General features: G+C 52.7%; 2 protein-coding genes and 1 long non-coding RNA gene across 3 annotated transcripts; 2 read left to right on the top strand and 1 right to left on the bottom strand.

Annotated features, from left to right (window-relative positions):
* Positions 1-26,588: 26,588 nt before the first annotated feature.
* Positions 26,589-28,011, top strand: LOC306955552. Its single transcript, XR_013792600.1, has 3 exons — positions 26,589-26,621; positions 26,813-26,872; positions 27,765-28,011. It is a non-coding gene; the product is annotated as an uncharacterized lncRNA (long non-coding RNA).
* Positions 28,012-33,950: 5,939 nt separating this feature from the next.
* On the top strand, positions 33,951-34,487 carry TIMM13 (translocase of inner mitochondrial membrane 13; the record flags this gene model as incomplete). The annotated part of the gene is made up of 3 exons (XM_079546646.1): positions 33,951-34,088; positions 34,208-34,276; positions 34,352-34,487. 3 exons carry the CDS (start codon positions 33,951-33,953, stop codon positions 34,448-34,450), a joined length of 306 nt encoding a protein of 101 aa, XP_079402772.1. The 3' UTR covers positions 34,451-34,487.
* Positions 34,488-35,684: 1,197 nt separating this feature from the next.
* On the bottom strand, positions 35,685-47,494 carry TMPRSS9 (transmembrane serine protease 9; the record flags this gene model as incomplete). Its single annotated transcript, XM_079546883.1, has 19 exons — positions 35,685-35,846; positions 36,316-36,452; positions 36,922-37,187; positions 37,469-37,640; positions 37,892-38,008; positions 38,089-38,446; positions 38,965-39,101; positions 39,783-40,054; positions 40,897-41,068; positions 41,588-41,900; positions 42,489-42,625; positions 42,750-43,024; positions 43,221-43,392; positions 44,266-44,379; positions 44,720-44,761; positions 45,451-45,629; positions 46,019-46,086; positions 46,429-46,556; positions 47,377-47,494. The coding sequence occupies 19 exons, from the start codon at positions 47,492-47,494 to the stop codon at positions 35,685-35,687; spliced, it is 3,339 nt and encodes a 1,112-aa protein (XP_079403009.1).
* Positions 47,495-50,493: the final 2,999 nt, after the last annotated feature.

Below are 50,493 nucleotides of genomic sequence, written 5' to 3'. Positions count from 1 at the left end.
TTCTTGAGTGTATGGTGAACCTGTGCTTTGTGCATCCATGAGCAGGATGACTTAAAAACAAAGCTTAAGAAAGGATGTTTACCTGCAGGGCCTTGGGAGGTCGGTGGTAATGTTTCTCTGACCTTTAAGAAATGATAGGATCCTGTGGGTGCCCAGCTTGGAAAAATTATGCCCCAAATGCATTAGAAGTGCTTCTCCAGCAGTGGAAGTAATAAAGGGTAGCTGCCTTTTAACCAGGTCTTGGCTCAGGACTGTGGATTTCTGTGCTACTCCAGGATTGACAGCCTGATGATCGTCTGAATCCCATCAGTGCTGTGGCTCCAGGCCGTTATTTCAGGAGGTGGAGAGCGATGGCTTCTGCTGTCTGCAGATGTGTGGGAGTGTCAAAAACAGACTCGTAATCATTGTGTTCTCAAAGGATTTTGACATTGTAACAAATGAGATCTTGTTAAATTGTGAATGCAAGTCGTGATGTATAGTATTTATGATGTTAAGCATCATGATTTAATGATTTTGACATATTCAGCATTGAACAGAATGACTAAGATTTTAATGTTGAAAATATTTTTATTTCTGGCATTGATAAATATTTGGGGTTTTAAAGGTTATCTGTGTAAATGTTGATTTCTTTTTGTTTTGTTGAATCAGACCTAAATGCAGCTTATCCATACTTGTCTTACATCCAGAGGGCCGTTGTCAGACACACTGAGTGTCTGCAAAGTAGTACAGAAACAGCTGAGTGCTGTTTTAGAGAGTTAGAAGGAACTGCTGCTGCTGTGGATGGGAGCATTACTTTGCAGATCCTCACAGTAACAGTGGGTGATGTGAACAGTCTTTTTTTTTTTTTTAAGATGGTTTTTATTTCAGGCGATGACTCTGGTATCTGACAGCGTCCCTTTGGCTTAAGGTTTCTTCTGCTGCACTTCTGTGGAGGTAGCAGTGGCTCTCCTAAGGCCAGCATTCAGATAGCAGCGCATCTTCAAGCACTAGGAAGACTTGACTGCCCCAAAGAATGCCTGGGCTGCACTCAAGCAGATGGTTTTTGCATTGGTTCTTAATTTGGATGCTGTTGGCAGCACAGAACGCTGTTGTTACCTGCACTCTCGAGCTCTGACCTGCCGTTCAAGTAGTTGAGACTCATCAAACCAGCAGCGAGGTTTGGATGTTTTCGGTGGCTTTTGGACATTGTGTTCTCTGAACAACATTATGACTGACAGACGTAACCGAGGAGGTCATTGTAGTGGCTCTGACCGGTGGCTATGCAGTGCAAGCAGAGTGGGAACAGAAGTGAGATTTCTAAGCTTAGGTTGTATTTTTTGCCATCTAAAAATAAATTTGAGACGCTACTTTTCTCTGTTTGGGTGGCGTGATTTAATTACTGAAGTTAATGAGCAGAATTCAGATTTTTGTGTTAGTTCAGCAGGCGGAGCGCTGCAAAAAGCAGTAGGAAGCCTTGGCTGTTTGGGCTGGAGGGGTCGCTCCATGGCTGTCGTTGGCCATTTTTCAAGTGTAATTTTCCCACTCTGCTTGAGTAGAAGGTGAAATATGTAGTAAATCATGTCTCTCTCTCTCTGTAAAGTGTATCTAATGAAATTATGTTTCTCAGACATACTGTTAACCAATTGCCTTTCCTAAATTCATTGGTATACAAATAGATGCAATCAGTGTAAAAGTTTTTTCACAGTGCACCTTCCAACCACTGGGCAGCATTTCCCTTTCTGACCCACACTTCTGTACCACACTCACAGTGTTTCAGAGCTTTTTGCAGTTTTTCCCTGTATTTATTTTTGTTTCACATTGGCCAGTTTTCAGGTTGCTTATTCTTGAGGGTTTTCCTGTAAATATGATTGCTCTGTGATCTTAAATTCTAAAGAAATGAATGTGCTTTTTTTTTTTTTTTTCTTTTGATTTTTTTTGTTTTTTGCTTTTTCTGTGAAGAATGGGCAGAAAGGCAGCTTGAATGAGGGGGAACCTCTTGCTACCTGAGCCACTGATTTCTTAACAGCTGCTGTATGGCAGACGTGTCGCCTTGTAGCCCTACAGAGAGGTGTTTTCTCTTACACCCCTCAGTGACAGCATGCAGAATTTCTCCTTGGATTTGGAGCTGTTTCCTGTAAGTTTGGAAACACTTTCTTTTCTTTTTTCACATATAGAGGTGCTCACAGAAAGCACTAATGTGGGAGAATCTGAATTCAGCAGGCAAAGTGTTGATGATTCACAGTGCCTTCTAAAAGGCAACCTAGAGTTTGAGAATAATTCCTCACTATAAACTACAGACACAGGCAAACTACTGTATTCCACTTGTTTTCTTTGTGGGTGTCTGTCTGCTTCAGACAAATTTCCTTCCTCTTGCTTTTGATGCTGAGCTTCGGCATAACTTCAAGTTGGTGCTCGGCACTGGAGGATTTCTTCTGCTTTACTGAACCAAAAAGCATTGCTGCTGCTTTTTCTCTTCATCAAAGATTTTCTCTCTTCATTTTCAGGATAATTGAAATGTTCTGCTCACGTAAAATCCAGTGCCACCTTGCCCTCCTTTCCTGTGTAGTCATGCAGGTGAACCAGCTCTCAGGGATTTGGAGGATAGTCAACATTTGTGCTCTGCTGTCTGATAGCAGGTGTGGAGCTTGAAGGAGGTGTGCAGCAGACTTGTCAGGAAAAATGACTTTAAGGTGATGGGAGAAGTTAATCAGTGCAGTTCGTGTCAGAGTGTTTGAGAGTAACTACCCATAGAGAAGAACAAGGAACAGTTTTATTCTGGGTGGAACAGTGCAAATGAGTTCTGACTAACTTACAGTGGGGGAGTCAGGGGGAAGGAATAACAGCATAACGACAGAAAAAACAATTAAGCTGATCTTCTAACTGTGCAGATGAGCACAGTGGGGCTCTGTGGGGCCTCTGGCCTTTATGCTTTCCCCACACTTCTGTCTTTCTTGCTTCAGCTGTTGTGTTGCAGTGGCTTGCTCCAAGCAATGCAGTGCCTGTGATTCCTGTGTCGCTGCACACCTTTAGCTCACGGTCTGTGTGCATGGGCTGCTTCAGGCCCTGACCGAACCAGCAGCTGATCCTCAGCACCCTTCTGCCATTAGATGGGCACTGTGTTTGTAGCAGGAACCAAAATTCTCAGGAAGAAAACAAACATCTGCTTCCCGTGGACTGTAATGGAAAAGCCACACAAGCTGGTCTGCAGCTCTCGTTAATCACCAAAGCTGGACTGCAGTGTGAAGCAGAGCAAACTGTGAAAGGAGATTTCCTTTTGTGCACATTTATCCTCGAGCAACAGGACGCCTCATGTTCAGTTTAGGGACAGTAGAGTTTTTTGTGCAGCCTTTTTCTTTGTAATCCTGTGTGAAGCCTTTTAGCTGCAGCCTGAGCAGGGAGTGGTTGGGAGAGGCTCCTAGAAATCCTCTCTATACCCCAGAATGTTTGAGAACCTTTTTCTTCTGTGTGTACTAAGAAGATTGTGATGCTGTTTGCCAACGCTCTGTGTTGGAAGCCTTGTAGCCACTTCCCTCCCTTCCTTAAGCCATTCATTCTCTTTTTTTCTTTTTGAAATCTTCTCTCTAAACAAAGGAGTATCCATATTCCACACTGGATTTCATTGCCACTGTTGGGTCCAAACCCCAAGCACTGCGCAAGCAGGGACAAAAGCTCTGTTGTAAACCAGTGAGTGGAAGGTGAGATAGTGATTGCATTTCGGAATCGTTGCTGTAGCTGAACAGCAAGACAAATGAGAGGTGGTCATTGGTCCGACGTCTCAAATGGCCTGGGAAACAGAATTTTAAATTGCGCTTCGATGTGCTTAGCTTTAAACCACTTTAAAATAATTTAAGTGTTTTTTATACAAAATCATATTTACATGCAATTATCATTTGTAAGCATAATGCCTTTCTTGAAATGCTAAGGTCTAGAGAGTGAATGGGACTCTTCATGTCACAAGACTCCGTTCAGAGCCACACGAGCAGCGCATGGACACGGAGTTCAGGAAGAAAGCGTTGTACTGGACCCACATTTCCCTGTTAACAAAGTGATGATCCTTTGTCTGTAAGGTAAATGCTGCTGTGTATCTCAGCTGCCCAGTGTTCATCACACTAAAATCATGAGCAATAAGCTGTATTAAGCAAGGCGAGGCCAAAACGCTTTACATCTGGGCAGAACAGTAACTTCTCTGTTCAGCTGTTCATAATGATGCTGGTGTTGCCCTGTGATCGAGTTGTGGATTTCGTTCTGCATCACCTTGTAGTTCTGGCAGTGTCACTGCCTGCAGTCAGCTGCTGCCACCCATTTTCAGAAGGCTCTCATTTTATTTAAAAGAAGGGATTGTGAGAAATGTACAAATTGGAAAGCAGGCACAAAAGGACGGAAGCGTTACATGGAGCTCATGAAAACTACATAATGATCTAGACTTTACCATTTCAAAATGTTGTGGTTTTATTTTCATTTTTTTTCCTCTTAGAATATGCATGCCAAATGTCTTGTCTTTTTCAATGATTTGTAATATACATTTTAAGACTGGAAACTTTTTGTACAACAACACTCAAATAAATGTTTTGCATTTTATTTGTTTCATTTTGTTGAGGGAAATGCAGAGGGCTGTTGAGTCACTCTGTCCCAGGGGAGGACGGCCTGGTGTCCAAGAGACACAGGATCACGGACTGTCCACGCTCCAAAAGGGGCTCAGTGGGATCACGAGTGGAGCGGGTGAACAATAAACCAATGAACCCTTTCCTTTAAATGTAGTGCAGCACTATGGGGAAAACGCTGCCCTTAGCACTGCAGAGAGCCTGCATAGCAGGAGCAGAGGAAGGCACCACAGTGAGAGCAGGATAGACTGCATCGATGGGCCAAAGTAAACTGAGTTTCAATAGGGCCAAGGGTCGGCTCCTGCATTTTGGTCACAGCAGCCCTAGGCAACCCTACAGCGTTGGGAGGAGTGGCTGGAAGCTGCCTGACAGAAAGGGACCTTGGAGGACTGATGGACAGGCGGCTGAATATGAGCCAGCAGGGGGCCAGGAAGGCCAACGGCATCCTGGCTTGGATCAGGAATGGTGTGGTGAGCAGGACCAGGGAAGTCATCCTGCCCCTGTGCTCGGCACTGCTGAGGCCTCACCTCGAGTGCTGCGTTCAGCTTTGGGCAGCTCAGCACAGAAAGGACACGGAGGTGCTGGAGCAGGTGCAAAGAAGGGCAACAAGGCTGCGGAAGGGCAGCAGCCCCATCCCAGGCAGCACCAGCCCTGCTGTGTCATGGCCACATCACCAGGAGCAGCCACCAGCTCCAGGAACCACACCCCAACTGGCACAGCCATGTCACAACAACACAACATTGGTGGTGGCTGAGTTCCACAGTGAGCTTGGTGTCACAGCAACCCGGAATGCAGACCAGAAGGGCAGTGCCAAGCTGAAGTGGGCAGGAGCAGCCCATGGGGACGGATGGGAGCTGCTCCTCTTCTGCCTCGCAGCCGCACACGGGGAACAGCGGGACGGCGAGGTGCTCCTGTCCTCACCTGGATTCACCTCTGGACAAGAGGGCCACTCTGCAGGACAGATAAGTCTCTCCCATACTGTAACCCACCTTGGTCCTACAGGACCCTGCAAGCTCCCCAAAGACCCCGTGCTGCAAATCCCAGGTTTTGCCCTGGATTGCTGAAACCTGGCCCCACTGCAGGGCTGGCACCAGACCGACTGACTGCAGTGGCCCTTCCCACACACGGCCATGGAAATGGTGGCAGACAACAACCTGGTGAGCAGGGCAATGCTGGGTGGGGAGGGCAGCACAGGGAAGCAGGGCACGTGGCTGCTCCTTTCTTCCTTCCCATGTGCCTTGCAGATGGCCATCCACATAAAGATGGACCCAGAGCAGGACACACGCCGATCCTCAGCTCACTAACTGGTCTCCATGCTGCCATATAGAGAAGATAAGTCAGACACAAACCTCGCCCTTTCAAGGTCCTAAGGGACCCTGGAAGCTCCCCAAGATCCCCCTGCCCTCACCCCCGCATTTTATATTGCTTTGCTGAAACCTGGCCCCACTGCAGGGCTGGCACCAACCTACAGATTGCAGTGGCCCTTCCCACACACGGCCGGGGAAATGGCTGGCAGACAACAACCTGGTGAGCAGGGGCCTGCAGGGGCCCTGTGACTCTGTGATAACACAGAAGCTATCACAGCATTAAAAAAATTACAGCCTGCAAAATAAACTTTGTGATTCATTAAACCAATGGTGCTCCTTCCATCTCGTGACGTCTGTAACACAAGCCTTTTGGGGGAGAGTTCACTTGTTTTCATCATCTCCTCCTGTTTATGTATCTGTGTACTTTAGCATCGCAGAACGGTTTGGGATGGAAGGGACCTTGGAGATCACCTCGTTGCAACCCCTCTGCTGCAGGCAGGGACACCTCCCTCTAGACCAGGCTGCTCACAGCCCCATCCAGCCTGGCCTGGAGCGCTTCCAGACAGACGGCATCCATCACCTCCCTGGGCAACCTGTGCCAGCGTCTCACCACCCTCACAGGAAAGAATTTCTTCCTAATATCATGTCAAATCTTCCTCTTCCAGTTTAAAACTGTTTCCCCTCCTCCTGTAGCTGCATGCCCGCATAAAAAGTCCCTGCACAGCTTTCCTGCATTTTGTCACAACAACCCTACAGCCTTGGGGAGGAGTGGCTGGAAGCTGCCTGACAGAAAGGGACCTTGGAGGACTGATGGACAGGCGGCTGAATATGAGCCAGCAGTGTGCCCAGGGGGCCAGGAAGGCCAACGGCATCCTGGCTTGGATCAGGAATGGTGTGGTGAGCAGGACCAGGGAAGTCATCCTGCCCCTGTGCTCGGCACTGCTGAGGCCTCACCTCGAGTGCTGGGTTCAGCTTTGGGCAGCTCAGCACAGAAAGGACACGGAGGTGCTGGAGCAGGTGCAAAGAAGGGCAACAAGGCTGCGGAAGGGCTTGCAGAATATGGCCTGTGAGGAGAGGCTGAAGGAACTGGGGCTGCTTGGTCTGGGGATGAGGAGGCTGAGGGGAGACCTTATGGCTCTCCTCAAATACCTGAAAGGTGATTGCAGTGAGAGCAGGGCTGGACTCTTCTCACTGGTGACAGGACGAGGGGAAATGGCCTCAGGATGTGCCAGGGGAGGTTTAGGTTGGACATCAGGAAGAACTTCTTTACAGAAAGCTTCCCAGGGAGGTGTGGGGAGTCAGCATCCCTGGATGTGTTTCAGAACCGTCTGGCTGTGGTGCTCAGGGACATGATTTAGTGGTGAATGGTTAGTTAGGGCAGCGTGGTTGGGCTGAGGTGGGACTTGATGATCTTGAAGGTCTTTTCCAACCTGAGCAATTCTATGATTCTATATTCCTATGCGCCCTGTTCAGGCCCTGGAAGGCCACTATAAGGTCTCCTCAGAGCCTTCTCTTCTCCGGGCTGAAAAGCCCCAGTTCTCCATCATCCAAAGCAGAAGAAATTGAGCAGAGGAGGCGGGCAACCAGCATGGCTAAGCACGGACCTGCAGCTTAAACTGAGGGCAAAGAGAGAGATGTACAGGAAGGGGAAGCAGGGTTGTGCAGCCTGGAAAGAATATCAGGATGTTGTGCACATGTGTATAAAGATGATCAGGAAAGACAAGGCACAGATAGAGGCGAACTTGGGATGGGATGTGAGAAATAACAAGAAGGGGCTCTGCAGGTACATAGGCAGAAGGAATCAGATGTAGGAGAGCATCACACCTCTGCTAAATGAGGACGAAGAACTGGCTTCCTCAGACATCCAAAAAGCTGAGGTGCTCAATAAATGCTCTGCCTCGGCCTTCACTGGTGGTCAGGCTTCTGCCCATGTCTGCCTGCACCCTGAAGCTCCAGGTGTGGGTGAGAGGAGCGGATTCCAACCCGCTGTTACAGTGGAACAAGTGGGAGAGCTCCTCGTGAAGCTGAATGTGTGTAAGTCCATGGGGTTGGATGATAGCCATCCTGGGGTTCTGAGAGAGATGGCTGATGTGGCTGCTGAGCTGCTCTGCATCATCTGCAAAATATAACGGCTGTCCAGTGAAGTCCTGGTGACTGGAAAAAAGGAAACGTTACTCCCATTTCTAAGAAAGGGAGAAGGGAGGACCTGGGGAACGACATGCCGGTGAGCCTCACCTCTGTGCCTGGGAAGATCACGGAGCAAATGCTCCGAGGAGCTGTGTTAAGGCACATATAAGATAAAGAGGTGATTCAAGACGCCAGCATGGCTTCTCCAAAGGGCAGACCGTGCCTGATCAATCTGGTGGTCTTCTGTGATGGAGTGACAGCATCAATGGACAGGAGAAGGGAGGTGGATGTCATCTACCTGGACTTCTGCAAGGCTTTTGACGTGGTCCCTCACCACACCCTGCTCTCTAAATTGGAGAGGTGTGGGTTTGAAGGATGGGCTGTTCGGTGCATTAAGAATTGGTTGGCTGGATGCAGCCAAGGGGCTGTGATCAATGGCTGTGTGTCAGGGTGGAGGCCGCTCACAAGCGGTGTCCCCCAAGGCTCAGTCTTGGGACCGGTGCTCTTCAACATCTTCATCAGTGGCACAGATGATGGCACTGAGTGCAAGTTTACACACAACACCAAGCAGAGCGGAGCAGTCGATATACTGGAGAGAAGGGAGGCCATCCAGAGGGACAGGCTGGAGAAGTGGGCCCATGAGAACCGAATGAGGTTCAGTAAGGCCAAGTGCAGGGTGCTGCATCGGGTCGGGGCAATCCCAGGCATTGATACAAACTGGGGGGGATCTCCTTGAAAGCAGCCGTGTGGAGGACTTGGGGGTCCTGGTGGACGAGAAGATGGACATGAGCCAGCAGTGTGCGCCTGCAGCCCAGAAGGCCAACTGTGTTCTGAGCTGCATGAAAAAGGGGCGGCCAGCAGGGACAGGGAGGTGATCGCCCCCCTCTATCGGCTCTTGTGAGGCCCCATCTGCAGCGCGGCGCCCAGGCCTGGGGTCCCCAGTACAAGAAAGACGCAGAGCTCCTGGAACGGGTCCAGGGGAGGGCACTGAGATGTTCAGAGGGCTGGAGCAGCTCTGCTGTGAGGAGAGGCTGAGGGAACTGGGCTTGTTCAGCTTGGAGAAGAGAAGGCTCTTGTGGCCTTCCAGTATTTGAAGGGAGTGCATAAACAGGAGGGAGAACGGCTGTTTGTGAGGGTGGATGGTGATATGATGAGGGGGAATGGTTTTAAAGTGAGACAGGGGAGGTTTAGAATATTAGGAGGAAGTTTTTCACCCAGAGGGTGGTGAGGCACTGGCACAGGTTGCCCAAGGAGGCTGTGGATGCCCCATCCCTGCAGGCATTCAAGGCCAGGTTGGATGTGGCTCTGGGCAGCCTGGGCTGCTGGTTGGCGACCTGCATGCAGCAGGGGGTTGGGACTGATGATCTTTGTGGTCCTTTTCAGTCCAGGCCGTTCTGTGATGATTCTGTGATCTCACCAAGAGCGCAGTGCTGCCCAGCACATCCTGCAGCCTTCCTGCCCTGAGGTGTGCTCAGAGCAGAGCTGCTCTGGGGGCTTTAGCCCAGGGTTTGCCACAGCCCTTTGGTTCAGGAAGACAAGTTCTGCCCTTCTACTTCACTGCGTACTTCTATTTCTGACTACTTAATTGCAGATTGGTGCACACAGTCATACATCAGCAGGCCATCCCGTAGTTCTATGATCAGTACACGTGGGGGCTGCCCTGCGAGCTCTGCGAAAGACCATGGTGGCCAACAGATGGCCGTGAGCCAGCAGCGTGCCCTGGTGGCCAAGAAGGCCAACGGCTCGGGCGCGAGGTTCGGATGCGGGACCCCTCGCTCCGCCCGCTCTCCCACAGCACCGGGCAGCGCCGGGATTCGAACTCGCGGCCCCACCCTCGCGCTCCCGCAGACGTGCGCCGCCCCACGCTCCCCGCGCCGCGGCCTCGCCCGGCGCCTGCGCGGCGCGAACCGGAAGCGGCTCATCTCCCGCCGGCAGCATGGCGGCCGCGCGCTGCTTGCGGCTGTGCGGGCGCTGGCGGCCGGTCCTGCTGGGCTCCGCGCGGCGCCGTTTCCCGGCGGCCGCCTCCTCCGTCAGCCCCGCGGTCCCGCCGGGCCCCGCGCCGCCGCCCCGCGCCGCCCTCAGCACCGCCCCGCGGTGGCAGCGGTGGAGCTCCGGCGGTTTTGCGGGGAGCGACGGGCTGGAAGGCGGCGGAGGGGGCGAGGAGGGCGGCGGCGGCGGCGGCGGGGCGGACCCCGGCGGGAGCGGCCCGGTGATGACGGCGCTGACGCCGCTGATGGTGCCCGAGCATTTCCCCAACGTGCCGCTCATCGCCGTGACGCGCAACCCCGTGTTCCCGCGTTTCATCAAGATCATCGAGGTGGGCGGGGGCTGCGGGGCGGCCCGGCGTCCCCCGGTTGTTTGCCGGTCGCTTCTCCTGCTGCGGGCTCGGCGTTGGGCCGATCGCTTTGGGCCGCGGGGCGGTTCGGGTCGGAGGATCACCCGTCTCACCGCGCCGCACCGCGCTGCTCGTGGCTCCGTCCATTGACTGAGCGGGGCTGACGCTGCAGTGCCAGACGGAGCGTTTGGCCGTCTGAGAACGTGGATTCGTTCGAGGGGTTTCTCAGGGGAGCGCTCTCTCCGCCGGCTTTTCTAACTACGCTTCTCCACGTTGGCCGCCGGTTGCTCGTCACGGATCCTTAGGGTTGGAAGGGACCTTTAAAGGCCATCTCACCCCACTGCCCTGCAGTGCATGGGGACACCGCAGCTCTGACAGGCTGCCCAGGGCCTGATCCAGCCTGGCCTTGAGAGTCTCCAGGGACAGAACATCCACCACATCACTGCAGCCTGTGCCACCTCTGACCAGAGCCACCATACAGGCAGCACTGGCACTGTCGGCTCTGCTTCTTCAGGAACTGATAGGCAAACAGAAAGGCTGAGCACCTCAGAGTGAAGCTTAGAGAGCAGGGAATGCAGAAGTTTGTGTATTGGAATCATTAGGTGTGCAGTCCTGCAGAACTTCTGTATGGAAATGGTTGATATCAATGCTCTGTGATCTCAGCACTTCTAAGCTGCTCTCCGCTCCCTGTGCTGGGTGCAGGAGGGGGCTGGAAGTCAAAGTGTGAGAGCTCATGGCTTGAGCTGAAGAGAGCTGAATGTGTAAAGCCAGAGCTGCGTGCACAAGCAAAGCACAGCGGGGATCCTTTGCTTCAGGACAGCAGGGCTCGCCTCGTTTATTGGGAACACAAACATTTTCTGAACATCCCCTGGTTCTGTAGTTCAGTGTGACATCAGGTGGGGTGGGATGTCCCCTTGGCCAGCGTGGATCAGCTGTCCCAGTGCTGTCCCCCCCAGCCCCACACCTAAAACATCCCCAGTTCTGTGCAGCACTGCTTGGCAGTGTGTTACCTCTGCTATGTTAATCAAAAACTCCCAAAACAACACAGCGACTTCTTAAATATTCAGTGTTAGTGTCTTCTAATATTCTTCCATTTTTATGTTGCTGTCTTTTAATGTAGGCAAGATCAGAACAAAGATTAGACTTCATAGTTCAGAGGGTTCCACCATGCGTGGTTTGGTGTGCTGAGGGTGCAAAGCTGAAGGAAAATCCTTACCTGACTTTGTGCTTCTTGTTCTAGGTGAAAAATAAGAAGCTGGTTGAGCTGCTGAGGAGGAAGGTTCGTCTTGCCCAGCCTTACGCTGGTGTTTTCCTTAAGAAGGATGATAAGTAAGTTGTTTCTCTTCATCTTTACGGCAGTGAGATGTTTTTGTGCCTTTACACTAGAGGCTGTGCTCTGAGATTCCTTGCCTGTCATAGCATTCCAGTAATCATGCTTAGACCTCCTCTTAGCACAGCATCCATTGCCACCAGCATTTTGTTGCTGGAAAGGCTGCTGCTGTCTGGGAGGGGCTGCCTAACTGTGAGGACAGTGTGAAATCCTTGCTTCCGAATGCAGGTCAAAGTTCTGCAACCAATTGCTTTTTTTCCTTTGTTAACATTAAACTTTCTCAAGTTTCTTTATATCCTGTGTTTTTTTCTTCCTCGATAGCAATGAATCGGATGTGGTGGAGGATCTGAACGAAATCTACCAGATGGGAACATTTGTACAGATCCATGAGATGCAGGACCTGGGAGACAAACTGCGCATGATCGTCATGGGGCACCGGAGGTACTGAAGCTGGGGCTGAAGGCACTGGAAGGACTGGAGAAGCACACCTCCCTCTGTCACTGTCACCACGTGTTTCATGTGCAGCTCCTGCGTGACAAGCTTTTGTTACTGCACTGTGTTCTGATGCTGCACATTCTTTGTGCTCTTGCAGGGCGAGGCAGCTTCACCCCAAAAATAAAAAGCTAGCACACATCATTCTCCCTTAAGCCATTAGGTGATGCAAGTATTTGTTGTTCTGAGGTTCATCAGTTTCTTTGGAAAATACAGCAGGAAAAAAGGGAGAAGAAAAAAGAAAAAAGCGGTCCAGAACTGTAATTATGATTGTCCTGGAAGTGGATTGAGTGAAACAGGACTACACATGGGGATGTAGGTTTGGCTGTCTGTGCTAAGTGTTTTGAGATGAGGCAGTGTGGAACAGCAGCTCTAACAGCCTCAGGTAACTGATTTCAGGCTGTGTGCTGCTTTGAAGCTTGCTTTTTTTCTTCCTCTTGCTTTGCTGCACCAGGTCTGTTTTTATCTGGACAGCAAAAAATAGGTGGTGCTTCTCAGAGCTGAGTTTGCCTGAACTTGCCAGGAAGAGGGTGAGAGGGTGAGGTCCCAGTCTGGAGAGCTATGGGTCGTGCTCTGTGTTTTAGATGTCTGACATGAGGCTGTTGGTATAAGAGGCAAAATTCAAGGAAGTTTAAAAATACTAACAGGGAAATGGATTTTGTTTGGAAGGTATAAGGCCGTGCATCTAGCCCTTCCCTTTTAGGGCTTAGTAGTTAATTGCTATAGAATACACTGTTGGTTTGATCTCTTCCAGTATCATCATGTAGGAAATAGAATGGATGGTAGAATTTTGAATGTCTAGGTATGGAAAGGCTTCATGATACGCAGGGAGTTTAGAATTAGGGTTGGTACTGCAGCAGGATTGATTGTTAAGAGTCAGAAGAGTGAAAAAGCAGAACAGGATGTTCAGAATGAGGGTGAAGGAGTGAAGCAGGTTTTCAAGAACAGGAGGGGCTGGGATTCCCCTTCAGATCGTAGGTTCGTATAGAAAGCCAGCAGTCTGAGCAGCCACACTCACAGTGATACCTTATTAATCGTCCTGTCTGTGTGCTGTGATGTTTCAGTCTGCGATCCTGAGCTTCGTCGGTGTGTATTTGTTCACCAGGTGATTCAGCTGTGGGTTTGTTAATGGTTTTGATCCTGGCTTTGCAGTTCGGCAGCTGACCTGAGCAGTAGAGCTGGTGATGGAGATGAGTCCCTGCTGTGCAGCTGTTCAGCCTGTGCTTGTGCTGACCTATGGAAGGGCATAGCAGCAGCAAGGTGGCAGAGGGTAAAAGGTGTCCACCACCTTCATCCAAATGCAGAACTGCAGTGGAGATTCTGAAAAGCCTTCAGTATTACAGACGAATGGCTTTTTCTCGTGCTCCAGTCGTTTAGCAGAGCAGGCTCTCATAAAACGTAATTACCTCTGATTATCAGGACTATGTGACAGATAAAGGTGTTGTTCAGAGCGAGCAGTTGTCCTTAAGCTTCATGAGGTGAAAAACCATTCAGCAGCCAAACAGAGCAGTTCTGTGGTAATTTGGGCTGAGGTAAAGCCAATTCTGTCCTATCAGTGGGAGTTAAAGAGAACATTTCAGGTGATTTTTTTAATCCTGGAGCTCTTTGCTTTCCTACTTGAATGACTTACAAGAACTTGAGGAAGGAAATGGAAGAGCTACAATCTGGGAAGGAGATCCCTCTTCCCTTCCTTCTTTCTTTCAAGTGCCCCTTTTCCTTCAGTCTTCCTGTGACTTTTCCAGCTCCTCCTACTTCTATTAAGGAACCTTGTTAAACTGAACCTGCAGAGCAGAAACAGAAGCAGCTATTTTTGTGGCTGGTTAATTTTTGTATATTTCTGCTTACTTGTTGTAAACTTATTAAATAAGACCCACTGGTGTTTACCACTCGAGTGTTATGGTTTTGCTAAGTGACACCTTATTTTAACAGAGTGAACCAAAAATTAAATCTTACAGAAGTGTCAATTATCAGTTAGTCACCGTTGTCAAATATTGGCATTTCAGCTCAAAACAAAAGGCTTTCCAGGCTGAAGCTGAAGTCACATAGAGGCAAAGGAGAACTGATTGTGTTTGGTTTCCTTTGGCTTTCAGAATCCGAATAAACCGGCAGCTGGAGGTGGAGCCTGAGGAGCCTGAGGGCAAACAGAAGGTGAGAAGGAAACAGAAGCGCCCTAAGAAAGAGGCTGAGGAGGAGCCTGGAGCAAAGGAGCAAGCTGTGGAGGTGGTGCTGGATCCTGTGGCTGCTTCGTCGCAGGAGGTTCTCATGGTAGAAGTAGAGAATGTGGTTCATGAAGATTTTCAGATCACAGAGGAGGTGAAAGTAAGTGAATTGAGCGTACCAGCCTTGACCTGCCCTGTGCATGGCATCTGTGTTGCTTGCTGAAGAGTTCTAAAATGAAGCTCAGACTTCAGGCTTTGGAAAACAGTTCCTTCTTCTTGTAGGGAATTTTATGAAAACAGTGAGTTCTCCTCAGAATGGCTCAATTCTTTAGAATCAATCACTTCCAAAAATTGCCAGCTGAAGAGACTGAGCTGTGCTGAAGTCTGTGTGATAACCTATGTCAAGTTAAGTCTTTGCCCCAGGGTGATCTGAGTGGTCAGTCTGACTGCATCTTGTGTCCCAGCACAGGATACATGTTGTGCATGGAGAAATTCTGCCCCTCCTGCATTGTCTTGCCTCCTAGGAGGAGTAACTGTGCAGCACGAGCAGCATTTCAGCACAGCACTGGAGATGAGTGGCCAGGGGCTGCCTGTCTGGGCTTCCAGAATGGGGAAGTTGGGGAATGTTGTGTTTGTACTCATCAAATCTTTCTTGTTCTTACAGGCTCTGACTGCAGAAATTGTCAAAACAATCCGGGACATCATTGCCTTGAACCCTTTGTACAGGTCTGTGTTTCCCATGTGTGCTCTGGGGATGGAGGACCCTAAGATTTCTGTTCCCCTTGGCCTTTTGCTGTAACAAAGAGGAGACACTCACTGAATTGCTGCCCAGAATTTGGTTTGGGAATTAGCATCTGCTGTTGGAAAGTTTTGAAAACCTTATGCAAAGCTTTAATATCTGTTAGGAGAGCAGGACGTGGAGCAGATGGTGTGGGTGTGATGGGAGCTCACTGCAGTAAGTGCTGCAGCCTTATGCACGTGTTGTGGACGTGAGGCTCAGCACGGCGGGTCACAGATTGTGAACATTTCACATTCATAGCTGTATTTATCAGTGACCATTGCTTTTGTCAAGGTGTGTATTTGTCACTGAGTACAGCTTTAGTCAGGCTTTTGAAAGCTATTTTGCTATGAAGCAGAGTTGCATTTCATTTCTTCTTTAGATAACTCAACAAGGCTACTCCTTTATGAATGCAAGAATTTACTGAACATTTTGGGTTTTATCACCATTTTTTCCAGGGAATCTGTACTTCAGATGATGCAAGCTGGACAGCGTGTGGTAGATAACCCCATCTATCTGAGTGACATGGGTGCAGCACTGACAGGGGCAGAGTCACACGAACTTCAAGACATCTTGGAAGAAACCAGTGTAAGATGAAGCTTTCAACTCATGCTGTACTAGCAGAAGTGTGCCTTTCATTTGTCATCATTTCTCTGGTAGCCTCAGTATAGAGTGGGCTCCCGTGCTACATTTGGTGGTAGGTTAATATCAGCTCAGAGATTCCTGCTGAAGGATACAGGGAGTAAGTAATAATCTGCTTTCAGGGAAGGTCTGGATGCTCTGTGTCTTTGTGACAGTTGTCTCTTGCACTGTGGTTGTGTGTTGCTGAGTTGGTCTTTCTACACCTGCTGGTGCTGTGGGGCAGGGGGTTGACACAAGTGCAGTGTCTGACAACTCATTTTGCATCTGTCATTTCCAGATTCCCAAACGGCTTTACAAAGCCCTTTCCCTTCTAAAGAAGGAATATGAGCTGAGCAAACTGCAGCAACGTCTTGGAAGGGAGGTAAGCTTTCAAGTCAGGTACATCTTACACACATTTATAGCATGTCCATCTCTTAATAGTACAGTACTTAGCACTGCCAGTGGAGAATTTTTAAACAACACCATGGTGCACACTGAAGGAATGACATTGATGCAGTTAATAACTTGATACTCCTCTCCAATTGGAAACTTAATTTTTTTGTGCTTGTTTGGAAAAGTAATACAGGATCTGCTATTGAATCTGCTTCCTCCTGGAAGCCCTGCAGGCAAAGGAGGGAGGTGATGTAGAGAAGCAAAAGGGGTTTTTGGAGAGCATACTGTGCTTATCCTACTTGATTTTCTTCTTATGAGAAGGCCTAGAGGACAGAGGGAGAACAGCAAGTACTTTTACACTGACTTCAGCAAGGCTGTAGTCGTAGTCTTTGGTTTTCTTTTGGACAAGCTGGGGTGATGTGGACTGGAAAGATGAAACTCTGAGTTTGGTGTAGATGCTGTGAGAATAAAATGAGCACAGTGAGATTGGAAGTGGCACAAGCGGCCGTTCCTTTAGATGCTGCTGAAGATCTCTGCTGTATTTTCAGCCTCCAAAAAGCTCATAACTCAGAAGTGCAGGAAAGCATTTGATGTTTATTGTATGGTGCCAGGAGCAGGACAGTCACAGTGCTTGTTGCTGTGTTTAGGTTGAAGAGAAAATCAAGCAGACGCATCGCAAGTACCTTCTCCAGGAGCAACTGAAGATCATTAAGAAGGAGCTGGGTCTGGAGAAAGAGGACAAGGATGCAATAGAAGAAAAATTCCGTGAGCGGCTGAAGGAGCTGGTGGTGCCAAAGCACGTGATGGATGTGATTGATGAGGAGCTGAACAAATTGAGCTTGCTGGATAATCACTCCTCAGAATTCAAGTGAGTGCACGGCTGTGTCCTGTCAGGTTAGTTAGGAGAATAAGAGCAACCAGCCCAGTTCTGTTAAGCTCTTACCCAGGGAGTTTTTCTCTTTTCTGTCTTAGCTGCTTTCTCTGGATGTGTCATAATTGCGCTCCTTCCTTGCAGCCTAAAGCTGCACAGAAGTGCTGTGCCATTCCTTTCTCCTCATGAAAAGTGCAGTGATTCCTGCTGCCCTTAAGTGTTGCTCTTCTTTCTCCTCAGATGTTTTCATGAGATGCAGGAGAAGAGAAGCAAAACTCAGCTCCTGTAGTGCTGGGGCAGGGCTGGAGCTGCAAAAGAGCAGCTTTTATCTTCTGTCACATCATTTGTGTGTCAGAAACTGAAATTGCTTTGAACATTCATGTCTGTTGAGGTGCATCTGCTTTGCACTGAGCAGTCAGCACGGTCACCAGTGCAGGTTTGCAACAAAAATATTTGGGAGGAAAACACCAAAGCTGCACACAAAGCTGGTATTACTTTTTCAGGTCTAATTCCAGCATTGCTGTGCACCCGGTGGTTAACAGATCTTTCAAGCCCTTTTTGCTTCACTACAAATAGGATTTTCATGCAGCATTTACTGTGACTGTTCTGGTTATAATATGATAATGTGGGGTTATTGTGGCAGACTGACAACTTTTGTCTCCTGAATGATGGAATCAAAAGGAAGTAAGCTGCTGAGGGAGTTCAACAGAAGAAAATCACCACCCAGGCCAAGGTTCTTGCTCACATATTTTGGTGTTCTGAGACAAAAGTTTGCATTTTTGGGGAAAGGGGCAAGGGATTGAAGACTGCAGTTACAGGCTAGCAATGCCTGCCCAGGTAACAGGGCTATTTTCATCATCTGCCTTTTATGAGTCTGATTCATCCTCCGCTTTTTGAGGGGTGAAATTGTTTTGGAAGGCAGTGGAGGAAGGCATGGGTTTGTTGCTGAATCACTTTGTTTCTGTCAGCGTTACACGGAACTACTTGGACTGGCTGACATCCATCCCATGGGGTAAATGCAGTGAGGAGAACCTGGAGCTGAGCAGAGCCCAAGCAGTTCTGGAGGAGGATCACTATGGGATGGATGATGTCAAAAAGCGAATTCTGGTAAGGTGGGAGTGGGCAAAGGGCACAGCTTCAAACTCAGCCCAACATCAGTGCTTTGGTTACGTTTCAGCTTGCAGCTCTCCGTTAATTTTCGTTAGATCACAAATCACAAAAGGTGAAAGGTGATTGCAGTGAGAGCAGGGCTGGACTCTTCTCACTGGTGACAGGGCGAGGGGAAATGGCCTCAGGTTGTGCCAGGGGAGGTTTAGGTTGGACATCAGGAAGAACTTCTTTACAGAAAGCTTCCCAGGGAGGTGTGGGGAGTCAGCATCCCTGGATGTGTTTCAGAACCGTCTGGCTGTGGTGCTCAGGGACATGATTTAGTGGTGAATGGTTAGTTAGGGCAGTGTGGTTGGGCTGAGGTGGGACTTGATGATCTTGAAGGTCTTTTCCAACCTGAGCAATTCTATGATTCTATGACTGTTGGCAAGGGAGAAATTGTGCACTGGCAGTGAAATCCGTTCTGTTCCGTGCCCTAAACCCGACGCAGGTAATGCCTCCCCTGGCACTGCCTGCTTGAGCATCTCAGGCTCACAATCTTCCCAACGCTGTTGCTGTGATACATCTCCACCTATGGGCCGCTACCAATCTCTCGTCTTTAGGTATGCGTTATACTTTGCAATATCTGCAGCGTTTCGAAATTAGCACATCCGTTCTGCTTTGTGTTTGGACAGGAGAGCGATATTCCAAAGTTAGCACATCTCTCCTGTCCTGTGCTCGGCTCTCCCCATCCTTTGCCTGACTGTCCCCATGCCGTCCTATGCTGTTCCCTCCCATCCTGCGTACTTTCCTTATCTTGTGCCATCAGTCCTACCTGAGTCACTACAGCCCATTTCCAACTTCACTCCATCAGCTTTCTTTACGAATCAATAACATTTAGGACTCTTTTGTAGGTTCAGTAAGGGCCCCCGCGGCATACAAAAAAATAAAAAAATACTGGAAACAACAGGTTCACAGGAAGGTTCTAATTTCAGGAATACACAACATAGAAAAAAAACCTGGAAACTTCTACTGCAGAAACACAATCTACCTCTGTTGTGGTTTTGAGACTTTTTGTAGTCACTGTTGCACACCAGAACGCCGTGCGGAGCAGTGGGAGTTCACGAGGGAATCTTCTGGTTGCGTTTCCCGCCTTCTAGGGGCACTTGGAGCAGCTGAGGGGGGACGGGCGGCTTCCCAGAGGAGCAGGCGGGCAGCGGCAGCAGCAGCTCCGCTCAGGACCCGAGCGTCTGTCTGTGTCGCTCCTGCCCCAGCTCAGCCCTGGCAAACCTGTGTGCCTGGAAGAAGGCTGCGTAGAGACGTGTTGGCACCCCATCCCCGAAGACTTCAAAGGCAAGGCTGGAGCAGGCAGGGCATCCGATGGAGCTGTGGTGTCTGTGTTCATAGTGGGGGAGGTGGACGAGATGGCCTTCAGAGTCCCTTCCAACTCCACAGATTCTGTGGCTCTATGATTCTATGCCCCGGGCTATGAATGTGCGGGAATCAAGTGTTGTTTCTGCATTAGAATTAGACAATATTATTTTTATTTCATGATCTCCGCTATCATAGTTCTTTTTGGGAGTCCTTCTACTTCACCTGGGGAAGATCCCTGATAGTTTGCATCACTGATCCTCTAGACGAACCTTCCCAGGCACGCACACTCTGTATAGAGGTGTATATCTGTACATTTGGTCACACACTGCAGGAATATCCTGCACGAGAGCAAACCAGAGAACAGCCATGGCCTGCCCGAGGAAGCGCCTGAAGAGACATCGGCAGGCCTGGCATCATGCCCAGTGCTCTTTGTTTAACGCAGTCTTTAAAGAAAATCACCATATCAGTAGGCAAGGAGAGCACCGAGACTGCTTGGAAACAACAGCACGGCTGCTGACTGACAGCAGGTAACAAATAAATTAACAAGTAAATAGCAAATGTCAACCTTCTGTAAGATTGTGAACCTGGAGTACGCAGCCAGTAGGGAAACAGGGGAGGGGGGAGGCAAGGGGGAGCAAACAGGGTCTAAAGGCTGCCATGTTGTGCGCATAGGCGCTCCTGCTTGCGGGACGCCGCCATTGCAACCGCGAATAAATTCTGCTGTTACCAGAGATACCGTCCTGACAAACATGACTTGGATATTTCCAGCTAATGGATGCAGTGTTTGGTGTGATCCATTCTCTATGCAACATGTGAGCATAACCAGATGTGTTTGGTCTGCGCCCCTACAAGCTGCTGAGGGTACAGGCACAGTTCTAAAGGCCGCCCATTGTGTGTCATCAGTGACATCACAAAGGGTGAGGGCAGCCTAGGTAATAGCCAAGGGAAAGCCAGAACAGTCGCAGGAGCGACAGCGACAGGAGCACAGGGACCTTCAAGGCTTCTTGAGCACAAGGACCTTCAAGGCTTCTTGAGCACAGGGACCTTCGAGGCTTCTTGAGCACAGTCCACTTCTCACCATGTCATTTCCGCCTGCCCGTAAGAGCCGGCGAATCTACCTTTCCTTCTCCCCTCCCTTTGCCAGCTCTGGTTCTCAGTCTGGTGAGATGGAGGTGAGACCCCCCCGCAGGCCAAAGTTGGCTTGGCAGGAGTGGCATCCTGAAAAGGAGGAGAAGGAGAAGGAAAAGAAGATCACAAATCCACGTGAGTAACGGGTGGGAAGCACTGGGCACAGCGGTCATGCTTGATTCAAAGCTGGCACCCACTTCTTCCGGCACCTCCTTTCCTGAAACTCCCTTTCCCAGCATGGAGTCCAGCTCCAGCTAAAGGGAGCGTGGAACCACGGGATCCAGGAATGGTTGGGTGTGGAGGGACCTCAAAGCCCTCACAGGCCCAGCCCCTGTTGTGGGCTGGTTGCCACCCACTGGATCAGGCTGCCCGCAGCCCCATCCTGCCTGGCCTCGAGCACCTCCAAGGATGGGGCAGCCGCAGCTTCTCTGGGCAGCCTGCGCCAGTGCCAACCTCTCCCAGACTGTTGGGATGGGTGCCGAGAGGCTGCTGGGCTGGCAGGATGTCAGGGAAGCAGGCAGGCAGGATGGCTCCATGCCATGCGCTGGGGCCGTTCTTTCCCTCACTCCTTGCCTTTGGCCCCTCTCTACGGTGCTCATTCTTCTCCTCTTGCTTAGGTATTCGCATCTTGGAGCTGTGGAGAGAAACAGCCATCGCATGCATCTGTGAGTTTCTGCAGAGAAAGGACAAGGTAAGAGCAGCTGTTTCCACTCACTGTGGAAACAGCCCCGGTTCTTCTCCAGGCCGCTACCCTGCAGGCATTGCACCGCGCCCCACGATGCTTGGGGTCCTGCTGGCTGTGGATCTCACCTTCATGCCCCCTCTTGTTCCCTCTGCGACTACCAGGATGTGCAAGAGAAAATCAAATTCCTGAGAGGCATCTGCACGCTGTGCAAATGCAGGGACGCGTCGCTCAACTTGGATGCTTTCTGCCAAGAAAAGCAGCTGGCAGAGAATGTCCAGGTGCGGAGAAAGGCAGTGGGCTGGAAAAGGGGGCATGGACCCCCTGCACCCTTTTGTGGACAAGGCTGGCACGGGGAGAATTGAGCACGGACACGCAAGTGTCCTCTGGCGGCTGCCACGTCCCATCCATCCCATCCCTCCTGTGTTCTGCAGGCGCTGATCGATGAGGAGCCCAAGCACACTTTGTCCTCGGAGATAAAGCAGGAAGCCATGATGAGCTTTGCCAACATGAGGTAGCTGCCCAGGCCCACATTTGGCTAGCACGGCCCCATGGCAGGCTCCTGGCGGCCCTGAAGCTGGCAGGGAGGCTTCCTCCTGCCCGTGGAGGTCCACGTCCTCCTTCCCGTGGCCTCGAGGCACACGGTGTCCAACGGGCTTCTCTCTCCCCTTGCAGCACTGTGGAGACAGCGCTGGAAGGCAAAACGGAGAGCATTCTGAATTCCTGCTTCAACAGTGTCTTCTTTTTGCCTCCGGAACTGAGCATACCAGAAAAGGAGAAAGAACTCTACAATGAGGTGTGTGCTGGGTGAGCCACCGGAGCCCCAGGTCCCTTTGGGCTGCTCCCTGGCTCCTTGTGCTGAGACGGCAGGAGAGCCAGGCAGGGCAGGAAGCCAGCTTTGCTTTTCCACCCTCGTCTCGTCTCTTCTCTGGGGATAGGGTTAGCATGAGGCGCCCCGTGAGGTGCCGCAGGCGCCCTTCTGCAACTCTCTGTCCTCTTGCAGACCATGCTTGCCATGGACATCATGCTGGAAGCCTTGGTGCAGAACTGCCCCAACAGGAGAATGAGCGAGGAGCTGCACAGCATGTTTCAGGTCTGGCAGGCAGTTGCAAGAGCGGGGTCACTGGGAGGGATGCGAATGTCCCTACTGCAGTGACACAGACCCTCCTTGCACGTGAAGGTCCTGCAAAGGATCCTGCCCCTGCTGCTCTGTTCTTCTTCCCCCGTGGGGAAGATCCCAGAGCTCCTGCTGGAGCGGCAGAAGCTCCCAGGGCAAGTACCAGCAGATTCTCTCTTTGCAGGCTCTGCTCCACTTCCTCAGCTCCCAGGAGGTGCATGTCCGTACGAGAGCCCTGCGTGGGGTTTTACAGATGATCCGTAATTTTATGGAAAAAGTAAGGAGCCAGGCACCCTCCAGCCAGGCTGTCTCCCATTCTCCATATCCCAGAGCAGCTCAGGGGTGCCTGCAGCCGGGCTGCGGCTGGGAGCTCTCAGCGGGGCTCTGCCCCAAACAAGGGTCCTTGCCCCATCTTTGCCCCCGCTCTTCCCTCTCCAGGCCCTGCTCTGCTTCCACTCAGCCCTTCCTCTCTTCTCCTTCTCTCACCCAGGACTGGGAGGGCCCTGAAGCTTACAAGCCACTCATTGACGTCTACTTCCCAATCCTGGGAGAGCTGCTGGGTCACCTCAGCCTTTTCAACTGTGGCTACGAAAGCACCAGAGCTCCAGCTTTACAAGCGCTTCATCGCCTCCACATGTTTGTCAAACGACAAAGAAGTAAGAGAAGATGGGTTGGGCAGCATCTCTGCTCCTATGTCTGCTCCTTTCTCCTATTCTTATGCTTTGTGAAGCCTGACCGTGGAGTCCGCAAGCTCTCTGAGCTCCTTTACTCTTCCGAGCAGCTTCACCATTCCTAAGCTGCCTCTTGCTCCCAGCACCCATCACCTTTAGCTGTGTAATCCCTTTCCTTCACTCTCCTCAGCATGGGTCCCATCAACCCATGTCTGCTCACCGTTGGTCTCCGTGCTCAGGTCTCCTACACCACGGGTCCCCTCTACCGTGGGTCTCCTCAGAACTCCGTTTTCAGCTTAAAGCACCGTTCACCAATTGCTGAGTTTGATGGCAAAGACATTGTTTCCTTCTGACTCTTCTGTGTTCCCTCCCTTTTAGGAACAAGCCTGTCAGAGGAGATGGAAAACTACGTGCATCTCCATGAGAAGCCAGAGAGTAGAAAGTTCAGAGATAATGACTTTCCCACTCCCAAAGATTGCGCCGAGGTAACGTCCTGCCTTGCTGAGGATCTTGTCCATAGCATCAGCAGGAAATGTCTGTGAGCAAGGGGAGTGCAAGGGCAGCAGATCCAGCCCTCCTGGCTGGAGGACCGCAAGGCCTTCTTACCAAATGCCCATGCCCCCACCTGCAATCCATCTCCCAGAACCCTCTCTTGCCATCCTGCGCCACGCAGTGACGGAAGCTGATGCTGCCAGCTTTCCTACAGGCTCTGCTGCCCAGCATCTCTGCAGAGCTGCTCTCCCTGCACTGGAGTGCTCAGTGTGGCATCTCTTCCCTCCCCTGCTTCCACCCACAGTTGTTTGGAGGATACCTCAGGCCTGCTGAGAGGATGGACGTCGTCCTCACAGCCCTTCAAGCGCTGGTTGACTCCAGCATCTATGACAAGGAGGCGGCCTGCAGTGTGATGGCCGTGGCCATGGAAGACCACGCCTTCTGGATGCCAGATGTAAGCCCCTTTTGGCCACTGCCCCATCCTTGAGCCCTTTCAGGCGCTGTTCTTCCCTCCCCAGCCGAGGCCTCTGGGGCTCCTGAAGCCGTTCTCAGCGATGGGAAGTGCATGGGAAGATGGGAAGTGGTTTCAGCGGCACCTGTGCTAATGGTTGTGGTCTGTTCTCGCGTGTGTCCCCTTCAGAAAGCCCAGTTCATGACCTTCATCTGCGAGAACTTGAGGAGCATCACCACAAAGGCAGCGCGGCACTGCCTGGACTCCCTGCTCCTCCTTCTGACCAGCCAGATGCCCACGGAAGAAGTCAGGAGCCTGCTGAAGTCCTCTCCACCAAGCGACAGGTACTGTCCTCAGCAGCCTGGAGGGCTTCTTCCAGGTGTCCTCCTGCTCGCCCAGGGCTCTCCAAGCAACGTGGGCCTGCAGGGTTTTAGCTGTGCTAAGGTAGCTCTGCCTACAATGTATTTGGGCTTGCAGCAACGCCCTGGACACGTGGGAGGTGATGCTCTGCATGCCGCAGACCTTGGAGAAGGTCTTGAAGGAGGTGACCAAGGGCTCACAGCTGAGCAGGCTGGTAGAAGGAGTCACAGAAGACACCTGTATCCTCTTCTTGGCTGTGAGTTAATGGATAACACTTTGCTGCCCTTCGGGGCTGCGTGTGCCCCTGCAGGCTCTCACCTGGCTATGTCTATGTTTCAGCTAATGGCAAAGAGTGAAGATAATGAGGACTTTTTTGGTGACCTACGCCACCTCAAGACTTTTCTGAAGCATCCAAGCGTGGAGATGCACAGCGTGGTGCTCAGAGGGCTTGTCGTACTCTCCGAGACACGGGAGAAGGTGAGTGGGGCTTTGTCAACCAAAGCGGCACTGGGCTTCTTGGGCAGCGACGGGAGAAGGGTGACGGTCACGGTGGGGCCTGCTGGCTTTGAGGAGCTTTGAGGATGGGGCGTCAAAGCCCAGTAAAGTCAGCTTTTACCGTGGGCTGGTTGTCACCTACCAGAGCAGGTTGCCCCTGGCCCCATCCGTCCTGGCCTTGGGTACCTTCAGGGATGGGGTACCTACTTCTCTGGGCAGCCTCACCGCCCTCTGAGAAAAGGATTTCCCCATTGGCCTTGCGACTGCCGTGCCCGCTGCCAGCAAGTGAAGCAGGAGACTGGAGCTCAGAGACGGGAGCCTTTTGCCCAGGCGGTCGTTCCCCGCATCAGACAAAGGAACTTGCGTTTCCTACAGGCAAGAAAAATGCGGGTGGTGCTGCCAGAGATCATGGCCACCCTGCAGGATGCCAGCACAGACATCAAGATGAAGGCCCTGTTTGTCATTCAAAACATCATGGGCTGCGTGAAGAGGAAGGAGGCCAGCTCCATCGCCGTGCAGCACGCCGAGGAGCTCCTGCCTCTCTTTGTCGATGTAAGTGAGGCTGCTGCAGGAGGCAGAGCCCTCGCAGGGCACTCTGCAGTGCCCCCGCCTCTGGCCCAGCTGTGTGGGCAGCACTCACATCGGGCCCTCTCCCCTCCCCGCTCCTCCTGGGGCTCCTTCCGGGCACTGGGACGGCTGTGGGCCCTCGGAGAGCCCCCCGCCCAGCATCTGCTCCCCACCGTTGGCTTCCGGCCCCCCGTGCCTCCTCCGCTGCCTGTGCAAGGCCAGGCCAGGCCTGGTCCCCACGCACAGTGCAGGAAGGCCCGCAGGCGCTGCGTGCCACGGAGGCGGTGTGAAGGCGGCCCGGCCTCCTCGTGCTAGAATTCTCTTCCTTCCTCCCTCCCTCCCAGGAGTCCAGTGCCGTGCAGGTGTCCTCCATCCGTCTCTACAGAGACATGGTGCAGGCCGTGGTCTGGTGCCACCGGAGCAGAATGAAGGGGACGGTGCGCAGGGGCCTGGTCCCACTGCTCCTTCGGATGCACGATGAGAACCAGGACGTGGCCCAGGTACAGTTTTCCGCCCCACCGAGGGCACGGTGACACCGTTTGGGTGCTGTGGGTGCCAGGGTGCGTGGCTGCTGCCCGAGGCCCGGAGGACAGGCCCAGCTCCCTGCCGTTCCTCGCACCGGAGCAGGCGGAGGGGTCGTGCATCCACAGCCTGGGCTCCGAGCTCTGCTACCCGCAGCCTGGGTGTCGAAGGCCTGGGACAGAGCCAGCTGGGAGCCCAGCGTTGTGCTGGGTGACCACGGAGGGGCTGCGGCTCCGTGCCTCTGTGTGGCCATCACGCCCTGCTGTCCGTGTTCTGTTCCCTTCCCACAGCGTGCTGGGAAAAGGCTCCCGGCCCTGCCGAGAGGAGGGCAATGCCGGGTCTCCTTCCTCGGGCCGTGGTGCCATCTCCCAGCTTCTGCTTCCCCACAGGCCGCCAGGAAAGCCCTTGTACAAATGGCCCGTCTCCTGCGCTGGAACGACCTCCTGGAGCTGGCTGAGAATCAGGAGACGTGGAGGATCGCGCAGTGCTTGGTAAGGAGAGCCCCAGAGCCCAGAGCAACAGGAACAGCGCGGGGAGCTGGGGAGCGTCTGCAATCCCCATGTTCTTATGCTTTCTCCAGCTGCAGCGGGACCAGAGCAGGGCAGAGGAATACCTGCAGCAGAGCCAGCCCTACCTGCAGGACCCTCAGGCGGCCGTGCGAGTGGAGGCCGTGAGGTTCATTGGTGAGCCACAGCCCCTCTGTCCCTCTTGGCAGTGGTTGGCGGTCCCAGCCACTGCCCTGTGGCCCTAAGAGCCCCTTGAGTGGGTCCCAGGGCCCTGCTGCCTTGCTCAGGCCGCCCTCGGCCACTCTCGCTGCTGGGGAGCAGTGCGGCTCTGCTGCTGGCAGCAGATCTGACGGGTGCTCTGTGCCTAGGCCTTGCTGCGCGCTACTCAAGGGACCTGAGCGAGAAGCAGCGACAGGACATCATCACGGGTAAGTGAGGGCTGTGGTGTGTGTACTGAGGCTGGGGGCAGAGACTCCCATGCCTTGCTCTCCTCCAAGGAAATTCTTGGGGCAGAGGGCGATACAGAACCATGGAGTCCTAGAAAGGTTGACTTTCAAGCGACCTTAAGGATCTCAGAACCAGGGAATCCTAGAGAGATGGGATCAGAAGGGACCTGAGAGATCATGCAGTCACGAGATCCTAGAATAATTCAGTGGAAAGGGAGCTCAAAGGTGGTACAACCATGAAATCCCAGAGTGGTAGAATGGTTCGGTTGGAAAGAACGTTTAAGGCCATCCTGTGCCAACCCCATACTGTGTCCTGGATGCCCCTGGACACAGGATCAGGCTGCCAAGGCCTCCACCCAACCTGGCCTTGACCGCCACAACGGGTAGGGAACCCACATGTTTTCTGGGCTGCCTGTGCCAGGGCCTCCCTGCCCTGTAAGGAAAGAATTCTGTCCTAAGTGATATATATAAGGCTGATATTGTGGTGGGAGCCCAAGCTCGATGAAGAGGGAGATGATATCATGTCATTGTCCGTGATGTCTGCTGGAAGTAGAATGCCTGGAGAGGAAAGTCTTGGGGAGATTCGTGGGGTGTGTGAAGGAGAGCCTCCTTTGCAGGATGTGAGAGGAAAGGAGGGAATGTGTCCACCTGCAAACAGGGAAGGACGTGCGGGTTATGTGATGCTAATGATCTCAAAGGTCATTTCCAATTGAGATGATTTGGTGATTCTAATGCATTTGGCTCTTTCCTGATGGGCCGCTCCGTTTGTCCTACCCAGCCTGGGACAGAGACATGTGGCATTGGGGCGGTCTGCAGAGTTCGCCTGCGATCTCTGCAGATTGCTTCATCCCTGCTCTGTTTCTTCCTGTTGCAGCCCTGGCGCCTTTGGCCAGTGACGCGGAGAGCTCGGTCCAAAGCTTGGCAGTGCAGACCACATTGATCCTCAGAGCGACCACGAGGACAGCGACATCACGACGGGGCCTGCGAGCGCTGTGCTGTCTGTTCCGCTGAGCTGCAGCACTCCTGTGACAGCTCTGTCCCTCGGAGGAGCACAGCAAACCCAGTGCCCTGCTGCCCTTCTCCCTGGGGCGTCCCTGCCCGTGCTCAGCAGGCGCCGCCATTCCCGGCCTCTGCTCCCGGCGGCTGGACGGCGCATCCCTCTGCACCCCCGCGGCCACGGCTGCCCAAGCTGTTGGCTTGGCTGAGCAGCACTGAGTGAAGAGGGATTGTCTCAGGCCGCATCTGCGCACATATACATCATGTGTAATGTAACATGTAATAATGTAATGGGCTGTGTGTAATGGATAACATTACGTATGCATATATGTTCAATGTACAGAAACAACAAATTGCATATTCTTTTTGTATATCTATTTTTATATTTAATAAAATATTTTTATAAATTCAACGGTCCCTTCAAACTTGTGGGAGATTTGACCTTTGTTTCCCTGAAACTAACAGTGGAGTTCACGAGGGAATCTTCTGGTTGCGTTTCCCGCCTTCTAGGGGCACTTGGAGCAGCTGAGGGGGGACGGGCGGCTTCCCAGAGGAGCAGGCGGGCAGCGGCAGCAGCAGCTCCGCTCAGGACCCGAGCGTCTGTCTGTGTCGCTCCTGCCCCAGCTCAGCCCTGGCAAACCTGTGTGCCTGGAAGAAGGCTGCGTAGAGACGTGTTGGCACCCCATCCCCGAAGACTTCAAAGGCAAGGCTGGAGCAGGCAGGGCATCCGATGGAGCTGTGGTGTCTGTGTTCATAGTGGGGGAGGTGGACGAGATGGCCTTCAGAGTCCCTTCCAACTCCACAGATTCTGTGGCTCTATGATTCTATGCCCCGGGCTATGAATGTGCGGGAATCAAGTGTTGTTTCTGCATTAGAATTAGACAATATTATTTTTATTTCATGATCTCCGCTATCATAGTTCTTTTTGGGAGTCCTTCTACTTCACCTGGGGAAGATCCCTGATAGTTTGCATCACTGATCCTCTAGACGAACCTTCCCAGGCACGCACACTCTGTATAGAGGTGTATATCTGTACATTTGGTCACACACTGCAGGAATATCCTGCACGAGAGCAAACCAGAGAACAGCCATGGCCTGCCCGAGGAAGCGCCTGAAGAGACATCGGCAGGCCTGGCATCATGCCCAGTGCTCTTTGTTTAATGCAGTCTTTAAAGAAAATCACCATATCAATACGGCAAGGAGAGCACCGAGACTGCTTGGGAGCAGTGGGAGATTTAACCTTTGCTTCCCTAAAACTAATGCAGCAATTTCTGTTTCGGTGGAAATGGCTGCAATTCTAAATGAGTTCTCGTGGTGCTCATCAGAGATTTTGGATCCAGTTTCACACATGGATTCTCCATGGGGAAATCATGAGCCAACCCGGTAGCTTTCTCTGATGTCATCACCGGCTGCGTAGTTGGGCAGAGAGCAGTGGGTGTTGCGTCCCTTGTCTTCAGCAAGCTCCCTCAGCTGGCTGTCATCAGTGGCGCTGAGTCTGGCTGGTGGCCTGCAATGGTGCTGGGGCTTTGAGTGGTTTTGGAGGACGGGGGAGGTGCCTGAAGACTGGAGGAGATCCAATGTCACTGCGGTCTTCAAAAAGGGCAAGAAGAAAGATCCAGGCAACTATAGGCCAGTCAGCCTCACCTCTGTCCCTGGAAAGGTGATGGAACAGCTGTGCTGGATGCTATCTCCAGACAACTGGAAGAAGAGGAGGTTATCAAGAGTAGTCAGCACGGGTTCACCAGGGGGAGGTTGTGCTTGACCAACCTGGTGGCCTTCTATGATGTTGTCTCTGTCTGGGTGGATGGGGGGAGAGCAGTGGATGTAGTCTACCTTGATTTCAACAAGGCTTCTGATACTGTCCCCCACGACATCCTTAAAACAAAGCTGAGGAAGTGTGGGATAGATGAGTGGACAGTGAGGTGGGTTGAGAACTGGCTGAGAGGCAGAGCGCAGAGGGTCATTGTTGGCGGCGCAGAGTCTGGCTAGAGGCCTGTAACCAGCGGTGTTCCTCAGGGGTCGGTGCTGGGTCCGGTCTTGTTCAACATCTTCATCAATGACCTTGATGAGGGGATGGTGGCCACCCTCAGCAAGTTTGCTGATTATACGAAGCTGGGAGGATTGGCTGACACGCCTGATGGCTGTGCTGCCATTCAGCGAGAGATGGACAGGCTGGAGAGGTGGGCAGAAGAAAACCGGGTGAGGTTTAACAAAAGCAAGTGTAGAGTCTTGCATCTGGGGAGGAATAATTGCATGCACCAGTACAGGTTGGGGGATGAGCTGCTGGAGGGGAGCTCTGCAGAGAGGGACCTGGGTGTCCTGGTGGATGACAGGTTGGCCATGAGCCAGCAGTGTGCCCTTGTGGCCAAGAGGGCCAATGGCATCCTGGGGTGCCTTAAAAAGAGCGTGGCCAGCAGGTCGAGGGAGGTGATCCTCCCCCTCTGCTCTGCCCTGGTGAGGCCTCATCTGGAGCACTGCGTCCAGTTCTGGGCTCCCCAGTACAAAAAAGACAGGGATCTCTTGGAAAGAGTCCAGCGGAGGGCCACGAAGATGGTGAGGGGCCTGGAGCATCTCTGCTATGAGGAAAGGCTGAGTGAACTGGGTCTGTTCAGCCTTGAGAAAAGAAGGCTGAGAGGGGACCTGATCCAGTTCTATAAATATCTAAGGTGTGGGGGGCAGAATGGTGAGGCCGGACTCTTTTCAGTGGTGAGTGGAGACAGGACAAGGGGAAATGGCCGGAAACTGCAGCATAGGAAGTTCTGCACCAATGTGCGAAGGAACTGCTTTACAGTGAGGTGAGGAGCACTGGAACAGGCTGCGCAGGGAGGTGGTGGAGTCTCCTGCTCTGGAGATGTTCAAGACCTGCCTGGATGCCGACCTGTGCGACCTGGTGTAGGGAACTGCTTTGGCAGGGGGTTGGACTCGATGATCTCTGGAGGTCCCTTCCAACCCCTACAATTCGGTGTGATTCTGTGATTCTGTGATTTGGATTGCCCCCATTGCTGCTGATGCCCACAGCTCCTGGCTGCTGCGCTGCTGCTGTGTGTCTCTGCACGGTCCCTACTGGGGCATGAAACCCACAGGAGAGGAGGAGCAGAGAAGCTACAGCCTGCACAAGGAGCTTCTGACGCCTTTTAAGTGGAAGGTTTTTAATGAATAGAGGGAGGCTGTGACTCGTGTTTCATGAGCTCTCGTCCAAACGCCACAGATGAAAGAAACAGTTTGGCAGAGTACGAAATGGCTGCAGGTACGCTAAGAAGCAGCAAGGCAAGTGAAACTGCGTGCAGGCCGCGTTGCCATGGCGACAGCGCGCCCTCTCTCGCTGTGCGCGCATGCGGCCGCTTGGTGCCCGAGCGCCGCGTCCTGTGACTTCATCGCTCTGCGTCCCGACGAGGACGAGTCCGTGTGGAGTCGTGCCCCTGTATCTCCATATAACACTGCCCCCTTTATAGATCCGCGTTACCCTACAGCCCCCCTCGATCCCCACTGCCCCTCTATAGCCCATTATTACCCTATAACCCCTCTATATCCCACATTACCCTCCAGCCCCTCCATATCCCCATCTTACCCTTCACCCCCCTGTAGACCTATATTACCCAACAGCCCTCCCATATTCCCCTGCAGCTCCCTCAAGCCCCGTAATTCCATACTGCCCCTGCCGACCCCTTCAGGGGGCTTCCACCATCGTGGGCTCCTTCCTGAGCTGCAGTGTGGGTTGTCACAGCTGTCCCCCATCGTGCCACCAGTGAGTGCCAGGCTCAGCCTACGGTCAACTCCCCTGATTGTAACCAAACCTCCCTCAGCCCAAACCGCCCAAACTGTGTAGCCCATTGAGGAGGTTCCTAAAAGGCAGCCCAGGTGCTTCAGGCCCATTCACCACCGTCACCGTGCTCTGTCCCCTGCCGGGTGGCAGACAGAAAGCACAAGGACAGCAGCAAGCGGGCTGAGCACTCTGCGCCTGCCAGCACCCCCAGAAAGGGGAGAGCTTTAGCCACAAGCAGCCCACCAGCAGCGCCCCGGCCAAGAAGGGGAAGAAAAGGCTGCAGACCCCCATGCCAAGTGAAGCTGTCTGGGGCCAGCAGCAGCGGGCAAGCAGGCACTGCCAGCGAGCTGTGTGTCCACCTGTGTGAGTCCATCCAGGCCGTGCACCCGCTGGGGCAGAGGGTGACTGCGGTGAGGCCAGTGTGGTGTGGGAGGGAAATTCAGGATATGGATAGTGGGGGGAGAAGGAATTCAAGTGGGGTGGGAAATTGTGTAGAGGGTGGGATATTTGGGGTGGCATTTTCAGGATCAGACATGATTGTTAGGATGGGGGATATCAGGTTGGGAATATTGCCATTTCTCATTGTTCTGTTTGATCAATTATTAAATGCTTTGTGTTCCCTTTGCCATATCCCTCTGCCTGCAGTCCTTTGAGCTGTGTCACAGCCCCCCAGCTCCCCATGCCCGCCTCTGGGGCAGGATAGGGCACCACAGACAGCCATGTCCCTCAGCTGCCACCACCCTGGGAAGCCCCAGCCCTCCTCTCTCCCTGCACTCCTTCGTGCAGCGGGATGCAGAGGGCATTTCACACAGCTTGCCTGCACTGCCCAGTACTGTGAATTGCTGTGGGGATGGGCAGCAGGCAGGGCACGGGTGGATGGAAGGGAATCACCCTGGGTCACTGTGGCCAGAAGAGACTCCAGCAGGGGCAGTTTGTGGAGGGAGGAAGCAGGGGCAGCTGGTCCTGCTGTGCAGATGTGCAGACAGACACAAAGATACCTCACGTGTCACGGCTCTTCTGCCTCCACAGTGTTTGGGTCCTGGCAGTTTTGTCTTCAGACAGGGACTTGGTCAAGTCTGTACACCTAGAGCAGGATTTTCCAGGTGGTGACTGGTCATCAGTGCTGCCCCCCAGGGCTCAGGACTGGGGCCACTCCTATTGAACACCTTTATCGGTGATCTTGATGGGGGGATTGAGTGCACCCTCAGTACGTTCACAGGCCACACCAAGTTGGGAGGGAGCTCTGATCTGCCGGAGGGGAGAAAGGCACTGCAGAGCGACCTGGATAGACTGCATCGATGGGCCAAGGCAAAGCGTGTGAGTTTCAACAGGGCCAAGTGTCGGGTCCTGCATGTTGGTCACATCAGCTCCAGGCAACCCTACAGGCTTGGGGAGGAATGGCTGGGATGGGATGTGAAAAATAACAAGAAGGGGCTCTACAGGTGCATAGGCAGGAGGAGAGAGATGAAGGAGAGTGTTACCCCTCTGCTAAATGAGGATGAAGAATTGGCTTCCTTAGACATGGAAAAAGCTGTGGTGCTCAATAAGTGCTCTGTCTCAGTGGTCAGGCTCCTCCCCATGTCTGCCAGGACCCTGAAGGTTGAGGGAACTGGGCTTGTTTAGCTTGGAGAAGGCTCCAGGGAGACTTCATTGTGGCCCTCCAGTACTTGAAGGGAGCGTATAAACAGGAGGGGGAACTGCTGCTTACAAGGGTGGATAGTAATAAGAGAAGGGGAAATGGTTTTAAACTGAAATGGGAGGTTCAAAGTTCTACATTTAAGGATTAATGCATCCATATGCAGTACACTGGCATACATATTCTTTTCCCAGTGCTCATTAATATACGCTAATATCTCTGTGGGCACTGTGCGGCTTCATATAAGGTGATCGCATGATCACTTCCATTCTCCCCATCTTTCCATTATCTGCTCCATCACGGTGACTTCTGCCCAACCTCGAGCTGTTTTCCCCCAGTCTGGCAAACTTCCATCGCTCCTTGGGCCATCCAGCTTCCGAAGCAACGGATGTGAAATCCGAGCACGAAGCTCCTGCTGCGCGCAGCTCAGCCGTGCAGCACCGCTCTGCGCGCTGCCCCGCGGCACTCGGGGACGCCGGGACCGAACACGGCGCGGCTCCGCCCCGGCTCGGCGCCGCGTTCCCGCCTCGGGGCCGCGCACGGCTGTGGGTCTGACGGGCGGGGCCGCGCCGCAGCCGTCGTTCCGTGCGGGGCCGCGCGGGGCGCGCCGGGAGCCGTAGTTCGTCGGCGGTCATTGCGCTGCCGCCCCGCCGGGACTGTGAGCCATGGAGAGCGGCTTCGGCTCCGACTTCGGTTCCGATTTCGGCTCCGGTGCCGGCGGGGGGGGCAAGCTGGACCCGGGGCTCATCATGGAGCAGGTGAAGGTGCAGATCGCCGTGGCCAACGCGCAGGAGCTGCTGCAGGTCCGGACCGGAGGGCGGCGGGGCACGGAGCCGCGGAACCACGCGGCGGAAAGAGAGGGGGAGGCGGGCCGTGGGGGGGGGGGACAGGGGGGCCGGGCTGCTGACGGCTCTTTCCGCAGCGTATGACGGATAAATGCTTTCGGAAGTGCATCGGGAAGCCCGGCGGAGCGCTGGACAACTCGGAGCAGGTGAGCGGGGCGCTGCGGGGCGCTGCGGGCGGCCGCTCCCGGGGCTCCCCCCGCTCACGGCTCCGTGTGCCGCAGAAGTGCATCGCCATGTGCATGGACCGCTATATGGACGCCTGGAACGCGGTTTCTCGCGCCTACAATTCCCGGCTGCAGCGGGAGAGAGCCAACATGTGACGCGGGACGGAGCGTGGAGGCGGCTGCAATAAACCCTCACTGAACCCTGCGCTTCCTCTGGCTTTTATTTGCGCCGAGACTTCCGGCTGTACGCGCCCTGGAGCCCAGCGCTGTTTTGATGGGCAGGCACGGAGCTGGCCGGGTCCGTGTCAGCCACGGCTGTATGGCGGGCCGGACTTCCCCTGGGTTTATTGAGTACCTGGGCCACTACAGTACACTGAGTACTGCTTTAACCCAAACAGCACCATGTGTGTCCTCTGTCCTTGATAATGTAATCACTCTTTCCCTTACACAGAGAGAGCTGTGGTGGGGGTGAGAAGCCTGTGCTGACTAATGCAGATGAGGGCAGACTGAATTCTAAGCATCTCACTCTTATAGCTTCTCTTGGGATCACACAGAGAGCCACCGAATGGATGGTGGAACAAAAATGGTGGTGTACTCTTTCACAGAGTCATAGAATGACAGAATGGCCTGGACTGAAAAGGAGCACAATGCTCATCAGTTCCAACCCCCTGCTGTGTGCAGGTCGCCAACCAGCAGCCCAGGCTGCCCAGAGCCACATCCAGCCTGGCCTTGGAATGCCTGCAGGGATGGGGCATCCACAGCCTCCTTGGGCAACCTGTTCTTGTGTCACCACCCTCTGGGTGAAAAACCTCCTCCTAATATCCAACCTAAACCTGCCCTGTCTCAGTTTAAAGCCATTCCCCCTTGTCCTATCACCATCCACTTATGTAAACAGCCACTTACAGCTTTCCATAATCCACTGCACAACAGCACCATCCCAGCAGTGAGGTGCTGATGCTTTGCAGGGGCATAACTCAGGGCTGCAACCGAGTCCGTTTGTCTCCTAGAGTGACTTTGGGATGGCAGTGCAGACAGAGCTTACCTACATGCTGTAACATGCTGTGGCAGGTGTTCGTGTCACCCCTCTGGCTCGGAAGGCCAGGTGTTAATGCACAGGATGTTGGCCATGTCTGAAGATGGGACAGGTCTCATTTATTTATAGAAAAAAAAAAAGTCTAGAATTGCATCTTTCTAAGCAAAGCAGTTATCAAATAACCCAGTGTCAACGACTGCAGTGGGTCACACCACACGAGCATTTGCTGAGTACTCGCAGACCATCTTCACCCCTTTGCAGCATCCAAAAAGTGTACAGTAGTGGTGGTGGGGTCGGTGTGTCCCCTGGAAATTATTCCTCTCATTTGTCACCTTCCCTGAGTGGTGAAATTCAGCTTCAGAGCTTGAGGTTCTGCGCAATCCAGCCTTGCACTGCCGTGACTTTAGTGTAGACCCCAGGAAAGTATGGCCTGGCACAGCCATAGCCCCAGCTTGTGATTCCTGCTAGAAACCACCGTCCTGAGGGTTCTTTACATGCCAGGGGCCCACCTGCATCACCCTGCAGAGAGAGGAAAAGGGTCCTGTATCAAGCCAAGAAGACAACCAAGCCAACCAGCCAACCCAGCCCCCAGCTTGGAGATGATTGTGTTGTCTAGGGTGCAGGAACATATGCTGTCCCATTACCTGCCTCTGCTGGAGCCCAGAGGGCTGCTCAGTGATGCATTTGTATGCACAGAGACTGGGACTCTGAGACATTTCCAGAGGTGCAGCAGGGTTGTGAAAGGGGCCTGTGGTACCCTTGTGGCATCCTGTTTGGTGCTACCTCTGTGTGTATCCCTGAGCTGTCCCAGGTAGGTGGAACACAGAAAACACAGCATGTGTGGGATGGACTAGGATGAGGTGATGGGAAGAGGAGGTGGTGGGATGGACAGCTGAGCTGGGGGCAGGGCATGGCCCTCCTAAAGCACGTGGGGACTTTGCATGAGTTTGCTCCATTCCACAGCACCATTTGCTGCTCTCACACTCACTGAGCAGCTGTCGACGGTACCCTGTGGGAATCCAGCACACACCATCCTGCTGCTGATCTGGACAGGATAGAACTTTTTGCAGTCCTGGTCTCCAATCACATTCACTGCTGCTTTTTGCAGATGCTTTGTCATGAGGCCTGAGGAGGCAAATATCACTGTTAGCTTGGTGCAGAGCTCACTAGAAGCATGTGTAGGAGTAGGGTCCCTGTACATTTACTCATGTGCTAGAGGGAGAGACCTGCACTGGGAAGGTGACCCAAGCCTGGTTCCTCCCCAGCACAGGAAGCACAGGAAGGTCCTTTTGGGCTATTGTTTGTCAGGCAGTTCAGCCAACTGAATAGAAATGGGATCAAAGCAGTCCTTGTGCTGCAGAAGCATAGCTGGAGCAGCTGGAAGGATGGGGAGTGCCATGGCTGCTGTTAGAAAGCTTGGGAGGTGTAACCAGATGGATGGGTACAGCCTGTGGGGGGCAGAGGTATCCCCTACAGGGTATGGGTTATGTGGAATATTTGGGGCAGAGGGATGGGAAATGCAGTGGGGCCTGCAGGGTGGGTGGCACTTAACAGGGCCATCGTGGGTGTGTGAAGGAGCCCTGCCAGGCAGTACCTCCTTCCTTGGTGGAGCCCCAGCCTGTGATGAAGCACCTGGCTCCTTCCTGGAAGATGTGCGAGTTGTCTGGGAGACAAATGGGTTTGATGGTGCTGCTGAAGCTGACAGGCATGCTCAGCTCCAGCAGTGCCACGTCATAGTCCAGGCTGTAGACATTGTAAAAAGGGTGCTTGTAGATACGGAATATTTTCTCCATTTTGCCATCGTTGCCATTCAGGAAGGGTGTTCCTAGAAAGGCCACCCACATTTTGGGGTCACTGTAACTGCAGAAAGACAGCAGAACTGGCTGTTAGCATGGCTAGCAAGGAGTGCTGCTCCTGCATCCGTGGGGCTGGGATGTACCACAGCCACACACTGTGAGGCCACAGTCCATCTCCATCACACTGCAGTGCACCCACGCTTTGCTCCGCTCATTCCTCTTCATGCTTACCCGTAGGGGCTCATCTCTAACAAGCAGTGTGTGCTTCCAGTGAGGCACAGCATCCCGACCACGAGGAAAGGGAAGGGCAGATGGGAGGGAAGCCGAGGGCCGTCTCAGACTTACATATCAAAGCAGTGAGCTGCAGAGAGCAGCCACCTGTCGGCAATGAGGACAGCCCCACACTTGTGCTCCTTCTGCCGAAGCCAGAGACTGACTTGCCAGGGCCATTCTCCTCGAGCTGCAGAGCTCCCACCCACGATCTTGCTGAAGGCCAGAGCAGTGATTAAGCCGCAGTCTGAGACAGAAGAAGAGGCACTATGGTTTTAAATAACCATAAGCATAAGGGATATTCCTTTCCTATCCCCTGCAGTGCAACACATCTGGGAACTCGTTATCTCACATGGGGATGTGTGACCTGAGCTGTCACACAGCAAGGGATGTGTAGCCCAAGTAATGGCACTTGGATGGCAAGTTGTGGTGCCGCGCAGAGCTGGAGTGCCAGCTCCTAGTGGCACAGTGGGCAGGAGGCTGCAAAGCAGGGCTTACCGCAATTGCTCTCATCAAAGCCATTGCTGCAGTCAACAATTCCGTCACATTCGGGATTTTCTTTACCAATACAGACGCTGCTGGAACACCTGAAGGTGAGGCTGGTACAAGGCACCACTGGAAGACAACAACCCAACTCAGCGCCCTCTGTGCCAGGGCTGGATGTCTCAATGAATTTGCCGATACTGGACTTTTACCTGGAGCGTGGGTGGGCTTGGCAGCCTCAGTGGATTTCAGAGCTGTGGAGGGTTCTTCCACGGTGGTGGCAGTCTTCTCACTCAGGGTGCTTTCACTGATGGGACTTGTAGCTGTTGTATTGGGATGGAGCGTGAGGATGTCTGCAGTAGTTCTGGTGGTGGCTGAAGTGGAAGGAGTGCCTGCGCTGGGACTGGGAAACTGTGAGATGGTATCCAGAATCCAGTCGTTGAGTTTGGTAATTCTGGAGTACACGCCGGGTTTCTTAGCCTGGGCACATCCAATTCCCCAGCTCACGATGCCAGCCAGATAGAACACGCCCGGGGTGACCTCGCAGGCCAAGGGCCCTCCTGAATCTCCCTGGGGAAGAAGCGAGGTCATGGATGCTCAGCCCACGTCTCCAGCACAGATGTGCACAGAACTGCTCCTCAGCCACACCAGGAGAAGTCAGCTAACCTCTCATTCTCCTTCCAGCCCTGAGGGGCTCTGTTCCCATGCACTGTGTGCAAGACTTGACTGCCCAGAGGCTTAAACTGGTGCTGATGGCTCAACCTGGCTGCTAAGCTACGCAGTAGTGTTTGCCAGGAATGCCAACATCTGACAGCACCTTTCTGCAAGTGGAGGGGAGTGAACAACAACCACTTCTTGTACTGCTGCCACAGGAAACCTGTTTCATCCAGGGTTGCTGGCAGCCCAGATGGTTTAAGTCATGCTTAATTTGAAGGACCTTCATTTGCTTTTTTAAAATTGCAGGAGAGCAGGCTGTGCTTTTAAGCTAAGGTACACATAGGAAGCTTGGTAAATATTTCCCAATGCCATGCTGAGGCTGTTAACACAGGAGCAAGCTGCAGAGGAGTGGAGAAATCCCAGGCTCTTACCTGGCATGAGTCTATCTTCCCCTCCAGGAAACCAGCGCAGATCATCCGCTCAGTGAGGGAGAAGTTGTAGAGGAAGTTGCAGGTTTTCTGGTCGATGATGCCCACAGAGGCTTTCTGCAGGCTCTCAGACATGGTGACTGCATGCAGACCAAGGGATTAGTGCAGCAGAGGGAAGCAGGAGCTACGACTGCTTCCAACTCCAACTTCCAACTTGCTTTCAGAAAAGCAAGCTCCGGTCCCAGACAGGAGCTGCATCCCGCATGAACTGCCCTCCTACTGGAAGCCCCTGAAGCTCCTGGATCACCCCAGGGTGCAGTTTTGGGCCTGGATACAGGCCACTGGGCACAGGCAGCCACTTTCTGTTGTCTAGGCAGTTGGTGGGCTCCTTGTCAGCTGGTAGAGAGCAGCAGAGCTTCTCTGGTAGCATACATTGCCCCCCTAAGGCCTCCCCCTGAATTGGGCTCCTAGCTCTTTCTCATTGCTTGGAACATCATTTTGACTGAGCCTCATCAACGAGGCCAACACTGAGCTTATTGCATCAAGTGCTGCCAAGGCAGTGCCCCACTCTTGCTTAATATGAGAGAACCATTCAGGGGAGCCAGATGGGTTCTCCTGCCAAGCCACCTCCCTTACCTTGTTTGCTGGCAGCTCCCAAATAACTGCAGTTTAAGGTGTGCCCTATTTCTTGCTTACTCGTGTTTCTGTTTGGTCCTGACCTCCCCTACCCTATATTCATGTAGGGTCACAGTCACACAGGCTTTGCTGCTGAATCTGTCTCTGTTCCAGAGCAAACCAACTGATAACACATCACTGCTTACCATTCCCTTCTTGGAGGTTTCCCCACCCAGAAATTATGCATTTCTTGCCAACAGGAAACTTCTGCACAGCGAGCGGGAGGCAGATGGGCTGGATGTATTTGTTGAAGACGAGTGGTCTTGCCAGCTCAAGTACAGCTACATCAAAGTCCAGAAGGATGGGGTTGAAGAGAGGATGTGGGATCACTCGTGTTACGCTGACTTTCACTGCGCTCCCATCAGTTCCATTTAGTGATGTCGTTCCCATGTAGGCTTCGATCTCTTCTGGATTTGTCCTGTAAATACACAGTCTGAATACATACGCTTGCACACATACACCTATCCCTAATTCTGAGCTGTCAGGCTGTTTCAATTGCAGGCAGCATTAAAGGATTTGTATTTGAAGCCTCACTTTACCAAAGCAAAGCCCGAAGCACACAAATGTGTCCCCAGAATTCTGCTTCCAGCAGTGGCACCTGTGGGATGTGTGCTGAAGAGCAGGAAAACGTGTGGTAATCCTCTCCCGGCCCCCCAAAACGTCTTGAGGATTACAGCAGCATACAAATGGTGCTTATACTCAAAATCTCTGGATGCATGGCTTCTATTGGAATTTTTCTAGTTGTTTTCTCATTTTTTAACTCCACGTGAACTTCAAACGTTCATCACTTCATACAGTGAAAAGGTCCACTTTTAATGATGCAGAGCTGCTTGTTTCACTTTCTGTTTTCTTGCCCAGCTGTTTAGCACACGAGGTCCTCCTGGAACTCCCAGCTGATGCCCCCCATCTGTTTTGCTTTCAGGATTTACTGTTGTTGTACTGTGCTGCTACCCATGCTCTGTGCTAGGCCGTCTATAGTCACGCCAATGGAGGCATGAACTGCCCACGCTCTCTTTAAGAGCTGATTATAGAATCTCAGCCTCACCAAGGTTGGAAAAGACCTCTGAGATCATTCTGTCCACCAATACTGCCCACTGAACCAGTGCAACATCTGAAAGTTTCTTGAACAGCTCCCAGGACGGTGACCACCCCCTCCCTGGGCAGCCCATTTCAGTACCCAACCAATCTCATTATGTGTTTATTTCCTATGTTACAGCCAGTTTTTCCTATCTGTACCTGCACCAGCAGGCACGGACTCACTCGTTGAAGCAGTGTGCAGCTGACAGCAGCCAGCGGTCCCCAATGATCGTTGCCCCACAGAAATGCATCGAGTCTTCCTGCAGGCTGACCTGCCAGGGGATCTCCCCTCTGGAAGCATCAGTTCCTCCCACAATCTTGTTGGGTTTAGAAAGGCCAGGTCGTCCTCCACACTCTGAATGAAAGCCAAAACACAACCTATGAGTACTGCTAGCAGAAGAGAAGTGAGCAGAGGCTTTGGCTCTCTCTAAACAGTAAGTCTGAGCAGGGACAGGTTAGGGCTGAAGGGGGAGACAGCTGCCCATGCCTGCTGACCATGGGGTCCCTGGCTGTGCACGTCTTGGAGCTAACAAGTCATGCTTCCTTCCCAAAGGGAACCTAAGTGGGACGATGCATGGCTGCTACTGGATTGCAGCTTTTGATTTTGAACTTCTGGGAAGATCCATGTGGCAAAGAGAAGCGAGTGATCCAGGAGTTACGCAGTGTCAGACAGTGCTGGGCACACAGCTGCCCGTTTGGCTGCACAGGTGAAGGAGCCCGTGATGCTCAGCTGTGCAGGCAGCAAGTGCCATACAATGGTTGTGTGGGTCAACTACTGATGGGAATTCCAGCTCAGTGGAACAACAGACCTTGCACTCGCATGTGCCAGCCACTCCTCTTCCTGAGGTCATACCCACCCCCTGGGTGTTCATACCTTGTGCTCTGGGTGCAGTTGCTGGTTTGCTGGCAGCTGGTGAAGAGGTGGGGACTGCTGTGCTGGTGGTGGCGCTGGGTTCTTCAGCAGTGACCATGTTACTGTTAGTACTGGAGTGTATTAGAGGAACAGTGCGTGTTATGGAGGTGGGAAAGGGAGAAATAGCATCCAAGATCCAGTCTCTCAGTTTGGTAACACGTGTGTAAACCCCCGGCCGCCTGGCTTCAGCACATCCAATTCCCCAGCTCACGATTCCTGCCAGGAAAAACTTGCCAGATGGTTCTTCGCAAACCAGCGGCCCACCAGAATCCCCCTGCAAGAGAAGCCCAGGTGGTGAACTCTTCTCCATGGATTTGCTTCAGCCTAGTGATGGGTGAAGCAGCTCCTACACTGCTCTTAGCGTGTTCTGCTGTTAAGTTGCTATTAAGTCTTATGCTCTTGACTTGCCAGAAGAGCACAAGGACATCCTCCATAACATCTAAGGCTGCTGGTTCAGTGAGCTGTTAAACCGCTGCTCTTAAAGGCTAAGCTCAACCACCCCTGAAGGGCCAGATGATGGGTGGACACTGCATGATACACAAACCAGGGTGGCCATGCTAACCTTTTCATGTTTTTTTTTTTAACTTGGTCCTATGGTGACTACAAGTCAGCAAGCAGAGGAAGGCAGTTAAACAGCTGAAGAATCCCCTTAACAGCAGTGCCCTGCACTGAGCACTACAGAACATATTTTTCCTCTTTTGCAGTCCCTGACCCATGGCTGGATCCAAAGCATGGCCCCAAAACTCAGTGGGGTGCTGCAAGCATGGTGTTGAATCCTGCTTCTGGAAGTGCTACTTGGTGCATACTGGCAAGGAGAAGCCTCATGCAGGGATGTGTGTCACCTTCCCAGGGCAATGCTCACCTGGCAGGAGTCAATTTTTCCCTCCAGGTAACCAGCACACAGCATCCTATCTGTGAGGGCATGGCTGTAGAGGCTGGAGCACAGCGCCTGGTCCAGCAGCTTTACCGTTGCCTTCTGCAGGAACTCAGGTTTCACCACTAAGCGGGAAAGATGCAGCCATGAGCTCCATGCAAAGAGCCTGGCTGGTGCAAAGAGCCATGCAGACCCCCTCTGCATGCCTTTCCCTGCTGCCTCCCTTGCCATATGCCATGATTTGCTTACAGAAATCCTCCTTGAGGTATCCCCAGCCAGAGATCAGGCACTTCTTGTTGGTAGGGAAGTGATGCCCAGCGTGTGGCAGGCACACGGGCTGGATGTACTTAGTGAAGGTCATGGGTCTCTTCAGCTCCAGCACAGCCACGTCGTAGTCGGCCGTGTCGGTGTTGTAGGAGGGGTGAGGGATGATCCGGGCGATGCCCATTCTCACTGCACTGCTGTCTGCACCGCTGATGGAGGTGGTCCCTGCGTAAGCTGCCCACATGGCCGGGTCCTGGAACCTGGAAGAAAGACAGCTGGGACTGTGCAGCCCTGCAGCATCGCCCTGCTGCACTCTGCAGCTGCTGCACGCCCTGCTGTCTGCTCTGGGACTTGGGCTGCTTGCAGCATGATGCTTGATGGAGCAGCGTGGTGCAGTGGGGGGTCTGGGCCAAAAGATTCAACAGCATTTGGGAAGCTAGCACAGCTGGGACTTACTCAGTAAAGCAGTGAGCAGCAGACACCAGCCACTTGTCCGTAAGGATTGCAGCTCCGCAGAAGTGCTCGTTGTTCTCTCGCAGGCTGACTTGCCAGGGAAACTCCCCTCTGGATGCCTCTGTGCCTCCGACTATCCTGCTGGCAGTCTGCATGGCAGGGCGGCTCCCACAGTCTGAAAGAGATGAGAGAGCATCAGGATTGTGCCAGCTGTGCCCTGGCAAAGCGCTCCCTGGGGCAGGTGGGAAAATCTGCTTGTGCGTGTACTCAAGAACCAAACATTTCTAGGGATGTCACAAGAGACCAGATTTTAACCTACAGATCTGGAAAAGGGCACTGCAAAGCACTGACCCACCACAAGGCCCTCTCTGAAACTCCTACAAGCAAGAAAAATCCAGAGAGAATTATCTCTTCTAGCTTCACAAGCTCAGCCACTACTGAGCTGCTTCCAGCAGTCCATGGTCATGCAGAGATGACTGCCTAGCATACTGTAGACCAGGAAGGTGTGGGCAGGTTGCTGGACCTGCAACACCTATAGGTCATCCTGGGTGTGCACAGGGGAGCAGTAGCACTGCAGGGGAATGGGAGAGGCTCCCTTCCTCCAGCAGTGTCTGTGGGAGATGCCTGCAGAATGTGCTCCCTTTACCAAAGTCTTTCAGGCAAGGAAATGTGTGAGCACACCAGGAGTCAGGTGTGTTCCTGAAGGCACAAAGTAGCTCAGCTCCACACTGCTGGGTGTGTGGAGATAGGGCTGGGCATGCCCTTGTGGCTCAGGCTTCCTAGGGTGCTGTCACTGAATGTCTGCAGATTGGGCTCATCGGATTCACTGGCCCGTGGGAATATGACATTCTACCCCAACGCTGTCATGTCCCTTTGCTGTTGGTAATAGGACCAGCACATTTCTAGGGTGCAATCTTTTGATGCAGACAACTTGTCTGACAAGCTGTGCTGTCCTGTAACCTACTGCTAGATGTCTACCGGTCAGAGGCTGCAGTGGTGGGTTGGGGCCCATCCCCCATCCCCAGTAGTCCTGCTGCAGGACACTCACCGCAGCCCTTTTCATCAGAGGCGTCGGCGCAGTCCTTCCGGCCGTCACATTCAGGGTTTTCCTTCCACACACACTGAGTGTTGTGGCACATGAACATGTCACCAGGGCAGCTCCCTGGGGACAGCAAGGCTCGGGTCACTTGTGTCTTCTGCAGACCTCCCAGCAGCTGCCCCCCAACCCCACCAGGGGCCATCACCACACTCAGCCAGCATTGCTTGCGTCCCCAGATGATGGAGCCAGCAGCTGAGCTGCAGCTCTTGCTGAACTTCCATGGGGAGCAGGGGAGCACAGCCCTGGGTCACTGTGTGGTGAATAAAATGGGGCGCAAACACATTTTGTATCCGCAGGCAGAGTGCCGGAGAGGAGGAGGCTGGAGGGGAACTGGGACACATTGCTGCACTGATGAGCACTCGCTCAGAAAGGCACACAGCTCTTCCTGCTGCCCGGCTCTTACCTGCTTTCAGTCCTGGTCTGTATGGAGAAACATCACTGGGAGCTGTAAAAGAATTGAAGAAGTGGGGCTCAGCGAGGAGGTCTCCAGTGGGGGGCACAGGAGCTGTGTACTCTCATTACTGCTGCTCCCAAGCAGTGCAGGCAGAGGCTCTGCTTCACCTCCAGCCTGCCTGGCCACCACTTTCCCCATCCCATGGTCTGCAGGAGCTCTGCAATGAGCTCCCAGCCCCGTTCACCTCCTGCAGACCTTCTCCACTTTGCTCCATGAGGGGCACAAGGCATGGGGAGGAAGGAGCTCTCTACAGCCCAGCAGGGTTTTGGGGTGATGGCAGCTGTAGGGAACAACTCCCAGCAGCTGTGGCAGCAAGCTGCATCCCAGGAAAAGCTTTCAAGGTGGAAGCTGCAAAAAGCTGTTCCATTTGGGCTGCTTCCATCACTGCAGTGAATGCGGAGGGGACTGCAGTGGAGCCACAGCTTCACATTTCCCAGGCACATTTCTTTTCAAAGGCCCGTGATCACATGTGACTGCAGTTAGCAAAGGAGAAGTTCTAGTCGGATGGTTTCAGGGAACAATTTACATTGCTGCTGGGCACGAAGCCTCCACTGGGTGTCCAGCCCTGAGCCAGTATGGCTGTTTGAGACCCCGCCTGGTGGTTTTGCTGGTGCGAGCGGTGCTGCTAGCAGCCCAGGCTGCCTTGCTCTGCCTGCCGCATGGTTGCATGAGGAGCAGACCTGTGAGAGAAGCTGAGGATATCGTCCCGAAGGCGGCCAGGGAGAGGCCCTGCTCCTGCAGCGCGGCCGCCAGCCCTTGTCGGAGTGCGTCCTCCTCTGTGGCAGAGCTGAGGGGCTGGGAGTCCTGCGGGGCGAAGCGGAGGCGGAAACGGACGATGACACTCGAGTTCCCACTCCTGCTGGAAGACAGAATTCCTGAGCACATTTGGCTCCATCAGTGGTAGAAGGGACAGCTTCTTAGGCTTCCTGCCTACGGGGAGCACGAGGGAAACAAAACTAATGCTTAATTTCAGGCTCAGGTGCCCCTGAAGGTTTGCTCTGGATCAAAATGGTCATTTGCATTTTCTTCTTTGCCCCAGAGTTCAGCTTTGGTTGAACATGCCATTTCCCTTTCCTTTTCTGACTACATTTCCAAATTAAAGAAGGCAAAACATTGTTGCAATCCCTCCTCCCCTCCAAAAAACTCCAGCCTCAACTTAAAAGCTGTTTCTGTCTTTGCTAGTTTAGAATAAGAGCACAGCTGTGTGTTTCACAGTGGAGCTCATCAGAACACCCTGAAAACGCTCACCTGTAGTCCAGGATGGTGCAACCAGTGCAGCTCCAGTCCAGCTGGGAGTCCTGGAAACTGGACAGAAACTGCAAAGCAAAGAAGGATGGTCACACTCTCACCGGGCAGAAAACCCTACGGAGGTGGGGCTGACTGGTCCAGAATTTTCAGGGAGCCGGAGCTAACTGCAGCATCTTCTCATCTCTGCAGGCAGCAGGAGCACCTGAGTCCAGCTCATCTCAGCACGTGTCACCCTGCTCCCACCCGGATGATCAAGAGATGCTCGCATTCCCCCCCCCTTTTGGCTTTTCCTCCACGTTCTGCTGAGCTGGACCTCAGGGAAGCACTGCAGGCTTTCCTCAGCAGGAATAGGGCCCAGGATACCCAGCAGCCCCCACATCGAGCGCAGGGTGCAGAGCTGCTCAACTCACCAGCCTCTCGAGGGCGGGCGTCAGCACCCGGTAATATTCTGAGTTCTCTGCCTGCAAGCTGCTGTTGAACGTGATCCCTCGCAGCTCCACAGTGTGCTCAAAGCTGGTCTCTGCTGCGGGATGACAGGCTGCCAGAGAGGGAAGCTGTGTGTCAGAGGCACAAATGGCTCACAGAGGTCTGGGCTGCAGCTGAGCTCAACCCTCCTCTGCTTTGGAACATGGGTTACCTCGTGCCATTGAGGCCTCCCTAGTTTCAGTAGCTTATCTGTTCCTGCAGTGCTTTGGAGGTGCCATGTGGCCATGCAGGGTAACTCACACATGTACAAGAAGAGAAATCTGAATTAACAGTCAATCTGAACATTAAAACTGTAGATTTCTATCAAGCCTTAAACAACAGTTCTCAAATAGATGATTACAGCCTTGCAGGGCGATCCCTGGCTGGCCCCGTCCCTGCAGGAACAGACTGGGAAAGGTGTGCTCATTATCAAAGCAGCTCAGAAAGTGGCACCTTGCAGCAGGGATGTACTTGTGGGACCTGCCTCAAGGCAGATCAGGCTGGACACAGCGGGGTGCTGAGCTGACGTGGCATCTGGCCATGGTACACCAGAGGCACCAGAGGCAGGTGAGACAAAGAGATGGTTACGTGCTGGAGTGGGACCATCAGTGGCTGCAAGGGATGAGGCAGCAGATGGCTGAGGAAGCAACTAGAGATTTGGAAAGTTGCTGAGAAGGATGAGAAGGGAAGAAATCACATGCGACAGTAAGGAAGTCACTCAAAATAAGGGGTGACAACAGCCTCTGCAGTTTGGGTGAGTAAATGGGGAGTGCTGGTGATATTCTGTCCTCAGAAGAACACTTTTGAGGGTTTCTGGTATGGGAACCATTGCTGTGAGCTGTGCAGACCATTATTCTTTTGGAGCAGATGGACACGCCTGGCTATGCACTCACCCAGCAGGATCCCCAGGTAGAGAGCTGTCACACTGCCCACTACAGTGGCAATGATGGTCACCTTCCAGCAGCTGGCCCTCGGTCCCCTTCTGCCCAGCACCGGCTTTATTTGGTCCATGCCTTCTGAGCAGCTCTGAGGATGACCTCTGCAATAAAAGAGGAAGAAAATGACGTGTTTGGGGTGAAACGTGAGCTAGCAGCTGAGGTGACCCATGGAGCTCCCATACAGGAGCACAGGAGGTAAAAGGACTGGATGTACTGCATCCCAGCCATGGCATCCCATCCTCAGGCTGCCATCAAGTTTTTTTTCAGCAGGCAGTTCCCAGCCATGATTTAGCAGCAGGGTTTCAGGGTCCTAGCTCCTACAACGCCAGGATGAACGGGGATGCCAGCTCATAGCAAGAGATACGCCTGGAAGTAGCAGCCATACGAATTTCTCACAATGCTATCAGAATGCAGAGCAGTTGCAGGGATATTCATGCAGGGATAACTGACAGCCCTGGATCCAGGGAAGGAAGGTTGTTTCCTCCCCTGTGCTCTTCTGTCCTGCTGGGGAAAGTATTAGCTTTAGGTAGTTTGGAGAGTGTGTGTATCCCAGTCCTGAAGCCCCATAGCTGCTGAATCTGCAGAGGCATTCTTATCACTGAAGTGCCCAGAACTCTTCTAAGCATCATAATAGCAAAGCAAGCTCAGCTCAGCCTTTTCTGAATGATGTGCTTTTGCTAGAAGTACACTCTCAAATTCTCAGCACTGAGTTCGAACTTTGATTTCGCGGATTGCAATGAATCCATAAACAACAGGAGAAAGCCCTTCAGAGTCTTGTCTCTCCACTGGCCCAAGAATGAGCAATTAGGAGTGCAGGAAAAAAAACATATATCAAATGCTTGGGTTGCAGGTCTGCAAGGAGAGCTTGGGCTGAGTGACAGCATCACAAGGGAGCTGCACAGGGAGGTGGTCTGGCCAAGCCTGTGGCTGCTTTTTTTTTCCTGGGTGGAGGCTGACTTTGCTCTTCCAGCTTTTCTAAGGTGTGTGACTGCCCCAGCAAATGCACCATCAGCTTTTGCTCTTCCAGCAATGCTGGAGGTCACAAACAGGGCCTGCCTTGCAATGCAGAGAGCTGTGTCCTGCCAGCAGGTGTGGGACATACAGCCACCTGTGGAAAACATTCCTCTGTTTGGGAACTGGTGAGAGAAGTGCTAGGGAATGGCCCTGGGCAAGGCTGAGGACTGTCAGTTCTGTCCTCCTGGGGCAGCAGTGTGCCCCAATTGAGCCCAGCCCAGCCCTCCCTGATGGAACACAATAAGAGAACTGCTTATAGATACTGGGAACCTTGGAGCACGTTCTGGTGGGAAGGAGATGTTGCTGTGTGTCCCTGGAGGAGTCTTCGTTGCTTTAATGCAGATCGCTGACAAGAGCAGAGAGAAACTGAGGTAAATGCAATGCCAAGAACACTGGAGGATTCACAGAAGTGTGAAGTGTTGCATGGGGTAGCATGGAAGTGGGATGTGGGAGGTCTTGCCTACACAGATGCATTTGGAAGGAAAGGGAAACTGGAGAAGAGTCCAAAACTTGATGAAATATTCATGAAATACCTGCTGACATAAATGAACACAGCCAAGGCTAGGAATGATGGGCAGTGATGGAGAAATGTTTGCCTGCATTTTGTTCCTGATTGGCAACAGGGAAACCTGCCAGGCTGTTAGGGAAGAGGTGGAGGATTGGATGTTTTTGGTAGAGACTCACCTTCCTCAGGCCAGGAGCTGCTGCGCTGCTGCAAGGCTACCACCAGTGCTGGGATCCCACACGTTTACAAGAAAACCTTGAGCTCAAGAATAATATTTTCTGGTTTTCTGAGAAGGGGAGGCAAAGCCAGGTCCCTGACGTGGCTCAGAGCTTTCTCCATCCCACTCTCTGTTTCTCTTCGGGCCAATAATGTATTAATTACCCTTACTTATTCCTCAAATCTGGATTCATTGCAATTTCCTTGTATTCCATTAGCATGAGTTCATATCTTGTTTCTTGGGTGGTACTGAATGGCATGAGTTCATATCTTGTTTCTTGGTGAAAATGACAGCTATCAACCAGGACAAATTCCCCCCCACTCACTGCTCCCCTCACTGCTAAATCCATCTCTTCTGTCTGTTTCCACCCAATGGCTACTGACCACCATCTCCCCTTGGTCAGGAACTGCTGATACCTGCCAGGAATATCACTCCCAATAAGTTACCAATCATCACGACCCCACTATGAATGAACAATATTCCCCTCTTCTCTCACGCTTAGCCTGGACACAAATATCCATCCCCAACCTCTTCATCACATCATCATATCATTTTTAACTGAATGCTACCATCACTTCAGTACTATCATCGCCCTGTCCCGTTCACCAGAGCCTGTCATGTTCTGGTTACTGTCACCCCTTTGCTTCTTGTGTTAGATTTGTACTCACTGCACTTGTTACCATCTGTCGTGATCTGCTGGTTGCTGATTGTAGCACAGCAGTATCAACCATCTGCTCCAAAGAGAAATGAGAGGGACCTTCCTGCATCTCTCACCTGCCCGGCAAGCAGAGGCTGTCACGGAGGGATATGGCACCGAGGGTGATGGTCAGTCACACGTATCCTCATAGTGAGAGCTGGGAGTGTGCAGTAACTCGTAATTAACTGCTGTTTGCCCATTCCTGTTGTATAATGTCCTTACAGAGTGACCAAGGAAGGGTTTCAAAACTGGTGAAGAAAGAGATTGCGCTAATCTCAATAGTCTTCCAAGTGGACTGCTGCTTCTCCTGATGAAGAACCTGAGAGCAGCTCTCCAAAGCCAGCCGCGCTCAGTTTCTTTTACTTACATCAATCACTGTCAGTGCCATTCATGCATTGAAGGTGCTCAGTGTAAGGTTGTCCAAACGTGATCACAGAACTGCCAAACAGGGCAGTTACCACCTTCTGTCAGCACTCAGCCTATGGTTGGTCATCAGCAATCAGCCTGGGGATCTTTCCTTACCCACAGAGAGGAAGAAGACACACATCCCTTCCCTGCAGACTGGCACATGAAGTCCAGGACAATTTGGTGGACACAGCTGAAATACATGGAAGTCTTGGAAATACAGGGAAGGTTCGT

Source organism: Tetrao urogallus (assembly GCF_951394365.1).
Source record: "Tetrao urogallus genome assembly, chromosome: 25".
Classification (NCBI taxonomy): Eukaryota; Metazoa; Chordata; class Aves; order Galliformes; family Phasianidae; genus Tetrao; species Tetrao urogallus.
This window is presented reverse-complemented; position numbering and strand designations above follow the sequence as displayed.